This window comes from Fundulus heteroclitus, chromosome 7 (genome assembly GCF_011125445.2).
Source record: "Fundulus heteroclitus isolate FHET01 chromosome 7, MU-UCD_Fhet_4.1, whole genome shotgun sequence".
Classification (NCBI taxonomy): domain Eukaryota; kingdom Metazoa; phylum Chordata; class Actinopteri; order Cyprinodontiformes; family Fundulidae; genus Fundulus; species Fundulus heteroclitus.
This window is the reverse complement of record NC_046367.1, coordinates 10,343,613-10,415,460: the sequence shown is the minus strand read 5'-3', so window position 1 is coordinate 10,415,460 and position 71,848 is coordinate 10,343,613. Positions and strand designations below refer to the sequence as shown.

At 42.8% G+C, this 71,848-nt stretch overlaps 4 protein-coding genes across 5 annotated transcripts; all 4 read right to left on the bottom strand.

Annotated features, from left to right (window-relative positions):
* Positions 1-6,444: 6,444 nt before the first annotated feature.
* On the bottom strand, positions 6,445-7,976 carry LOC118563685 (trace amine-associated receptor 13c-like). The gene is made up of 2 exons (XM_036138908.1): positions 7,804-7,976; positions 6,445-7,603 (listed from the first exon to the last, which is right to left on the bottom strand). The coding sequence occupies exons 1-2, from the start codon at positions 7,974-7,976 to the stop codon at positions 6,790-6,792; spliced, it is 987 nt and encodes a 328-aa protein (XP_035994801.1). The 3' UTR covers positions 6,445-6,789.
* A 31,334-nt stretch (positions 7,977-39,310) lies between these two features.
* LOC118563681 (trace amine-associated receptor 13c-like) lies at positions 39,311-40,496 on the bottom strand. The gene is made up of 2 exons (XM_036138898.1): positions 40,324-40,496; positions 39,311-40,127 (listed from the first exon to the last, which is right to left on the bottom strand). The coding sequence occupies exons 1-2, from the start codon at positions 40,494-40,496 to the stop codon at positions 39,311-39,313; spliced, it is 990 nt and encodes a 329-aa protein (XP_035994791.1).
* Positions 40,497-59,164: 18,668 nt separating this feature from the next.
* Positions 59,165-61,520, bottom strand: LOC118563683 (protein ALP1-like). Of its 2 annotated transcripts, none has more exons than XM_036138904.1 (3): positions 60,709-61,520; positions 59,923-60,429; positions 59,165-59,678 (listed from the first exon to the last, which is right to left on the bottom strand). In XM_036138904.1, the coding sequence occupies exons 1-3, from the start codon at positions 60,816-60,818 to the stop codon at positions 59,408-59,410; spliced, it is 888 nt and encodes a 295-aa protein (XP_035994797.1). In that variant the 5' UTR covers positions 60,819-61,520; the 3' UTR covers positions 59,165-59,407. The 2 variants fall into 2 exon arrangements, with proteins under 2 accessions (XP_035994797.1, XP_035994798.1); XM_036138905.1 differs by having other exon boundaries at positions 59,955-60,429.
* A 1,787-nt stretch (positions 61,521-63,307) lies between these two features.
* LOC105922138 (trace amine-associated receptor 7e-like) lies at positions 63,308-64,668 on the bottom strand. The gene is made up of 2 exons (XM_012858017.3): positions 64,496-64,668; positions 63,308-64,284 (listed from the first exon to the last, which is right to left on the bottom strand). The coding sequence occupies exons 1-2, from the start codon at positions 64,666-64,668 to the stop codon at positions 63,468-63,470; spliced, it is 990 nt and encodes a 329-aa protein (XP_012713471.3). The 3' UTR covers positions 63,308-63,467.
* Between the last annotated feature and the right edge of the window lie 7,180 nt (positions 64,669-71,848).

Here is a 71,848-nt window from a genome sequence, read left to right as displayed (position 1 = left end):
CGGGTTCAGATGTTTTATTGCTCTCAGACAAGCAGGACAAGGACAGGCAGGATCAAAAGTCAAAATGGCAGTCCAAAAACGGTATACAAAAAGGCAGTCCAAAATCAGGCAGAAGTACCGACAGGGATAAAGCAAGCTCGGATATTAATTAGGCAGATTCGAGTAGGCAAAACAGGCAATCAGTCAGACAGGGCAAGACAAAACAGATCAGGGGACAGGCTGGCTCAGAATCAAAAAGCAATTGGGTTTGCATCAACAGGTCAATCAGAATATAGAACGCTGGAACAAAACTCACCGTGGGCTCGTAAATGATCTGGCAGATTGCAGAGGTTTGTGGCAGGATTATATAGGGGAGTGAGCAGGTGAACAGGAGTGAAGACTAATTATAAGTGAGCAGGTGGAACTAATCAAGGCAAGGGAGCTGACTGATTGCTGAGGGAAGAACAAACCGAGCTGAATAAAGTGACAGGTAAATAACAGGTAATCTAAACAGAACACCACGTCTAAACCAAAGCCAAAACAAGAAAGAACCCAAAAGCCAAAACTGAGCTTTGAAGCTGGAGAGTTTAACTAATAGATCAAAATAAACAAACAGTCAAAACAAAAACCCAGATCTTGACAGAAACTAAGGAACTATACACACAAAAAAGAACAAAAGGACAAATAGATGTGTTATGCCAGAAGCTGTTTGAATATGCTTATTATTATTATTAATTATAATTTGGTATTGTAATTTAAGTAATAAGTCATTCAACTCATAATTCCACTATAACAAAATATAGTTCAAATGGTGGTGATGTTAGCTAGAAGCTTGTAATGAGTTATACTACTAATGCATTAATTAACTAGCTGTTATGAACTCATTTATGCTGGAATAAATGATCTGGTTAGATTTTAACTGACTAGGTTTATCCGGCAGAATGTGAGAACCCCAATATAACTGCAATTAGAGTTTAAATCCTTATTCCTTATCACCATCCAATGATATGTGTAGGTAGCTCTGAATTCTGAATAACCATGCAACTGTGAATTAGATTGAACACAAAACAGTTTCTATTCCGCAGTTGTTGTTTTTATTGAACCAAAAACAATTCCCCGTTACAGTAATTCTCTGATTCAACGACCTTGGAAATCTTACTCACTACTAAACTAAACATGCAAAATATATGTGGAATAAAAGAACAAAACAAAAAAATGTATTAAAATGAGAGGTAGCAAAATCTTAGTTCAGCTCACGGCTGATCAATACCACATTCAAAACATCGGCATTTGACGTAGCAGCATTGACAGACAGAACGGCTTTGAGACCCTCCCAAGATGGCAACTATGATGACATAGGCTCTGCACCCTTACATGATGCGTGAGGGGAGGTCCTAATGATGTCACCACGCTTACGCTAATGGGGGTGGTACCTCGGCCAGAGGGAAAGCGCCGGTTTAAACAAACCGCGGACTGAGTTCTAACAAAGCGATTGAATCCACTGATAAGAAGAAGCGAAAAGAGAAGGGGAAAAACATGGAAGAAGATGGAAAAGAACTGAAGCAGTGACCCACGGCGGGGTTATTGATAAACAACAAATCAACACAGCACACATCAATTATAAAAGGGGCATGCACGCACAACAGAAAAAAAATATTCAACAGTTAAAAACAAACTCCGCCTTGGAGAAACAAGCATTAACCTAAAGTCCCTAACACCTGTTCAGGCACTTCTAAACACCCTGTGGGTGAAAAAGAAATCAAGGAAATAAAAGGGGAAGACCCTGTTACTTTGAGATGCAGGGTTGTCCCAGCTGGGTCTGTGAGCGCTCAGAGTACGCGGCGTCCTGAATGCGTCTTGACGAACGCAGTTGTCCGCAGGCTGCAGCGGGACCGGGATGAGGAAGCTCCTTCGTCTCCTCCTCCGGGCTTACAGTCGCTTTGTTGGCCAGACAAAGCGGGGTCCTCTTCGATCACTGGGAGATAAGGCGGCTCTTAGTCCTTTGATCTGAGGGAATTTAAAAGTACTTATTTTAGTCGACCCCCTGCATCAGCAAAGCAGAGAATAAGGTTTGCTTCAAAAAATCTCGGTCCAGCGAGAAACTCGAGCACGTGGCGTGTGGGTAATTAATCCACGGAGTACAGCTGTGTGTCTTCTCAGGTTGGCGGTGTGCCAGAAAAAGAAGACCGATCTTTGTGTGTGATCGGGTTTTATCTCTGTCCATAGTAACGTTATCTGGGTGCTATGGTCGGTGGCCATTTTGGGACGCATTGCATGATGGGAGTTGGTGGCCATTTTGACCGCTTTGCATCATGGGAAATGCAGTTTGTCACGTCCCTTAATGGCATAACAGATGAAAACCATCATCTTAAGAATGTTTCAGTGGATTTTGGGTTCACTGAAGATAAACGGTAAATGGCTTATATAGCGCTTTAACTAGTCTGACATGCATTCACACCCTGACAGTGGTGAGCTGTGTTAGTAGCCACAGCTGCCCTGGGCCAGACTGACAGAGGTGAAGCGCCACTGGGCCCTCTGACCATCACCAGCAGGCAATTAGACACCATGACTGAGACGGTTGGAGCGGCAACCGGCAACCCACCAATTGCAAGACAAACTCCCTAACCTCTGCACCACTGTTGCTCCTAAGTTAGGGGGATCTAAGTTAGAGAACCAGTTCATATTAAAGGATATAAAATGAGGTTAAATTAGCTTAACTAATTTAGAACATTGGTCCTGTGTTCAACCCATTCACAATGCAACTCCAAGCAATATAAAACATTATTTGAGGTAATAACATTTTAAAGAATGATTTGCTAAGTACAAATCCCAAACATTTAGGACACTTGATTTGTACTAATGTAATTAATTGTTCTGAAAATATTTAAAACTCAAATTGGTAAAATAAGAAGCTAGAGGGCGCTGCAGGAGGACAATCGGTTGTAAATAATGTGGCGGTGCACTGTCACTACCCGATCCGTACCGGTAGCACGATCTGTTCCGGGTCACCAAAAAATAATGTAATTATGTGTGACCTCAGGTACCGGACCACAAAGAAAGGTTGTAAAGATTAACAGAGGCACAGGTTCCAAGTGAATATGGTTTATTAGTTTTACATGACAATGGTACCAATTAACATGTTTTACCGTGCAGGGAGAAATAACCACCTCAAACGTAGGAGCCTATGCTGGCCTGGAATCCTGATAGCCGAGAGGAATACCTAAAAACCAATTAAACTAGACCATTTGGAGGAGAACTACTAAAGAAAACAAATAATACACTTCGGTGTCTCCCAACAAAAACACACTCATGCCACAAACCCTGGTGCATACAACACAAAAGAAAAGAACTCTCCTCCCACTAGTCCCCTCAATCTGATCTGAATAAAACCAGCATAGGACCCAGGGGCAGCATAGGACCTCAGGTGAGATAAAACCAGCCCGGGGAGCTAAACAATAAAAACCCTCCCCTGCATTTGGTTAAAACTCGGAATAAATAGCTAAAATAGGGTCTAGGCAGTGATTAAAAAAATAAAAACACAACTGAAACAGTAGCAGGCCAACATCTCCAAGGTGGAACCCAGTCCACAGCAGTCTGTGCGTCTCTATTACCGCATTGCCTTTGCTGGAATCCTTGTCTCATATCTGGTCTTCTCAGAAATCTACCCCCCTTTAAATGAAACAGCTGATTACCTGCCTCAAGTACCAGCTGTGCACTGTCAAGCATCCTCCATATATGGGCAGGGAGAAGGGTGTGCAGCACCATGCTTCAGGGCCATAGTGCCCCGGCTACATATGGAACTGAAAATACTTATTTCTATACTTAAATCATTAAAGAATGCTAAACTATGTTGTATGGAAAATATTTAAGATTTTTTGGAAGAAATCGATGCGTTTTACATTCTCTCCATTGTATTGCTTGACGTCATCATCGGATATGCTCAGAAGTCTGGGAATATATAATTACATAACTTTTTGTCTGAATGCACTCTATTAGTTTTATTTGTTCAAACAGGACTGGGAAAAAATATTTTCATCCTTAATTATAAAGTGAATTTTGTTACACAAATAATCTTGTACTAAAAATTTGTTTTATTAGAAAGTTAAAACTATTGATTAAGACTTTATCGCCCTCTGGTGTACAAATCATGAACAAGAGAAGACCCCGTCATAAAATTTCCCGCATTGTTTTTTTTTACAAAAACCGAACAGGGATTAGAACAAAGAACACATAACAAAGCCAAAGCATACTTTTTAAAATGCATTTATTAAGTACAAAATACACAAATACATATGCAAATCAAATAAATTATATAAAAACCTGAAGAATATTCGAAATAAAATATGTTTCTATACTCCTAAACGTGTTTATAGCTGTTTTTAAGTACTTTAAGAAATGGTGTATATATTCTTATTTCCCTACCCACAACTGGGAACGTATTTCTGTATTTATTTTTAAAATATGCAATATTTATGCAAATACAAAGATATACAAAAAGATATACCCGGTCCGAAAAAAGACAGAAGAATAAAAAAGTAAGAAAAATGAAATACTGCCTAACGGAAGTTATTATGTTCGCGTGTGCGCAAATGAGCTGATGGAATGGATCATGCTAACGGTACAGATCGGGTAGTGACATGCACATCCGGGTCATGTGGCCATTAGCTGGATGGGTTATTCCTAAATTTAAACAAAACACCTATAAATCAACATTAACGTTATCTATTAATTCTGTTCTAATGCTCATAGCACTATCAGATGATGGCGGAGCAAGACAAAAATAAGCATTATGCTTAAACAAGTCATAGTTACATTAACTAGGGTTAGTAGCAGGTTATCAACAAGGCTAATAGCAGCAAATGCTAGCGGATATTCTGACCTCATTTAATGGATTTTAGGGTATATCTTGGTGTAACTAGCTGACTGGAAGACACCAACATTAATGCCTCATTGGTATTAAAAACCCTTATGGAAATAAAATTTGTCATAACCTTAAAACACACCAAAACACATGAGCATAGCATCATTTTGAAGGTAGCTTTGCCTGTGACCTCCATGTCTTAACCTCAGTCAGGCCTTAAAACACAGTCAAACCCATTAAAGTAATCTATTTTAAATGATTAATCCAATCTGGATTTCCCCTGTCATCTCTGTCAAACCTCTGCTTTTGTTGTCTACTTTGGGGCATCCAGTTGTAATGCGTTTCGAGTCGGCAGCGGGCAAGTGGCTCTCACTCCTTGTGAATCCCGGTCTGGGATGAGTTCCTCCTGGATCTCTGGTGGTCTTCACTTGTCCTGTGGAGCGTGGGAATCTGAAGGGTTTCCTTGGATTTTCTGTGAGGGCCTCTGCAGAGCTTTTCTCCTGCAAAGCTGAGGAAAGATTACAAACAGCCTTTTTCCATGGCGTTTGGCTGCTTAAGTTTCAATGTTGAAGAAAGCCGGCTGTACCTAGCTTTGATTCTAGGCTGCACCCATGTGGCAGGTCTTTGAACTTCATTCAGGCACATGGTTGCTTTACAAGTCTTTCTAGTGCAGATCTTCTCCTCACGAGGGCCCATGGAAAAGAGAAAGATGAAAGGGTCTCACCTGTGCTGCAGAAGAACAGCCGGCGTAAGACATAGATTTTACTGGGGGTCTAGGCTTTACAGAGTGGGCACCCTGCTGTGAGAGAACAGTAACTTGAAGAGCGCTGAGTCGGAAAAAATCGTACATTCCTTGTGGCTTCAGCCTTAGAGTCTTACTGTTATTTTCCTATTGGCTGATTTCACAACAAACATAAATACTGAACATAACTAAACTGGTGAAAAACACAGGGATAGGTGTGAACTATGTATATAAAAGTGCAACAGGATCCTGATGGAGCTAACATAACTGATCACAGCCCTGGGGATCCTAATATTGAAAAGTTGTCCCTGTATAAAAATCATTTGTTATTGATGAGCTGTTAAATTACAGACAGATTTAATTTTCTGCTAAAGTTTTAAGATATTGAGATATTAGCAAATAAAGTTGAACATTTATATGTCAACTAAAATCAATCTGACAAACAAAATCATTGTTCATATTTATAAATATTTAGATATGGTGGTGAAAGTACAGAACTGGTTAATTTTCTTAAACCAATCGAGATCTGATCTTTGAACAGTTGTATGACTTCATAAGCAGAATTAGTGATTAGACTAGATTAAGTAAAAACAACTAAACAGCAATCATACAGTCAGAGATAAATCAGTATTTCTTTGCAATCAACTTCATAAATATTATTACACTCTATATTAAACCACTATTTAATTTTCTTTAATTTTTACCTTTCCAAATAATGTTCTCACCCAGCTGCAAGTGCATGCACATACACACACACACGTACGTACGCACACACACACACACACACACACACACACACACACACACACACACACACACACACACACACACACACACACACACACACACACACACACACACACAACACAGCCTGTTTTGAAAGTTTATTGAAAGAAATGCGTTGTGGATGATGAAGACCAGAGTCTGTTACTGGACTGGAGATGATGGGTGCAGAAGCATGCTGTCTGGAAGAGACTGGAGAGACAGAGCAGTATCCCTGAAAGAGTTTTTGGAGTTAATGGAATTAGTAAATTAGAAAACTATATCCAGATATCCTTCTTGGACCGCAAACCTTCCCTGATACATGTAGAAAACCCACCTTTCTGCATTATATGTCCAAAATGCCACAATAGGATGTATGAAATACTAGCATATATGCATTATCGAAAACAATTTATTTATCTTTTTGCAAAGTTCTAATATTTTTTCACAATATTTGGGCCTCACAGGAGCCTGGCTTCAGTAGCTTTAAGGTGACAATGAGTTTTGCAGTTTTTCTGATCCAAGGATAGAACAGGGCATAAATCATCGGGTTTATACAGGAGTTAAAGTAGAACAGATAATACACAGCAAATACAGTAGTACTACTGAACAAGTCTTCTCCTGCAAGAGAAAGGCAGTAATATGGACAAAAACATAACAGGAAAAAGAGTACAAGAACACCAAGAGTCCTGGCTGCTTTCAGCTCCGATTTGTTTGCTATTTTTACGGAAAGCTGCAGTTTGACGGCTGTGACCTGAGAGCGCATGGCACGAGCCTGAGACACAGCCACCACAAATACTCTCATGTACAGGACTACGATGACGGTAACTGGAGCAAAAAAAGTAAAGAAAAGATCAAATGTTCCTACGATGATGTCCACAGTAGTCACACATTCTCCGTAGCAAGAGTTATTCTTTCCTACCTGAATCAGATCATCTTTTACAAATAAAATGCTGTAGACAATTGAACAGAGCCAACACAGACAGACACAGACTTTAACTCTTCCCTCTGTGACTCTAGTTTGGTAATGCAGAGGGTCACAAATAGCCGCATAGCGATCAATTGATATGAGCACCATATCGCCTACTGAGGCAGCGGTGATGATGAAGCACAAGTAATTATATATAAAGCAAATATTATCACCAAGAAACCAACAGCTTGTGTTTCGGTAGATTTCCCCTGGCATTGATATGAACCCCACGAGCAAATCTGACACAGCCAGAGAGAGGAGGAGGATATTAGTCGGTGTGTGGAGCTGCCTGGATGGGAGGGAAAAAATTGTATTAAACTTTTTCTCCAAAAAAATACATTTTACAGAGAAAATAACCATTTGTCTATATTTCCAAAATTTATTATGAGTCTAATTCCATCTGGAACAAATAATTAATTAAGAAACCTTTGTTTCAAAGGCTTGATAAATCACATTTAAAAAGAAAGAAAGATAAAATTAAACATCTGCCTGAAGTGGGAGACTGAGATGATGACGAGTAAGTTGAGAGCCACGGTGATCAGAGAGATGACTGACAATATGCTCTGAACCAGGACAACTTCAGTCCATAGAGATGTAGGCTTTTTGCAGGAGTTATTGTAGAGGTGTGGGTAGCAGAGGTCTGCACTGTCCTGAGTCTTCATCTTCAGTGATTAGCAGAGACCAGGACCTCTTGCTGATATCAAACAAATGTGTTAAGAAGGATCAGTTGACTAACTGACTCCTCCTCGTTTCCTTCAGTCACTCTTGGATCATCTAGCAGATCCGTTGTCAAAATCCTGAAACAGCTTAGTTAAGTCCAAACATATTTACTTTTCATACAACAGACTTTTTACATATCCTTAACATTCTGTACACATCAAACTGTTTTTATGAAGTACCTCAAATAGGTTCCTTCTGGACCTGCCATTTGTTTGTGGAAAATTAAGTAATTTAATAAAGGTAGACATGAAAAATAACTTTGTTTAATTCATTATACAAAACTTATTGGATGCGGTTTTCCAAAATGAAGGAGTTAAGACACCTCACCCCTGTTATGAAAGGATTTGGTCCCTTTGGTTCTTTGGAACCAAAGGGACCAAAGAACACGGGGGAACCAAAGGTGCCAGAGAACACGGGGAACCAAAGGTGCCAGAGAACACGGGGAACCAAAGGGACCAAAGAACACGGGGAACCAAAGGGACCAAAGAACACGGGGGAACCAAGGAGCTAGAGAACACTGATGTGCCAAAGCACAATCAGGGGGCGGCACATCAGGGAAAGGCACGAACGCTTGACTGCGCCGGGGGAAAAAGCGAGCGCTTGACAGCGCCGGGGAAAGAGCGAGCGCAACACAGCGCCAAAGGGAAGGAAGGGGCGCAACACAGCGCCAAAGGGAAGGAACTGGCGCAACACAGCGCCAAAAGGGAAAGAACGGGCGTACACAACGCCAAAAAGGGAAGGATCGGGCGTATGGAAACGCCAAAAGGGAAGGATCGGGCGTATGGAAACGCCAAAAGGGAAGGAACGGGCGTATGGAAACGCCAAGGGGAAGGAACGGGTGTATGGAAACGCCAAGGGCAAGGAACGGGCGTGTGGAAACGGCAAGGAGAAACAACGCCGAAGCGTGAGAGGAGCGCTGGGGCCCAAGGGGCGAGATCGCCGGGGCGTGAAGGAACCGCCGGGGCGTAAGGGAGAAGTTCGCCAGGGCGTGAGTGAAACGCCGAGGCGAAACGGACGCATGACAGCGCCAAGGGGAAAATATAGGCGTACGAAAACGCCAAGAGGGAAAGAACGGGCGTACAAAACGCCAAGGGGAAAGAACGGGCGTACTTAACGCCAAGGGGAAAGAACGGGCGTACTTAACGCCAAAGGGAAGGAACGGGCGTACTTAACGCCAAAGGGAAGGAACGGGCGTACTTAACGCCAAAGGGAAGGAACGGGCGTACTTAACGCCAAAGGGAAGGAACGGGCGTACTTAACGCCAAGGGGAAAGAACGGGCGTACTTAACGCCAAAGGGAAGGAACGGGCGTACTTAACGCCAAAGGGAAGGAACGGGCGTACTTAACGCCAAAGGGAAGGAACGGGCGTACTTAACGCCAAAGGGAAGGAACGGGCGTACTTAACGCCAAAGGGAAGGAACGGGCGTACTTAACGCCAAAGGGAAGAACAGGCGTACGACAACGCCAGAGGGAAGAACAAGCGTACGACAACGCCAGAGGGAAGAACAAGCGTACGACAACGCCAGAGGAAAGAACAAGCGTACGAAAACGCCAGAGGGAAGAACAAGCGTACGAAAACACCAAGGCTCAACAACTCCTGCTGGAACACGACTGGTGTACAGAAACGCCAGGGGAAAACCCGCCGGGGCGTGAGGGAAACGTCGGGGCTTGGGGAAGAGAACGCCGGGGCGTGGGGAGAACGCCGGGGCGCGAGGAAAGAAAACACCGGGACGCGAGGAAAACGCCGGGGCGCAAGGAAGAAGAATGCCGGAGCGCAAAGGGAACGCCGGGGCACAAGGGAAACAGGAATATCTAAAACACCAGGGAACAAGAACGGAGGGCGTACCAACACGCCGAGGAACTGAAAAAAGAGGGCGTCCTAACACGCTGGGGAACCGAGAATCAGAGGCGTCCTAACACGCCGGGGAACACTAAATCTAAACGCCAGGAAAACAAGACCTAAACACCAGGGAACTAGAGGGTGAGCTAGGCAGCAACAGGCCAAGCCCGCCAGAGGGCACAGACAGCGACTTAAGCACCGGAGGGCTCTGGCGGCGACCTGCGTGCACTGGGTAGCGACAGGCTGGCGCACCAGAGGGCTCAGCCGGCGACATAGGAGCGCCGGAGGGCTCTGGCGGCAACCTGCATGCGCAGGGCAGCGACAGTCTGGCCCACCAGAGGGCTCAGCCGGCGACATGGGTGCGCCGGAGGGCTCTGGCAGCGACCTGCACGCGCCTAAACAGGGGAACAACACAGAGACACTAGGGCAAGACAGAACAAAACAACTACGGAAGGGAACTAAACTAACCTAAACAGGGCAAAACATACAACGAAAACAGGAGAAGGGTGTAGGGACCTAGAAAGCGCAGGGACCTAGAGAACGCAGGGACCTTTAAGAGCGCTGGACTCCATCCAACGCAGGAACCCATACAGCGCAGGAAACCAGATACCTAAATACTAAAGGGGGAAAAATAAAGACAAAACTAAACTAAAATAAAGAAAAACAAATACAGAACAAGACTAGAACTACAGGGCTAGGACAGAAACTACAGAGGCTAGACTGGATTTACAGGGGCTAGACTGAAACTACAGGGGCTAGACAGGGACTACAGAGCTAACGAAACTACAGGGCTGACGAAACTACAGGGTCTCAAACTGAAAAATCAAAACAAGACTGGTAAACTAGGAAAGGAACCAAAAGCTAAGGCAAAACTATGAAACGAAACAGAACAGGGAGATGAGGGCAGGTACGACTAACTAATGAAAAACTAGATAACTAGAGCTAGAAATCTGTACAGAAGCAAGCAAGAAAAAATAAAAACTGGAACTCAAAAACAAAACTCAGAAGACTAAGGCGAACCTAGAACACTAAATCAGGGCTATGGCTAAAACAAGAAGACGGAGAACAAAACCCGAACTAGCTGACTAAGAAAACCAAAAACTAGACTACTAAAAAAAAACCTGAACGACTAGAGTAAACCTGGGACACAAAAACCCGGACAAAACCAACAAAATAAAACACAATACTCAAAAGCAACATAAATCTCAAAAAATCCTAAGTAAGCAAAAACTAAGGTTGAGCCAAAACAAAGAACAGAAGGCGGAAATAAATCTTCTAAAACAATAAAAAATATACAAAAAGACTAGAAACTAAAGCAGATCTAGAACACAACACCAAAAAATAACTCTAAACAAAAACCAGAAGGCGCTGGACAGCAAAGTCTGAATCTGCTGGGCAGCAGCAAAAGTTAGCGCTGGGCAGCGACGACGAGGAGCGCCGTCCTAGTGCAGAGCAGCGGGGAAGGCGGACCAGGAAAACAGAGTCAGAGGCGGGGCGTCGCAACTCTGCGACCCAGGCGAGACGAGACAGAAACGTGGCGTCGCAACACAGCGACCCAGGCAAGATGAATCCAGAAGCGTGGCGTCGCAACTTTGCGACCCAGGCGAGACGAACCGGAGGCGAGGCAGATCCTACCAGCTTCTACACCAGGCTATGTGCGTGCTCGGGTTCATCCCTAGGCCGGTCCATAATGTTATGATATATTTTTCTGGGATGAACCCGGACACAGCACGCACACACAGAGTCAGTTCTTATGAGTGAGTTTTTATTGAATAGTGTGGAAGATGGATGATTAGACCAGAGTCTTTCAACGGACGGAGGTGAAGGGTGTAGAAGCTGGCTGGCAGGAGGAGTGTGGAGAGACTGACCGGGAGGAACTCTGGAGCCGAGCACTGGAGAGCAGGACATCTGAGCAGAGCCGTGGAGCGCAGAGCATCAGAGCCGAGCAAAGCATCAGAGCCGAGCAGTGGCGAGCAGAACGTCAGAGCCGAGCAGAGGCGAGCAGAGCATCAGAGCCGAGCAGAGCATCAGAGCCGAGCAGAGGCGAGCAGAACGTCGGAGCCGAGCAGTGGCGAGCAGAGCATCAGAGCCGAGCAGTGGCGAGCAGAACATCAGAGCCGAGCAGAGGCGAGCAGAACGTCAGAGCCGAGCAGTGGCGAGCAGAGCATCAGAGCTGAGCAGAGGCGAGCAGAACCTCAGAGCCGAGTAGTGGAGCACAGGACGTCCGAGCCGTGCAGTGGAGGGCTGAACGTCCGAGCCGGGCGGTAGAGGTCTGAACGTCTGAGCCGAGCGGTGGAGGTCTGAACGTCTGAGCCGAACGGTGGAGGTCTGAACGTCTGAGCCGAGCGGTGGAGGTCTGAACGTCTGAGCCGAACGGTGGAGGTCTGAACGTCTGAGCTGAATACTGGAGAAAACAAAACTGTCGGAAAGTCTTTGGGCTGACTGTAACAAGACCAGGTGAAAGGAGTCTTCAGGCTGACGGGTACAAACGGAGCTGACAAGAAAAACTGGCAGGGACTGAGCGGGAGTGAACGCTATGGACCGGCGACGGGAACAGAAAGAGGTGAGTCTGATAAAGCGGTGGGAACAGGTGGAAGCAGTTGTGGGTTAATTGCAGCCTGCCAGGTGAAACCGATCAGGCTGCGCAGGAACAAGAGAGAGGGAGAGAGGCTCAGCCTGCAGCCAATAAGCTGCATCCTGACAACCCCATGCAAGCAAACTGTTTTTACTTGTTAACACTGCCACCTACTCTTGTGTTCTGATTATTAAAAAATGAGAGGGATGTGAACACAAGAGGAAGAAACTTTTTCCAAGGCAAATATATGTATCAGATTTCTGTCTGTATTCTTTACAACATGAGAAGAAATAATGCTAAATAAGTTAAATCCTTCTCATGTTCCCTCTTCTCACTCTGTCTGCAACTAATAAGCTAGTTAGCATTCAACTATATGTATGAGCACTTTAGAGTTGTCTAATCTTTTTGTTCAACTTATTACCAAATCGTCAGAACTATTGGAAAAGTAGTATATTTTAAAATGTCTGCCTACATACAAGTTCGGTGTATCCTAAACAAGTAGGTCTGGAGCCGTGTCATAGGTTAGCTTAGAAATGATGGTGAGGTCTAGGTCCAAGGGGTTCCTTTAACAAGGCTTGAGCTTCACAGTGGGTAAAAGAGTGAAAGCTAAATGGAAAGAATGATCAGAGGAACGGACGAGGGGTATAAGTGAGACATGTACCCCCCACCTTTTGAATCATGGTAAGAACAAACACAGCCCTCTTTAATTTCCTATGTTCCCTGTCACTTTCCATACAGAAATCTTTATTGCCACAATAGCAGAGTCAGAGAGAGCAGAAGCCAGAAGCAGTGGATGATGGTACTGAGTCTTTACAGGTAAGGAGAGGCTACATATTGCTGAGTAAAATATATCTGAGGTAAAACAATGCAGTTGTCAGGTCAGGGTTTTCAAATATATTTCAGAATAACTCTCATTTACACTATAAAATGCAATATTCTGGTTTCCGTTCTGGTTTTATGTTTAAGTTATTTTGTTCTCCTGCCTTAGGTTCTCTGGTTGCTTTGAGTTTTGTCTTGTCGGTTCTTGTTTACTGTTAGGTTATCCTGTTTTGTCATCAGTTTTAGTCTTAGCTTTATCTTCTGTTTTAGGTTTGTACTTCAGGGTGGTTTTGTTTTTTTAGCAAGTCTGGTGTAGTTCCTGTCCACTTGTACTGTCAGCTTTTTAGGTTTGGTTTCTGCTCTGTTATTGTTTTGGGCCTCGGCACTGATGTCTGGTCTAATTACTTAATCTACACACCTGCCTAACTTCTCCCCTGCTGCAATCACCTCTCACCAGTTTCACCTGCCTCCACCTCCATTTAAGCTGTTGGGACCAGACATCAGTGCCAGGTTGTCTTGTTGAGTTGATGGGTGAGTCTCCTCCTGCAGCATTCAGTTTTTGTATTGTCTTTTGGATTATTTTCACCCTCTTGTCTCCAGAAGCCTGAGCCATCCTGTTCGGTCGGTCTGTCCCTGTTTGTACCTGCCTAGCTGGTCTGTTTATTTTTATACCGTCTTTTGGTTCGACGTCTCTTTGGATTTTTCCCTGTTTTTTTATTTTGTTATTAAAGAGCCTTTCCTTTAAACAAACCTCTGCTGGTCTGGCTGAATTCTGGGTCCACTGCCTCTGATCATTACAATAAAATATTTTTAATCTGTACTTTGTTAGTCCAGGGAGAAGGCCATGAATCAGGGTAGAGACCAGGGGTCCGTTCTCCGTACGTCGCTAACTCAGTTAGCCGGATTTGATTGTTGACAATTTGGCATGATCTTGGATCGCGAGCAGGCTTATTTCATGTAAACAGGATTAGATCGCAGCTGTATAAGCGGAGGAGATAGGGAAGTCTGTCTTAGCCATGTCCATTTTTACGACTGCAGCCTGTTGCGGAAGGTGCAAGAATAATTTGCAGAGTTTTTCGAATTAATCACGCATTGCGCAATAGACAGGCTCCTTTAGCGCAGCGCGACAGTGTAATTGTAGAGAGATTTTTCTTGGTGGATGTTATAAACAGACAAACACATCATTTAACAGTGGCTTTTAAAGAGAAAAAGTGGTGTTAGAGTCATAAATAGAAAATATTTAAGTTATTTGTATGATGGTTTGCTTTTTATTTTTATCATATTCAGTAAGAAGGTTTGGTCAGGCCATTTTATTGTGAAGTTTAGTTTTACTTTGAAAGGCTTGCTTCCTGTCGAGCCGTATATTGTATTAGAAAAAAACTATGGATGGATTATCTAGACACGGATCAATACAGTTTTTGACCGTGTAAACTGTGGATGACTTGGAAAAGGAAGAACTTCATTTTTTTATAGATAAATAATTTTTTGTTAAAAATCACAGTTTGCACGTGTTCTTTACTTCCAGTGTCTAAGGAATGACACCGAAATTTGGATCTCTTGACATAACAAGTGCCTTTTTAAAATAAAGTATAGTAATTAAAGGCTACCATTTTGTAGAATATTCTTGTATTTCACTTTTACTTGTTCCCATGTTCTAGTGGCTCCCGTGGAGGCTCTGACATAAAAGAACAAAGTAAATATGAAATTATAAAAATGCTAAATTTCATACTGTAGAAAGTGATAGAAACATCTACCATGGACAGTATTTACGCATTAATTTGTCTGCCCTCTCTCCTGGCTTTAGCAGACTTTGTGGTGTTCCCTGTCGTTTTAATTATTGACTCAAATTCGACATAACCTTCCATTAAAAGTTTGTGTTCTGCTTGGGAGAAAAACTGTGGGCGTTCTTTGGCCATGCTGAACAGCCAATAGCAGCGCTGCTGATCATTGTTTCTATCAATACATTTCCCCTTTTAAACAAATGCATGAACGCGCAGTTGTCTCAGATAACCGGATGAAATCATCTTGGATGTCTTATTTGATCTTGGATGTTTTAAGCAACGTACGAAGAACGGACCAGGCTACAGCACTGACAGTCAGGGAAAGCCTCCAGAGAGTGAAGGAGCATGAAATGAATCTATGTATGATTTATTTTTTAAATATTTATTTTCAGCTGTTATTTGACATCTGTATCATTTGCGTTCTTAAAAGAAGCTGGAATATGTCATGCCATTTTTCTTGATCTTCATTAAATTTGGAAATCTGTTAAATTTGACTACAATGTGGATATGGTTTCAATGTTCATGCCAAAACTCACTTATGATGAGTACAATTAATGGACATCGTGTTCCCTCACCCGGACGTGGGTCACCAGGGCCCCACTCTGGAGCCAGGCCTGGAGGTGGGGCACGTTGCCAAGCGCCTGGTGGCCGGGCTTTTGCCCATGGAGCCCGGCCGGGCACAGCCCGAAGGGAAGGAATGGGTCCCCCTTCCAATGGGCTCACCACCTGTCGGAGGGGCCAAAGGGGTCGGTGCATTGTACAATGGGTGGCAGTCGGGGGCGGGGACCTTGGCGTTCCGATCCTTGGCTGCAGAAGCTGGCTCTTGGGACATGGAATGTCACCTCCCTGGTGTGGGAGGAGCCTGAGCTAGTGCGCGAGGTGGAGAGGTTCCAACTACAGATAGTTGGACTTACCTCGATACATGGCTCTGGCTCTGGAACCAGTCTCCTTGAGAGGGGCTGGACATTCTTCCACTCTGGAGTTACCCCTGGTGAGAGGCACCGAGCTGGAGTGGGCATACTTGTTGCCCCTCATCTTGGTGCCTGTATGTAGGGGTTTACCCCGGTGAACGAGAGGGAAGCCTCCCTCCGCATACGTGTGGGGGGACAGGTTCTGATTGATTGTGCTTATGCGCCAAACAGTAGTTCAGATTACCCACCCTTTTTGGAGTCCTTGGAGGGGGTACTGGAGAGTGCCACTCCTGGGGACTCCCTCATTCTTCTGGGGGACTTCAACGCTCAATTGGGCAATGACAGTGAGACCTGGAGGGGGTGGTTGGGAGGAATGGCCCACCTGATCTGAACTCGAGAGGTGTTCTGTTGTTGGACATCATGGATTGTCCATAACGAACACCATGTTCAAGCATAAGGGTGTCCATATGTGCTCTTGGCACCAGGACATCCTAGGCCATAGTTCAATGGTCGACTTTGTTGTTGTTTCATCTGACCTGCGGCCGCATGTCTTGGACACTCGGGTGAAGAGAGGGGCATAGCTCTCCACCAACCACCACCTCGTGGTGATTTAGCTCTGATGGTGGGGGAAGAAGCCGGTCAGACCTGGCAGGCCCAAAGGTATTGTGAGGGTTTGCTGGTCCCCCGTGAGACGGAACTTTGACTCCCACCTCCGGGAGAGCTTTGAACATGTCCCGCAGGAGGCAGGGGACATTGAGTCTGAGTGGATCATGTTCTGTGGCTCTATTGTTGAGGCGGTTAGTCGGAGCTGTGGCCGCAAGGTTGTCGGTACATGTCGCGGTGGCAACCATCGAACATGCTGGTGGACACCAGCGGTGAGGGAAGCTGTCAAGCTGAAGAAGGAGGATCAGCTCTACACCCTCAACAGGATCCTGGAGGTTGCATGGGAGTTTGCCCAACTGGTCTACATGTGCTTCGTGGATCTGGAGAAGGCATTCAACCGTGTCCCTCAGGGGGGGTCCTGTAGGGGGTTCTCTGGGAGTATGGAGTAACGGCATTTTAATAAGGGCTGTTAGGTCTCTGTATGACCGGTATCAGAGTCTGGTCCGCATTGCCGGCAGTAAGTCGGACTCGTTTCCGGTGAGAGTTGAACTCCGCCAAGGTTGCCCTTTGTCACCGATTCTGTTCATAACTTTTATGGACAGAATTTCTAGGTGCAGCCAAGGTGTTGAGGGGATCCGTTTTGGTGACCTTAGGATCGCGTTTCTGCTATTCGCAGATGACGTGGTTCTATTGGCTTCATCAGGGCGCGATCTACAGCTCCCGCTGGAGCGGTTCGCAGCCATTTGTGAAGCGGCCAGGATGAGGATAAGTGCCTCCAAATCCGAGACCATGGTCTTGAGCCAGAAAAGGGTAGTGCCTCCTCCGGGTTGGGGAGGATGTGCTGCCTCTGGTGGAGGGGTTTAAGTATCTTGGAGTCTTGTTTACGAATGAGGGGAAGATGAAGCAGGAAATGGACAGGCAGATTGGTGCGGTGTCTGCTGTGAAGTGGGCACTGTACCAGTCCGTCTCGGTGAAGAGAGAGCTGAGCTAAAAGGAAAAGCTCTCGATTTACCGGTCAATCTACCTTCCTACCCTCATCTATGGTCATGAGCTTTGGGTCATGGCTGAAAGAACGAGATCCCAGATACAAGCGGCTGAAATGAGTTTTCTCCGTAGTGTGTCTGGGCTGGATGGATAGATGCATAGATGGATGGATGGGCTTATTACTGTTACCTTGTCACTCCAATTCCATAAGTTTGCATGATTGTTTTTTTTTTTTACCAAACATCTGATGCTCAGTGTTCTGCAATTATACACTGTTTAAAGTTATTTATTGTTTAATAAATAACTCTCTGTCTGTTAGGTATTGTCTGGTGAATATCAGCTCTTAAGCTGATATCAGGACGATAGTTGAAAGGGAACATACGAGCACTGGCGATCTTTTGATCGAGAATAAATGGAATAAATGAGTGACAACTTCTCTTCAAGTTCAAGAATTTAATAACAGAAATAAAATGAAGATCCAGAGAACATCCCTATAGAATGCTGTTTATCTGAATTAACACTATATTTCAATCAACAAATCCTCTCTGCTAGGCTAGTGAAACTTAACTAAAACTACGAAGGAAAATAAAGATAAAAAGAAGCTAAGCTAAGGAACTATATAAACACACAAAAGACAAAACAAAAGTGGTTAATTATCATCAGAATAATTTAGTGAATCCTGGTTCACTGCAGATCTGAACATGGAATGAGCTTAAATTAGTTTAACTAATTTAGAACAATTGACATGTATTTCAACCCATTCACAATACAAATCCCGAGTTGCACAAAATATTCAAAAGGCTAGCCACCTTTCGAGCCGACAGAGACAAGCAGCTGAGCGGTTAGTCCCGAGGGGCGGACTATGCGCTTACATCAATAATTCCTGGTGTAAAAATGCTAGAGAAATAACAAGTTTTTGCTCTCCAGACATCGAGACGCTAACTGTTGGCTGCAGACCTTTTTATTTACCCAGAGAATTCTCTGCGGTTATTATAACAGTGGTCTATGTCCCTCCCAGCGCAAACACTAAAGAGGCGATGAGTGTTCTCTACAGCACCATCTCAGAACTGTAGTCTGCATACCCGGAAGGTGTTTTCATCATTGCTGGGGATTTTAACCAGGCAAATATGAAAACTGTTCTCCCTCAATTCTACCAACATGTGGATTTTGCAACTCGTGGTGAAAACACTCTAGACCTGGTTTACAAAAATATCAAAAGTGCATTCAAGGCAGCCCCGTGCCCCCACCTGGGCACTTCAGATCATCTCTCTGTTATGCTAATTCCTGCATACAAGCCCCTGCTCATCAGAGCTAAACCTACAGTGAGGCAGGTGAGGGTGTGGACTGAGAGAGCAATGGATGCGCTTCAGGATTGTTTTGAATGCTCTGACTGGGACTTGTTTAAAGATGCAGCAACCTATGAGGACAAGATCAACGTTGATGAGTACGCCATGACTGTGTCAGCCTACATCAACAAATGCATTGAGGACGTCAGAACCACAAAGACCATCATCACCCAAGCAAATCAACGACCCTGGGCCACAGCAGAGGTGCGTCGAGCGCTAAAAGCACGGAACTCAGCCTTCAAGTCTGGTGACAAGAGGCTCTGAGGACGGCGAGAGCCAACCTGAACTGTGCCATCAAGTTAGCGAAGCGGAACCACACTGAGAAAATCCAGGAGCTTTTTCATGACGACAGAGACACCAGGAGCATGTGGAAAGGCATACGGGCGATCACTGAATACAACACGCCCTCCCCCCGATGGGTGAAGTTGATGCTGACTTCCTCAATGGACTAAATAACTTCTTTAGGAGGTTTGAGGCACTAAACAGCACCCCAGCAGTGAAAGCTATCCCCCATCAGGAAGAGGAGGCCATCCGCCTTGACACTGCCAACGTGTGGAAGACTTTGAGAAGAGTCAACCCGCGGAAGGCCGCAGGTCCCGACAACATACCTGGGTGGGTGCTCAAAGAGTGTGCAGGTCAGCTGGCTGGTGTCCTCACAGACATTTTTAACACCTCGCTGGACCAAGCAGTGCCAGCATGCTTTAAGTCTGCATCTATCATTCCGGTGCCGAAGAAACCGACTCCCATCATGATGAAGTGCTTTGAAAAGCTGGTGAAAGAACACATCGTCTCCAGCCTTCCCCCAACACTCGACCCGTTCCAGTTTGCCTACCGAAAGAACCACACCACTGAGGACACTATCTCCTCTGCTCTTCACCTGAGCCTAGCACACCTGGAGGAGAAGAACACGCACCAGCGGATGCTGTTCCTGGACTTCAGCTCAGCGTTTAACACCATCATCCCACAGCACCTGGTGGGAAAACTGGAACATCTGGGCTTCAGCACACCCCTTCGAAACTGGCTGCTAGACTTCCTCACCAACAGACCCCAGTTGGTCCGGGTCAGACAGAACACCTCTGATGTCATCACCCTCAGCATGGGCTCCCCTCAGGGCTGCGTCCTGATCCTGAACGTGGAGAAGACGAAGGAGCTCATCGTCGACTTCAGGAAGAACCAGCCCCACCACGCGCCACTGCTCATCAACAACTCAGCTGTGGAGGTGGTCAGCAGCACCAAGTTCCTGGGGGTGCACATCACGGACAACCTCACCTGGTCTGTGAACACCACGTCACTGGTGAAGAAGGCGCAGAAAAGACTGTACTTCCTGCGGAGGATGAGAAGAGCCCGCCTGCCCCCGCCCATCCTCAAGACCTTCTACAAAAGCACCATAGAGAGCTATCTGACCAGCGGTCTCACTGTGTGGGGTGGAGGCTACAGTGCCGCCAACTGGAAGAACGTGAGGAGAGTGGTGAGGACAGCAGAAGGGATCATCCGGGCTCCTCTCCCCTCCATCAAGGACCTTTCATAACAGCGCTGTGTGTCCCGAGCCCATAACACCGTCAGGAATCCCTCACACCTCCACCATGGACTGTTCTCCCTGCTGCCTTCAGGGAAGAGGTTCCGCAGCAACCGCTGCAGGTCCTCCAGGTTCTGCAAAAGCTTTTTCCTTGTTGCCATCAGACTGTTGAACTGCTAGTGACTCTGGGCTGTCGAGGCCGAAAAACGGACTCTGTACCACATTCACATACCTGCACATTTACACATTTGCACATATGCTTCAGAATGCTGGACTGATGAAGTCACTAAATGGACTGTAAACTGCTGAAACCCAAAATGGACACTGCACCACACTCGCATAACTGCACATCTACACATTTGCACATATGCTTCAGAATGCTGGACCGCAGAATGCCGGACTGCTGAAGCCACTAAACCACATGTGTCAAACTCAAGGCCCGCGGGCCACATGTGGCCCATTACGTCATTTTATGTGGCCCTCCCCCCCCAGCACCGTTTTACAGGCTCATTGATTCACTTAAAATTGGTTTTGAGCACAAATTGGCTACAAACTACATCTCCCATAATGCCTTCTGATTGTTTTCAGCCAACATTTTGGCTTCTCGCCACTAGAGTGCAGCAGAGTCACATCAAGCTGATTATTAATTTTCCCAGCGAATAAAACTGAAACATCGACAACCTAACATCAAAATGTCTAAGAAAAGAAAAATCGATTTACAAGGAAGACTGTTTCATGAACGATGGGAAAAACGAATACCTGTTTGTACTTCAAGGTGAAAAACCAGTATGTCTCTTGTGTTCTGGGACAGTGTCCGTTGTGAAAGAATACAGTATACGTCAGCATTTTGAAACCAAACACGGAGCTAAGTACGCAAAATTTAGCCTTCAAGAAAAACAAAAAATTGCAGCAGATTTAAAAGGCAGGTTGCAATTGCATCAGAAATTGTTTACAAAAGCCTCAGCCAAAAATTATACAGCAGTGAAAGCAAGCTTTATTGTGGCTGAAGAAATCGCTCGAGCTTCAAAATCTTTTTTGGAGGGTGCTTTTTTGAAGCAGTGTATGCGATAGGTGTGTGAGCAGTTGTGCCTCAACAAAGTACAGACTTTTCAAAATGACAGTTTGTCAAGAAATACCATCGTGGAAAGAGTTAGGAAATGGCCGAAAATTTAACGACAAAGCTGGCCGAAGAAATGGGCAGCTGTCTGGCTTTTTCATTAGCTGTGAATGAAAGCACAGACAACGTGAATACAGCGCATTTGTCCATTTTTATTGGAGGGGTGAAGCCAGACCTGTCTGTAACCGAGGAGCTCCTGGATATAGTGGCGCTGCATGGAACCATAACCGGTCGGGACATATTTGATGCAGTGGAGAAGTCTGTCGGTAAAAATAAATTGCCGTGGGAAAGGTTGGTGGGACTAACTACAGACGGTGCACCTGCGATGTGCTGATCACGTATCATTGCCTTATCCATCAGGAGGCGCTGTGTGGAAAAGTTCTGGAGCTGGATAATGTGATGACCACGGTCAAGAAAACAGTCAACTTTATTCGGGCACACGGCCTGAATCACTGCCAGTTTCAGCTGTTTTTCCAGGAGGTGGGTTCAGAGCATGAAGATATGCCGTACCATACAGAAGTAAGGTGGCTGAGTAGGAGCCAAGTCCTCAAACAATTTTTTTGAACTTCGAGAAGAAATCAATCTTTTCATGAAGAACAAAGGAAAACCCTTGTCTGAACTGTCCGATCCGAAATGGCTGTGTGACTTTGCTATGTTATGTGACGTGACCGAGCATCTTGCTCAGCTAAATCAGAAACTGCAAGGACGTAAACAAGTCATCACACAGATGTCCGACATGATCACAGGTTTCCAGCGCAAACTCAACCTATGGAAGTGCCACGTGGAACAAATCAATCTCGTCCACTTTCCTGCTTGTCAGATCATCTCGGCTTCTTCTCCCGGTGCTTTTTCATGTGCTTGTTTAACTACCAAACTAACTCTGTTAATAAACGAGTTTGACCGGCGCTTTTCTGACTTTAAATCGCAGCGCTCTGCTTTTGACATCTTTGCCAAACCTTTCACCGCCGATGTTTGCTGTGCACCCCACCGCCTTCAGGTGGAGTTAATTGAGCTTCAAAGCGACAGTGGCCTAAGAGCGAAGTTCTGTGATGTTTCAATCGAGGACTTTTACCATCTACTGCCCCCTGATTTGATGCCACAGCTTCGACTCCATGCAGCCCGTGTTTTGTCCATGTTTGGAAGCACCTATCTGTGCGAACAGATGTTTTCAATAATGAATTTAAACAAGATCAAGCACAGATCATGCATTACTGATGAAAACCTACACGCCGTTTTGCAGATTTCCACAGCACAAGAACTAAAACCAGACATCGATGAACTGAGGGAAAACGGTGCCGGACATCCGGCCAGAAAACATTAGTAAGCACGAACAAACTGAATTAAAATAGAATTAATGTAAAACCAAAACTCAGTACACTGGAATATGCATATAGTTTATTGATTTTGCTTGTGTTTTGTTTTGTGTTTATTTACAGAACACAGCTGGTGAATGAGCATGTGTGTGAGTTGGTGACAGGGTGAAGAGCGACCAGCTTTGAGTTCAAGGACAGGCAACATCACCTAAAATTTTGTTCTTATGTGAAATACATGGTAGTTGTGTAATAAATAACAAAACAGTTTTGTGAAGTTTAGAGTTAATATGAAAACTTGTTTAAATATTGTAATGTTTAAACTGAGCAGTAATTTTACTAACCTGACTCTAGCCAGATTTATTTCACTCCACCTAGCTTCACTCACATCCATCTGGGACCTCTCCATAGGAGTTGCCTTTTTTGAAGGCTGGGCCTTATCAAAAAACCTTTGCATATGATTGGATAAGCCACTTGTCTGTCATCTTTATCGACGTTGTTATGCCAGAAGCTGTTTGAATATGCTTATTATTATTACTATTAATTATAATTTGGTATTATAATTTAAGTAATAAGTCATTCAACTCAAAATTCCGCTATAACAAAATATAGTTCAAATGGTGGTGATGTTAGCTAGAAGCTTGTAATGATTTATACTACTAATGCATTAATTAATTAGCTGTTATGAACTCATTTATGCTGGAATAAATGAAATGGTCGGATTTTAACCGAAGAGGTTTATCCGGCAGACTGTGAGAACCCCAATATAACTGCAATTAGAGTTTAAAAACTTATTCCTTATCCCCAATCCAATGATGTCTCTGTATTAATATCAGATGTTAACTCCAAAAGGAGGTAGCTCTGAATTCTGAAAAACCATGCAACTGTAAATTGGATTGAACACAAAACAATTTCTATTCCGCAGTTGTAGTTTTTATTGAACCAAAGCAATTCCCTGTTACAGTAATTCTCTGATTCAACAACCTTGGAAATCTTACTCACTACTAAAACTAAACATGCAAAATATATGTGGAAATAAAAGAACACAACAAAAAACAAAAAAACAAATGGATTAGAATGAGCGGTTGGCGAATCTTAGTTCAACTAACAGTTGTTTAAACCACACATTCAAGACGTCGGCATTTGACATAGATGGCGACTATGATGACGTATGATCTACAAATTTGCGTGATGCGTGAGGGGAGGTCCTAATGACGTAACCACGCTTACGCTGATGGGGTAATACCTCCCTTCAAGAGGGCGTGGCTAACCGATGAGTTTAAAGAAAAACCTCGAACTAAGTCTCACACAAAGCGATTGCCTCATCTGATAAGGAGAGCAGAGAGAGAGAGAGGGAAAGATGGAAGAAAATGGGAAAAGGTTTACAGAAGGACCCACGGCGGGGTCTTCACAGACCACAAATCAATCACAGCAAAAATCAAGACAAAGAAGACAAAGAAAATATTCAGCAAAATAAACCAAACTCTGTCTTGGAGTAAAAAGCATTAGCCTAAGTTCCTACACCTGCCCAGGCAGTTCTGAAAGAAATATAAAGGGAGAACCCCGTTACTTTGAGGTGATTCAGGAGTGAAATCCTGGCTCCGGAGTCCGCAAGTGTCCTGGAGCTCTTGACGACCGTAGGTGTGCGGTGTTAGGCAGGAGCGGGCAGCAGCGGGGGCGGGATGAAGGAGCTCTTTCATCTCTTCCTCCAGGCTTACAGTCGCTTTGCTCGGCCCAGCAAAAGCGTAGTCCTCTTTCGATCACTGGGAGATAAGGTGGCTATTTTGGGCCGTGTTGTATGATGGGAGTTGGTGGCCATTTTGGCCACATTGCATCATGGGAAACGCAGTCCGTCATATCCCGAATTACTGCAAGTCGTCACGTCTGAACTGGCTTTACACCAAACATAAATTTGCTTATTGGCATTTTAACACTGCTTTGCTGTTAGATGCCAATTTTAAGAAGGCATTTAGTTTTTTATGGATAATTCACAGAACTAGAAAAGAGGATTTTGCATCACTAAGGCAGTGGTGGGATCGTCGTAAAAGCTGCTCTGGCTGACCAGCTGTGCTCAAAAACACAGAGAGCTTTGGTTCGGTGCATATTCCAAAAAGTTGGTTTGACAGACACTGATACAAAGTTTTTCTTCTCATTGGAAAAAAAGAAACGACAAAGCTAGTTTTTGCATGGCCTAAAATCAGCTGCCAAGGTCCTTTTGACTGCAGATGGTGACATATTGATCTGTATAGCTCTGAATACACTGAGGATGATGAGTGTTTTGATAAGTTCTGCAGAGCTTTGTTGAAGAACTTTGACCTCAGAGCTACATGGGGGCAGTTCTCACATTGTTACTGAAAAAAAGATCTTCAGGACATTAAAAACTGGCGACCAATCTCTCTGTTGTGTACAGATTACAAACTGTTGTCAAAAGTGCTGGCAAACAAACTGAAAAGAGTAATTGATCAGATTGTCTATTGGACACAAACTTACTGTGTTCCAGGCAGTTCTATGTTTGATAATATAGCCCTCAGAAATACTTTGAAGGTCTCTTGCTCATTGGGTTGTAATGTTGGTTTGATTTGTTTGGACCAGGATTTTGACAGAGTTGAGCACCATTACCTCTGGAAGGTTTGGTCTCGGCCCTGAATTTATTGCCAAGATTATGGTTCTGTATTAAGACATTGAGAGTGTACTGAAATTTAATGGCTGCTTGTATAAATATTTTAAGGTTACAAGAGGTGTTCGACAAGGTTGTTCGTCTGGAATGTTGTACGCTCTTTCTATTAAACCACTGTTAAGGAATATTAGATCACATGTTGATGGTTTAACTTGGCCGGGTTTTGATATGTCTTTTAGTTTGTCTGCATAGGCTGATGATATCATTGTTATTGTTAAAAAAAATCAGGAAGAAATAACTAAGTTAGGGAAAATTTAATTTAAGTTAATTTATTTTGTAAATTTCTGCTGCACATGTTAAATAGGATAAGAGTGAGGATCTAGCCATAGGTAGGTACAGGGCTTCCTAAACTCCCTGGTGGTTTAAAATGGAAAAGAGGAGGTTTGCAATATCTCGGAGTGTAGTTGGGGGATGAGGACGCAGTACAAAAGAACTGGGAAGGGGTATTGGAGAAAGTGGAAGGAAAGTTAGGAAAGTGGAGATGGTTGTTGTTGCAATTGTCTTATAGAGGAAGAGTGCTTATTATAAATAATCTAGTTGCTTCTTTATTATGGCATAAATTAGCGTGTTTTGAGCCCCCTACTCCCAAAAATACAATCCTGTATGATAAACTTAAATGTTGGGTATACCCGGCTGTGCTTTTCGTGCACAGCCTGGTATACCCAAGGCTTCCTGGTATACCCACAACCTGGTATATTCCTCTACAAGGTGGGCAAGGACTGGTTCATTTAGAGAGCAGAACTGCAAAATCAGTAACTGTAAAATCAGTTTTAAGTTTAATGCTACCAGGCAAAAAAATATTCATTGAGCAATACTTATTTAACAATGTTTATAAGCCAGTTTTAAAAAGAAAAGAAGGTTAAATAAAACCTCTGCCTGAAGTGTGAGACTGAGATGATTACAAGCAGGTTGAGATCAACAGTGATCAAAGAGATTAAGGATAGTATGATCTGAACAAGAACAACTTTAGTCCAAGGAGATGAAGGCTTTTTGCAGGAGATATTGTAGATCTGTGGATAGCAGAGGTCTGCACTGTCCTGAGTCTTCATCTTCAGTGATCAGCAGAGACCAGAACCTCTTGCTGATATTAAGTTAATTCTGTCAAGAAGAATCAGTTGACTGACTCCTCCTCTTTTCCTTCTGACAGTGTCAATTGGATCCTATACCACATGTACTGTTAGAATCCTGAAACGGATTAGCTCAATACAAAAATATTACAACATTACAACTGCAAATTCCAGCTTTTGCATGTTAGTCAGTTTACTGTAAATGCAACCTCTATAATTCTCATTTGTCAACTGGGATGGAAGTATCATTGGCTCTAAACAATCGGTCCTATCAATCAACAATGTCTTTGTCATGTTTTTCTCCTTTCAAACCTAGATGTACGGTGCAAAACTAATATGGTTCAGAGTGTAGCCCATGTTTACTTCCTGGTTCCTCAGCCAGTCTTATAAGATTTCCCAGGGTTCCCAAAATAGAGCGCAGCATTTTGTATTTTATCGTGGCAAAAGAGCACCAGGCTGCAAACATGGAAGCCAGTAAGAAAAGCAAACCAGAAATGGAATATAATACAACATCATATACCAATCCTGGCTAAGTAACAAATCACAACAGCAATACACCATTTAAAAATGGCATATTATATTGTTGTCTCTGGCAAGCTGTTGTACCAATATGAGCTACAAGATGTCAATATTACTTATAGCTTCTTTAACTCGAAAGGGAAAATTTGAGCACTAACAGCAAATCTCTTTTATATAAAATAAACACAAACAAGCATCTTTTCATCTATGAGAGTTCATCAAACAAATCAACCTGATACATTCAAACTATTTAAGTCAGACTCTCTAACTAACTAGAAACACATATTTATTAATTAATAATCAAAGGTAAGATGCAAACGAATCTAATGAGAATGAGTAAGCAAGTGAAAAATTATAATTTGTACCAGTGCTTTCTAAACAATTCAACAGGCAATCATAAAGCTTCACTCTGATTCCAGCACGTGATTAATTGTGAACCAGCACCAGCAGATTATGTGAGATAAGCAAATATTTGAATCAACTTGGAGTGTGTAAGCAGAAATGGAGCATCCATCCATCCATCCTTTTTCCGTCACTCTTTTCCCTGTTGGGGTTGTGAGGGTGCGGGTGCCTATCTCCAGCATTCAATGGGTGAGAGGCGGGGTACACCCTGGACAGATCGCCAGTCTGTCGCAGGGCAACACAGAGACAGACGGGACAAACAACCATTCACCCACACACTCACACCTAAGAAGAATTTAAAGAGAAAATGCAACATTTATAGGGTAATTAATGTTTTTGATCACTGTTAAGGGGACATGGTAGGAAAAGTATTCAATGGAACATGTGTATGGCTTAGCTTCTAGCTGTTTACTAGCTTCCCAGAACAAAGGGTAATGTCACCATATGACCATACCAGGGGCACGGAAGACAAAGCATTTATAACCCCAAAGGCCCTGGACTCAGTTTTGGAACTATTTTAAATACACAGACACTGGAACAAAAACACATACAAAATCCTTGCATGAAAACTCAGCTCATAGTCTAAGGCAACAGTTCAACATTTCAAACATAATGTGATGGTTTAGGACCATCTTGCTTCTAAAACCTATGTTATCCTGCCAAAGCTAGAAATAAAATAAAACCTATTTACTTGCTGCTATCTTCTGCCAGCTGGGAAAAGTTTTCTGTGGCCAGGTCAGTCCAGTTTTACTTCAGTTCAGGAAGCAAAAATGATGAAAGTCACAGTTAGTCGACTGGAAAAAACGAGGCTGCCTTTGTCTCGTCGGAAAACCTTTTGGATTTTGGAAATTCAAAGGAGGCTGCCTTCATACAGCTGGATTTCCAAGCTACACAGAGCTTTCTTCTTCAAAGGAATGAGGCACGTGGAAAGAGAACTTGCCAGCATGTTTTTGATACGGTTTATGAGATTAAAGATGCTGGAGCTGTGAAGAGCAGTTAATCGAAACAACAGATAAACCACGAACACTGAAGACTTGGAGGCTGATATACTTAGATTGGACAGAACGACTGATCAGGGGAAAATGGGGTCAACTTGGTCACATCTACATTATAGAAGGATCTTCTCCACCAATGTGATGCAAGGGACATCGATGTCATACTGGGCATGCCCTTGTATGGGTGTGCACAATTGGTCCTACTAAATGCTTGTGTGAGTAATGAACGGACACTATCTCTCTCGTGTCTGGAAATCTGCTAGTCTTGCATTGTTTTGTGTATGAGAGTCCAATACTGAAGCTGTAAACCTCCCCCTGCCTTTTAAGATTAGGTTTCTGTTTCAAGTCTTTTTATTACTACAGAAGTCTACCAAAGAGAACACCACATTTTTCAGGTATAGAAACTGGGGGGACCACAACTGGATGCGGTCAATTCTTATGATTTTTAAAAACTTTTTGGAATGTCTTGTCAGAAAGCAATTCCCAGGCACGTTACACAGGGAAGAATAGCAGAGTTTGAAGCATGCACCCTGCTTTTATTTGTGTGGGAGGAGCTAAGACTGAGGGAGCATGTACAAAGTTTAGGAAAGCAAACCTGCTGGAACATGGAGTCACAAATGTTTCCTTGTGCCTATTATTCAGGTCTATTGGTGAATATAGAGATATATTCTTTTTCACTCTCATTAGCCTCTCTAACTACTAAAACAAAAACTTTCACTTATAAAATGACAGATGAAGACATCCAGATTTTACTCATCAAAGTCCATTCTACATGATGGGGAATTTCAAAATAAAAGCCGGACAAAGCTTCCAAATTTAGTCACACTTGACTTAAGTTGCTGTCTATGATTCTACTAAACTATATATTTTCAGTGAATAATTTCACTTCAATATGACAGTAGACTACATCCAAGATAAGATAAGATTATGGATCTGGTAAGCTGGTCTCTCAATGCTATTGATACATTTTTTTTGATGGGTTGGTAATGAAAGAGGGACCCGTCCGGTCCTGATTTGGCTCATTTTGTGGGATACACCCTATATTCTTGAATGGAAAACGGTGTGTCTTTCGACTTTGTCATTCCTGGACGTTTGAAACTTTTGCATGTTTGGATTCAGGATACTTGGATTTCTACTTATTGGATTTGGTGGATTTTTGATGTATCAGCAAAAACAGTGGATGTCGGTAGCCATTTGGCCTTGATCAGGCTGCCGGCTGCATATGACGTGCCCACTAAGGCAGTGAACGGACAGTTCTGGAAGGTGGAGGAGCGACGCTGAAAAGCTGGATGTGCTGGGACGCAGACTGGCTTCGGTGGTTGGACTCAAGGGGAGTTTGGGATAAAATCTGGATGTGAAGCGTGGAAAAGCCCAACAATTTGGAAAATTGGATTTCACCATTTGGAGCCAGCAAAAGACTTAAAGCTGACAGGAAAGTAGTGCAGCTTGCCCTCATAACAAATAACATAGTTGGTCTATGCCCTCCCTATCTAATTACTCCTGGTTTGTTATGAGGAACAAGCTCAGAACTCTACCCTGCTACCCGCTTTCCCCGCTGACATCTGTGGATGCTTCCTGAATTGTTAGCCGGCTGATAACATCAAGGTCAATGGCTTCCGGAGATCTGGTGTTCATGGAAATATAAACACTTTCAGCCAAACAGACACACATAACTGATGCTCATAAAACTGATGAACTTGCACGCGACTAGTCTCAATTGTTTACCTTCTCCTATATGTGTCTCATCTTATTTGTGCTTTTTGTGCAAGAGGTTTTTGATACCTCAAACTGTATCCTGTTATAGGATAAAGAATGAGTTATGTTTTTTTTTTCTCTCGCCTTCTTTTTTTTCGGGCTTCTATTTTTCCACAGAGTAATGGCAGCGCCTTGTGGGCACCGTGTAAGGCAGTTGTCCTTGGCAGCAAGGCTTCAGTAAATCGTCTCCCCCTGTAAATGTTTTTGATGTTTCTTTGTTTGTTATGTTATGGCGGTTGTACTGAAAAAGCAATTTCCCTCTGGGATTATTAAAGTATATCTGATTCTTATTCTGATAAGATAGACTTTATTGATCTCACAGTGGAGAAATTCACTTGTCACATCGGCTCAAAAATCAAAAGGTGCCAAAAGAAGGAAAAGGTGTATGAGGTAAATACAGTGCGTCCACATATTTACAGTGTATTGATAAAAATAAATAAAGTAATCCAGATCCAGATGTTATTTAACAAAATTTAACAACATCTGATGTGGACTTTCAAAATGAAAGCCCGCCAAAATCTCTACATTCAGTCACTGTTAAAGATTATGTGATCATAGAGGCTGGAGCTGCGAGAGACAGTTACCAAGGAAACGATTGGACAACACACAAACTCAAGGACTTCACAGGAATGGACACATGGATAGCCATGGAGCCAGACTCTTTCAGTTTGACTCTGATACGTGTCCTGGAAGACAACATGGAATCAGCAAATCTATGAGAAGGCTTTGTTGATCTATCTAAGCTGACATAACTGACAGTGGGACACTGTCTCCTGAATCCGTAAATCTGCCCGTCTTGCAATGTTATTTCTATGAGAGTCCAGTACTGAAGCCGTAACATCCCACTGCCTTTTCAGATTAAATATGTTAAAATATAGTTTCTGTTTCAGGAGGCTTTTTATTACTACAGAGGTCACTGAAGTCTACAATTAGAGAACATTACACTTTTCAGGCAAAGAACCTGGGGGGACCACTACTGGATGCAATCAATTCTTATCTTCACTTTTACCTAAGTTGCTGTCAAGGTTGCCTAGAAAATTTAAATTTTCGTTGAATACTGTCATTTCAGCATGACAGTAGAACACCTATAGATGCTGCTCAACAAATTTCAACCACATCTGATGTGGAATTTCAAATTAAAAGCCCACCAAAACCTCTACATTTAGTCACTTTGACATGGTTGCTGTCAATATTGTTACGACACAGTAGAGTTCCAGTGAATAATTTTATTTCATCGTGACAGTAGGCTACCTCCAGATGCTTCACAATTTTTAACTACATCTGATGTGTGATTTCAATATAAAAGCTCATCAAAACCTCCACATTTAGTCACTTTTACCTAAGTTAACCCTAACATTAGTTTTTATCTTGAAGGTTAAGTGCACGGGTGCGTGGCTTAAGTTCATCAGATGGGGGCCATGATACAAGCGCTATGAAGCGGAAGGTTTCCAGTGTGCAGCCATACCCGTTTTCTGGCTGATGTTCATAAATGACTTTTGATCAAATTGCTGCCGTAACCAGGTCCTCACTCTACATCAAAGTACTCACATAAGTGGCAAAATATAAAAAATATGTTCTCACTCACAGCTGGTGTTAGAGTAAAGAAAATAGAGACGCACGCACGCACGAACGCACGCACGCACACACACACACACACACACACGATGTGAAGGGAATTCAAGGGACTTGGACTGCTGTGTAGCCTTAAGAAAACTGGTAATCAGTAAGGCTAACTGGAAAAAAGTCTTCACCTTGCTACCCAGCATAAAGTTTGTACACTGGAGCAATGGAACAAAGTCATATGGTCAATAAGTTTAGATTTACCCTGCTCCAGAGTGATGGGCGCATCAGGGTAAGAAGAGAGGCAGGTGAAGTGATGCAGCCATTGCGCCTAGTTCCTAATGTACAAGCATGTGGGGGAATTGTTATGATCTGGGGTTGCTGCCGTTGGTCAAACAACAGTTGAGCAACAGTATGTGCTCAAAGAATGAGGTCAGCTGACTACCTGAATATAATGAATGACCAGGTTATTCCATCAGTTGACTTTTTCCTTTCTTGATAGCACAAGCATATTCCAAGATGACAATGCCAGGATTCACCACACTCGAATTGTGAAAGAGGGGTCCAGGAAGCATCAGACATTTTCACACATGGATTGGCCACCACAGAGTCAAGAGAATCTTTGGGATGTGCTGGAGAAGGCTTTGCAAGGCAGGCAGACTCTACCATCATCAACGCAAAATCTTGGTGAAAAATTAATGCAACACTGGGTGGATACAAACCTTATGACATTGCAGATGCTTATCAAAACAATGCCACATCGAATGCTCGCCATAATCAAAGCTAAAGGCGGTCCAACAAAACATCAATGTGTGGCCTTTTTTTGGTGGTGACTTTTTTTGCCAGACCTTGTATATGTGCAGACGATGCATGCTTGGCATCTGTGGCATAGAGCTGGGGTCCCTTTTAAAATTTCCTTTGCTATTCATCACTGAAGGTTTTATTGGGATTTGGATCAGTGGAAATGCAGGAAAAAGCCCTCCATCAGACAACTTATAAACTAAAGCATTGTTTGGCTGAAAGTTCCAGAGATCAGAAAATATCTAAAGGCCTTCAACCAAAGGAGGCATTTCTACCTGACACAACCTGAAGTTCCTTAATGCCATTAAAGGATAAAGCTCACATTTCATGATGGTGCCACCTCTACTGTTCAGAATAAAAAGCAACCCCGCTGGGATATATGTGCTGCGCAGGTAACACTGAAATTAGGACTGCCCAAGATAAGTTGTTCTTTTCCTGTCTTTCATTGTCCCATGTTAAAAGGTTCTTTGAAAAGTCCAAACAGGCAGGTTTACATTTTGGGAAGATATGTGGCCTTTGAAAACTTTTTTTGTTCTTTTAGCACTTCTGTTTAAGATCCATTTTATGTTTTTGTACTATACTCATCATTAGTAAGGCAGTTGATTTAGCTCATGTGTTTCCCTGAGTGTTGAAACTTCCTGGAATTATGTAGCTCAGCAAATAATTATTTGGGTTTATCATGTTTTTGTAGTACAAGGCTTTTAGTAATGCAACCTGTCTACAGGGATGTCAGAGGAATCCCAGATTCAACAAAGTCAATCAAGTTCTGTCATGGTTTAAGTTTTGTCTGGCTTTTTTGTTATTTTGTAGTTCACTTAGCTCTCCCTCGCTCAGCTTTAGTCACTCCTCTGGACACTAATTAGTTTTCATTCCCGTCACCTGTCAGGCTGCAATTACCCCTGATCTGTTGCCACCTGTGTTCTCCTCTTTATAAGACTCACCTCATTCTGTTCTCGTCGCCGGTCCATAGTGTTCACTCCCGCTCAGTCTCTGCCAGAATCCTTGTCAGCTCAGTTTTTTGTTACAGTCAGCCTGAAGACTAGTGATGGCGAGATGAAGCCTCATGAGGCATTGAACCACTCAGCCAACTGGTTCGAGAAAAGGTTCATTTCTTGACGGTTCATGTGCACACAGCACCACCTACTGGTAAGTTGTATAATCATAGCCAGCTGTATCTTAACACGTGTGATGCATATCATTTTTGTCTATTATGGCTCTTGGGAATGACTTCACAGAAGGTGTAGGACGAAATCATTTGTCTACATAAATTTTGTAAACACATGTGTACAATAAAATATTGTTTGAATGTATTCTCTGTGTGTAATTATTCCCAAAATAGTAGTGACATGATATGGCATGTTGTGCAATAATGTTTTTCTGTGACTCTAGAAAAATGGCAAGGGCTTAATCAGGCAGAGGACAATGAAAGTGCTTGTGGAACTAGGCAGGGGGTAGTGAATAGGCTAATGCTTGTGTAACTTGGATGATTTCATGCATTTTTATTAAGAAACAACAATTTCTCCACAGTTTTTGGTTTCAAATGATTTCTCTTTTTTGATACTACTTCTCCAACCTTTGAAAATACACGCTCACATGGCACAGATGATGCCGGGGTGCATAAATAAATAAGTGCAAGTATGTACAGATTGGGGTACTGTGACCAATGATTAGCCCAGTACTATACGGTCCCACAGTTTCCCCTCAGCAGCAACACTGAAGCACACAGAGGTTCCCGCTGCATCTTTACGCACGATCCAGCTGCTGATGACTCCTCTCTTTTCAGCTCAATGCAATTCTAGACAGTAACAGTTTATAACCTATATCACCTTTCACAGCAACAGGTTTCTCATCTCAGTCGACCAGACAAATCTCTATTGCTCTCCTCAGTGCGCTCTGGGCGGTGAGGTGGGAGGATTTTACCCGATGGTGCGCTGCGTGCGAGGGATAAACAGGGTGGAAATGCATAAATGAAAACTGTAAAGGGCTCCTATACAGTGATCATAGGAGCTGACCGGTCTGAGATCAGCCTCCTGATGTTACAAGTTCTTTAAAATGAAAGCGCGCACCCAAATTACAAGTAACGTAATTTTGCGCACCTGAAAAAAGCGCACGGCAGAAGCGCATCGAAGCGCTGAGGCACAGAAATACGGTGCATGTAGTTAAAAAATGCAGAATTAATAAAAACAACTTATAACCAGACGTAGCGTTTTAAACTGCATCTGGTGAGCAGAACTGTTTTATGATCCAGAGTGCAGCCATCACTGGTTCTGAATGAAGGCAATATCTGGCAGCAGCTCTCTTCCCCCGCCCCCTCCCCTCCTGCCTACGTAGTACAGGACCTTACCGGCACACTTTCAACCGCTGGTTAAGACTAAAATTATTCATAACTCTGATCGCTCTTCCTGCTGCTCTGTTAACATGAACTGCAGCAGGAATTACTGATGGCCACAAGCTGTGAAAGAAGCTGAAACATCTCAGCAGAAGGCGGAGTTTTTATCGTCCGCTGCCCAGATGGGCGTTGGGATTTTTATGCGTGAAAAATGCCATGTTTGCGTGTGACCGTGTGAAGTCAGTGACGGTCAATGCGTGATAGTTGAGAGCACTGATCTCCTATCTATCTATCTATCTCTCTCCTAAACTCTCCAAACACCAAACTAACTGTCTCAAACTAAATAACCACTATCCAAACTCTGCTATCCAAACTATCAAAACTCTATCCACTCTCTCAACTGACCGCAACTCGCCTACAACAACCCACATTTTGAATGGAGCCTGTGGGGTTTCTAAAAGCTGTCGAAGCCGCGCCAACATCTGAGCCACTTCCCGAAGCAGTCACGTGGTACAGCCGGCCAGCGAGGCTTCGGACGTCATCGTTTTCGGCTCCTCCCCTAAATGAAGCAAGCCTCGATACGCGCTTCACGGAAACGCCCCCTCCATTACTCGACACACGCCTCGAAGCCTCGGCACATAACGTAACATCACTACTGAAGACTTCCTTCAACTTTGTTTTTTGTTACAGTCAGCCAATAGTCTTTCCGTCAGCTTTGTTTTTGTTCCAGTCTCAGCCTAGATCCAGCTCAGCTCTGTTCCCACTCCTGTTCTCATCTCCTGGTGAGCTGTTCCGGTCTCAAGTACACGGCTCAGACGTTCTGGTCTCAAGTCCACGGCTCAGACGTTCTGGTCTCCTAGTCCTCAGCTCAGATGCTCCGTCCTGGTCGCTAGTCTTCGGCTCCAGAGTTCCTCCCGGTCAGTCTCTCCACACGCCGCCTGCCGGCCAGCTTCTGCACCCTACATCTCCGTCTGTTGAAAGACTCTGGTTCCATCATCATCCATCTTCCACACTTTTCAATAAACTCACTCCTAAGAACTAGCTCTGTGTGTGCGTGCTGTGTCCGTGTTCATCCTAGAAAAATATCATGACAAGTTCTAATATTTTTTCACAATATTTGGGCCTCATATGAGCCTGGCTTTAGTATCTTTAGAGTGACAATGAGTTTTACAGTTTTTCTGAACCAAGGGTAGAACAGGGCATAAATCACTGGGTTTAAAGATGAGTTAAAACAGTACAGATAATACACTGCAAAAATTGTGGAGCTGCTGAATGAGTCTTCTCCTGCAAGAGAGAGGCAGTAATATGGACAGAAACATAACAGGAACACCAAGAGTCCTGGCTGCTTTCAGCTCATATTTGTTTGCTGTTGTAGTGGAAAGCTGCATTTTGACGGCTGCGAGCGCATGGAACGAGCCTGAGATATGGCCACCACAAATACTCTCATGTACAGGACTATGATGATGGTAACTGGCGTGATAAAAGTCAAGAAAATATAAAATGTTCCTACAATGATGTCCACAGCAGTCCCACATTATCCATAGCAGGAGTTATTCTTTCCTGCCTGAATCAAATCATCTTTTATAAATTAAATGCTGTAAGCAACTGAACAGAACCAACATAGACAGACAGACTTTGACTCTTTTCTCTGTGACTCTAATTTGGTAATGCAAAGGGTCACAAATAGCCGCATAACGATCAATTGATATGAGCACTATATCTGCTAATGAGGCGGTGGTGATTATGATAGACAAGTAATTATCCATCCATCCATTTTCCAAACCGCTTAATCCCTCATGGGATCGCGGGGGTTGCTGGTGCCTATCTCCAGCGTTCACTGGGCGAGAGGCGGGGTACACCCTGGACAGGTCGCCAGTCTGTCGCAGGGCAACACAGAGAGACAAACAGGACAAACAACCATTCACACACACACTCACACCTAAGGACAATTTAGAGAGACCAATTAACCTAACAGTCATGTTTTTGGACTGTGGGAGGAAGCCGGAGTACCCGGAGAGAACCCATGCATGCACAGGGAGAACATGCAAATTCCATGCAGAAAGATGCAGCACAACAGCGCTACCCACTGCGCCACTGTGCAGCCAAGTAATTATATATAAAACAAATAGTGTCACCAAGAAACCAGCAGCTTGTGTGTCGGTAGATTTCCCCTGTCATCGTTAAGAACCCCACAAGCAAATCTGACACAGCCAGAGAGAGGAGGAGGAAGTTAGTGGATGTGTGGAGCTGCCTGGATGAGAGGACAACAATGCCATTAAACTAACAGGGTATCACTTTTTTTATTTTTTACAAAAAATAAATACTCAATATTGACAGTGCAAAAGAACTTCTCCTGATCTTTCACATTTGTAGCTAAATATTGTCTATATTTCCTACACAACCTTTTCATTTAAAAACCTGTTTCAAGTCTAATTCCATCTGGAACAAACTATTCATTAAGAAATCTGTTGAGGAGGCTTGATAAATCAGATTTAAAAAGAAGGCAAGATAAAATAAAATCTCTACCTGAAGAGGGAGATTGAGATGACGACAAGTAGGTTGAGCACAACGGTGATCAGAGAGATTAAGGATAGTATGATCTGAACAAGAACAACATCAGTCCATGGGGATGCAGGATTTTTGCAGGAGTTATTGTAGAGGTGTGGGTAGCAGAGGTCTGCACTGTCCTGAGTCTTCATCTTCAGTGATCAGCAGAGACTAACACCTCTTGCTGATATAAAACCAATGTGTTAAGAAGCATCAGTTGACTGACTTCTCCTCTTTTCCTTTAGTCACTGATGGATCATATAACAGATCTGTTAGAATCAATCTTAGTTCAATCGAATTTCAGCTAAGCTTAATTTTGATATAACATATTGTAAATATCTTTGATATTCTATACACAATGAACAGTTTTCATCAAATACCTTCAACAGGCCCCATCTGAACCTGCTATTTATCTGTGGAAAAGGAATTAAAGGAACAATAATTAATAATGACACCTAATGGTTAAAAATAGCATACACAATGGCTTTCACAGAGACCCACGGTCATGTGGGTGTGAAACCCCACTGAATTTACTTCCACATGTAACCAGGGCCTCTGCAGAGCTTTTCTCCTGCAAAGCTGAGGAAAGATTACAAACAGTCTTTTTCCATGGCGGTTGGCTGCTTAAGTTTCAATGTTGAAGAAAGCAGGCTGTACCTAGCTTTGATTCTGGCCTGTGCCCATGTGGCAGGTCTCTGAACTTCATTAAGGCCCATGGTCGCTTTACAAGTCTCTCTAGTGCAGATCTTCTCCTCACGAGGGCCCATGTAAAAGAGAAAGATGAAAGGGTCTCTCCTGTGCTGCAGAAGAACAGCCGGCGAAAGACATAGATTTTACTGGGGGGCTAGGCTTTATAGAGTGGGCACCCTGCTGTGAGGGGAAAGTAACTTGAAGAGGGCTGATTTGGCAACAATCTCATATTCCTTGTGGCTTCAGCCTTAGAGTCTTACTGTTATTTTCCTATTGGCTGATTTCACAACAAACAAATACTGAACAGAACTAAACTGGTGAAAAACAAGGATAGGTGTGAACTATGTATATAAAAGTGCAACAGGATCCTGATGGAGCTAACATAACTGATCACACCCCTGGGGATCCTAATATTGAAAAGTTGTCTTTGTAAAAAAAAAATTTGTTATTCATGAGCTGTTAATATACAGACATATTTTATTTCCTGCTAAAATTGTAAGATATTGAGATATTAGCAAATAAAGTTGAATATTTATATGTCAACTAAAATCAATCTGAAAATCAAATCATTGTTCATATTTATAAATATATAGATATGTTGGTGAAAGTACAGAACTGGTTAATTTTCTTAAACCAATCGAGAGCTGATCTTTGAACAGTTGTATGACTTCATAAGCAGAATTAGTGATTAGACTAGATTAAGTAAAAACAACTAAACAGCAATCATACAGTCGGAGATAAATTAGTATTTCTTTGCAATCAACTTCATAGATATTATTACACTCTATATTAAACCACTATATAATTTTCTTTTATTTTTACCTTTCCAAATTATGTTCTCACTCAGCAGCAAGTGCATGCACGTACGCACGTACACACGCGTACACATGCGCACACACACACACACACACACACACACACACACACACACACACACACACACACACAATTAGGAAATTAGAAAACAATATCCAGATATCCTTCTTGGACCGCAAAGCTTCCCTGATACATACAGAAAACCCACCCCTTTACATTATATGCCCAAAATCCCACAATAGGATGTATGAAGTACTAGCATATATGCATTATCGAAAACAATTTCTTTATCTTTTTGCAAAGTTCTAATATTTTTTCACAATATTTGGGCCTCACATGAGCCTGGCTTCAGTATCTTTAAGGTGACAATAAGTTTTGCAGTTTTTCTGATCCAAGGATAGAACAGGGCATAAATCATCGGGTTTATACAGGAGTTAAAGTAGAACAGATAATACACAGCAAATACAGTAGTACTACTGAACAAGTCTTCTCCTGCAAGAGAGAGGCAGTAATATGGACAAAAACATAACAGGAAAAACAGTACAAGAACACCAAGAGTCCTGGCTGCTTTCAGCTCAGATTTGTTTGCTGTTGTTGTAACTGAAAGCTGCAGTTTGACGGCTGTGACCTGAGTGCGCATGGCACGAGCCTGAGACACAGCCACCACAAATACTCTCATGTATAGGACTATGATGATGGTAATTGGAGCAATAAAGGTTATAACAAGATCAAATGTTCCTACAATGATGTCCACAGTAGTCACACATTCTCCGTAGCAAGAGTTATTCTTTCCTACCTGAATCAGATCATCTTTTACAAATAAAATGTTGTAGACAATTGAACAGAGCCAACACAGACAGATACAGACTTTGACTCTTCTCCCTGTGACTGTAGTTTGGTAATGCAGAGGATCACAAATAGCCACATAACGATCAATTGATATGAGCACCATATCGCCTACTGAAGCAGCGGTGATGATGAAGCACAAGTAATTATATATAAAACAAATATTATCACCAAGAAACCAACAGCTTGTGTTTCGGTAGATTTCCCCTGGCATTGATATGAACCCCACGAGCAAATCTGACACAGCCAGAGAGAGGAGGAGGATGTTAGTGGGTGTGTGGAGCTGCCTGGATGGGAGGAAAAAAATTGTATTAAACTTTTTCTCCAAGAAAATACATTTTTACAGTGAAAAAATTGTCTATCTTTCCAAAATTTATTATGAGTCTAATTCCATCTGGAACAAATAATTAATTAAGAAACATCTGTTTCAAATGCTTGATAAATCAGATTTAAAAAGAAAGAAAGATAAAATGAATTATCTGCCTGAAGTGGGAGACTGAGATGATGACAAGTAAGTTGAGAGCCACGGTGATCAGAGAGATGACTGACAATATGATCTGAACCAGGACAACTTCACTCCAGACAGATGTAGGCTTTTTGCAGGAGTTATTGTAGAGGTGTGGGTAGCAGAGGTCTGCACTGTCCTGAATCTTCATCTTCAGTGATTAGCAGAGACCAGAACCTCTTGCTGATATCAAACAAATGTGTTAAGAAGGATCAGTTGACTAACTGACTCCTCCTTATTTCCTTCAGTCACTCTTGGATCATCTAGCAGATCTGTTATTAGAATCCTAAAACAGCTTAGTTAGCTCCAAACATATTTACTTTCATACAACAGACTTTTTACACATCTTTAACATTCCGTTCACATCAAACTGTTTTCATCAAGTACCTCAAATAGGTTCCTTCTGGACCTGCTATTTGTTTGTGGAAAACAGTAATTTAATAAAGGTCAACGTGAAAAGTTACTTTTTTAACTCATTATACAAAACTTTGGATGCTGTTATCCAAAATGAAGGAGTTAAGACACCTCACCACAACAGATCATGTTACTATAGATCCAAGTAAAATCAGTGAAATTTCTTGCAGCTTTCAAATGCAAGCAAACTGTTTTTACCAGTTAACAATGCCACCTACTCTTGTGTGCTGATTATTAGAAGATGAGAGGGATGTGAACACAAGAGGGAGAAACTTTTTCCAAGTCAAATATATGTATTGTATTTCTGTCTGTACATGACAAGAAATAATGCTAAGTGAGTTAAATCATCCTCCTGTACCCTCCTCTCACTCTGTCTACAACTAATAAGCTAGTTAGCATTCAACTACATGTAGATGTATGAGTACTTCAGAGTTATCTAACTTGTTGTTTAGACAACAAGTTGTTTAACTTATTACCAGATCGTCAGAATTATTGGAAAAGTAGCATTTTTTTAAAATGTCTGCGTACATACAAGTTTGTGTTATCCCAAACAAGTAAGTCTGGAGCCCGTTCATAGGTTAGCTTGGAAATGATGGTAAGGTCTAAGTCCAGGGGGTTCATTTAACATGGCTTGAGGTTCACAGCGAGGGAAAGAGTTAAAGCTAAATGGAAAGAACTATCAGAGGAACGGACAAGGGGTATAAGTGAGACATGTACCCCCCACCTTTCGAATCATGGTGAGAACAAACACAGCCCTCTTTAATTTCTGTGTAGAACCTATGTTCACTGTCGCTTCCAACACAGAAATCATTATTGCCACAATAGCAGAAACAGGGAGAGCAGAAGCCAGAAGCAGTGGATGATGGTACTGAGACTTCACAGGTAAGGACAGGCTACAACTTGCTGAGTAAAATATATCTATCTGCAAGGTGAAACCATGCAGTTTTCAGGACAGGGTTTTCACAGATATTTCAGAATAACTCTCATTCACACTATAAAATATTTTTTAATCTGTACTCCCCGGGAGAAGGCCATAAACCAGGGCATAAACCAGGCTACACCACTGACAGTCAGGGAGACCATACAGAGAGAAATAGAGCATGAGATGGATCTTTGTATGATTTATTTGTTAAATATTTATTTTCAGCTGTTATATGACATCTGTATTATTTGCGTTCTTAAAAGAAGCTGGAATATGTCATACCATTTTCTTGAGTTAACCCAGGTGTAAATCCCAGTGTTTTCCTGTTAATAGTATAGATAATGGAGAAATATCCCAGTGATCAAACCATTAGTGAGGTTAATGGGAAAATAGTGAGCTCTACTACTGCTCCATTTCCTCATTCTCCGTTTTTTCCACTTTCTGTCCCCTTTATCTCAAATTTCGCAATAGTTGTAATATAACTAGGGCTGGGCAAGTTAACGCGTTAATTTTGCGTTAATCCTTTAGACTATTAACGGCGATATTTACTTTAACGCGCATTAACGCATGTTGCTCACATGCTTTTATTTTGTGAAGTTCTGTTGCTGCGGTGTAGGGATTTGAATCAGAACAGTAGGTGGCGATAATGCGCCAATAACCTCGCTGTCAGCCCAGCCTCGGATTCAAGCAGGAAGAAGAAAGGTGCTGGCTGGTTAAAGGAAAACGCGGAAAAAAAACAAAGCTGACATGGGGAAGACGGTGTTTCCCGCAGGAATTTGCTTAGGCGAGGCGGTGAGTTGGCGAACGGAACAAGTATTGTGCGGAGCAGAGCGGGGTCTGCATCGACGCCGTCGGTGAAGTCGCTTCTCGTTTCAAAGTATCCATGTGTTTTTGCCTGTTTTTCCCTGCCATTCACTATATGCACGCGAGAAAGCAACAACAAAAAACCGCGTGTTAACGTCAAATAAACATGCACGCATATCAAGTTAGCAAGCATTTCAGTTTAAAGTTCTTCCAGCAACGAGTATGACAGAAACAAGTTAGTTGTAACCACTGCCAAGTTAAACTTTGGTATTGAACATAAAATGGTAATGCTGCTCCCTGCGGTTACCTCAGAAATTGCCTGTTTTTGGTAGATTTTTTCCCCATAAAGAAAATTCCCTGTCAGTGGCAATAAGCTTTAATTTATTATTATTGCTATTTTTTGTTTTACATGTCTAAGTTGAGCTTTACACTAAATATGTGTTACTGATAAGTGCTACAAATGTTACAACACTTTTGTTCATATGGCAGCAGAACATTAAAATAAAAGTGCTCTTTACACTACTTTTGAATTAATTCTTGGAGTTTGTAAATACAATGCGATTAATCATGATTAATCAGGCAAATTATGCGATTAATCGCGATTAAATATTTTAATCATTGCCCAGCCCTAAATATAACATGACTGAAAATTAGGGTTTCTATTTGCTAGTAGGAACGTTCAGATCGCTGCGGTGAGTCCGGTTAGAACTCCGAAGAAAGCAGAGTCGTACTCCAACTGGTCTAATTTGTCCTTGCAGTTTATTCACTAATTGCCGTAACAGTGCGTATGGTTTTCTAGAAAGACAACAATAATACAATATCAGTGTCTGAATAATCCTCCACAAATGACTGAACTAATATCTCACATGAAAACTGCAATATTAATAGTTACAAACATCTTTCCTAAGTAAATACACGGCAGGAGGAAGCAAACAGCATTACTTAGCTCTTAAGTGCGCACGTGTACAAAACATGTCTTAAACTAAAGGCAAACTGAAATACTCTGTTAAACAAACAATGTCACCGACTCCCAACATTACTTACTTGCATTTCACGCACACACATTGAAAGAAGGCAGCAACAAACTGCAACAGCTTGACGAAACCCACAAACCACGAACGGTAAACTCTACAGCTCCTTTTTTCTCTCTCTCCTTTTCAGTCTGCATGCTACCCTCCGGTACCTAAGCCCCACCCCTTAAAGGGCTCTACACAGTAAACCGTAAGGCAGCCTTTTTCACAGCCACCCCCGTATTCACCTGTGAATACGAAAAACAAAAAAAGGCTGTATAAGAAAGATTAATCGTCCTTAGGCAGGGCAGGTAGGCTAACAAGCCTGGCCACGGGTCGAACATAAGATCGTCCTTTCACAGTCACTTCAGCTGATCTGATCCGAGTATCTGGTCCAGGGAAAACTTGAGAAACTTTACCCACAGGCCAGAGGGCTCGCGGAAGCTGGTTGTCCACAATCATGACCACATCTCCTATGTGTAGATTGGTCGACTCAGTCTACCACTTCTGTCGAGCTTGGAGCCCTGGCAGGTAGTACTTCAAAAAGTTCTGCCAGAAATGGTCGGCCAGAATTTGGCTGTGCCTCCATCTCCTCCGCCCAAGAATTTCTGGGCTGTCGTAGATGACTTGGGGCAGCGAAGCATCCCGCCGGCCCATGAGGAGATAGTTGGGGGTCACCGGGTCAGGATACCTCAGATGAGGTATAACCTAGGGGTTTTGAATTAAGCATCCCCTCAATTTCAATCAGAACGGTGTGCAGCACCTCTTCTGAGACAATCTGGGCTCCGATGACAACTTGAAGAGCAGTCTTCAGAGAACGAATTTTACGCTCCCAGCAGCCTCCAAAGTGTGGGGAACCAGGAGGATTGAAAATGAACTTGATCTGCTGACGATATATATATATATATATATATATATATATATATATATATATATATATATATATAATATAGCCTGTGTTACCACTCTGCAGCTTTAGTGTGTCCAGTTTTGCAACATGGTGCAGCCTTAGTTTATAGAAGGCAGATACAAGTAGTGAAATCAGCCAGAATACATTTCCATGCAGCACAGGAATGAGGCATCTTCTCTGATCCACGTTTACAATAACAGAACTCAACTTTTTTCTGCCACATACAATATGGCGGTGACGTTGACGTGCGAAACCTGCGCCCTATGACGCGTCTACATATATATGTCTGTGGTCACTACCCGATCCGTACCGGTAGCACGATCCGTACCATCAGCTCATTTGCGCGTGCGTGAACAGAATTACTTCCGGTAGGAAATATTTTGTTTTTCTTACTTTTTTATTTTTTATTTTTTTTTTCGAGGCAGGGATTTCTTTTTGTATATCTTTGTATTTGTGGCAATATTGCATATTCTAAAAATTAAACAACAGAAATATATAAAAAAATACATTGTTTTTTAATAGCAAAAATGTTTCCCAGTTGTGGTTAGGCAAATAAAAATATATAAACCCTCTTTATCGAGCATGCATCAGAGCAGACTTGTGCGTTCTTCAGACTGACCGCTTGCCCAGAATGCACCGCGGCCGCAGCTTGAATCAAGACAGCGCAAACAGAGCTCACAGCAGTAAGTTAAAAATTCCCTTTTCTGCTGCTGTAGTTAGTCAAAAGTACATTTTCAGATCGTTTGAGGTGAGAACATTATACTTTTAAGCTTCCCTATGTGGCCTGTTTACAGAGTTAGTGCGTAATTTTAATAAAAAGTTCGACGTTGAGGGAGACCACTAGGGGCGCATTATGGAGTAGACGTGCAAACCACGAGGTCCCAACATTTTTGTAAAAATAGTTTAAAAATCGCCCAAAACAGCCCAACTCTTGGATATTCTGAGTTGTAACTGGAGAGTCGACGTCATTGTGCATACTTCCGTCTTTTCTGGATCAAGATGCCATCTAAATCTTCTGCTAAAGGAGCGCAAGCTAATAACCCGGAGGGTGCTAGCAAAGCGGCTATAGACCAGGCCATGTTGCTTACATTCCGCGATATTGTTAAAGAAGTAATTTGAGAGGAAAACGAAAACCTACGAGGTGAAATTAAAGAAGAAATCACCAAAGCCGTTTCACCCATTCAAGCTGCTGTTGACGAATTCACAAAGAAACTGGGTGACTATGACGAAGGCCTGGAGAATTTGGACAAGCGCTTGGAAGTTGTGGAAACCAGCTATGCGGACCTAAGCAACCAATATAAGAAGTTATTGGCAAAAACAGACGACTTGGAAAATAGGGGAAGACGTTGTAACCTTCGCATACTGGGAATACCTGAAGGAATGGAGCAGGGGAATCCCACCAGATTCATCGCAGACCTGTTATTCGACGTGCTGGGAGGTCCCGACGGCCTGGAAAAGGCTCCACTCCTGGACAGTGCTCATCGGGTGGTAGCACCGGTACCTCCGAAGGGAAAACGCCCGCGGGCCTTTATTGTGCGGATCCATTACTACCAGGAGAAGGAGCGGATACAACAGCTGGCTAGACGGAAAGGCAAGTTGGAGTTTCGAGGGGAGCAGATCTTTATCTTTCCCGACTACAGCATCGACCTGTCCAGACGCCGGGCTGCCTTCAATAGAATAAAGAAGCTACTACAGGAAAAAGACGGAGTTCACTACGGCCTTATCTATCCTGCTCGTTTTCGGATCTCCATGAATGGCGAAACAAAAGTGTTTGATTCCCCTGAATCAGCGAAAACCTTTATTGAATCCAAGTTTGGTCCCCGTCCTGAATGAGCAGGATACAAGATTCGTTTGAAAAATTTTGAGCGACTCTCCTGCATCTGCAGACTGATGCATACGGATGGTACGTTTGTTTGTATTTCTGGGCAGCTGAGTGGATAGTAGTGTTGTTAAATTGGGTACCAAACGAACTGTGCCGTCCGAACTAGCGTATATTTGATGTTAAACAAACGCATCATAGGTTATGTTGTTTTAGTTGTTATAGAAGTTCGTTCTTGTTTTAAAAGTAAAACTACACACATTGTTTGATGTGACTTTCTCTAATACGCTTCAGGGCAAATGGGTGATTTATAGTTTAGATTCCCCCTTTTTTTACTTGGGACAGTGGTTGAGTTTATGGTGAGAGGTTCCTACAGAAAGCAGAGAGGCTTTGGGGATGTTGTGTTTGTCAGTTGGGGACAACACTGAATGTAAAAGGATGGGTGGGTACTTGTCTAGGTACTTGTCTTTGTTTTTTTCTTCTCTTGCTTTGTGTGTGTGCTTTTTGTTTTCTTTTTTGTCATTTATTATTTATACAGGGGTCCGTTCTTCGTACGTCGCTAACTCAGTTAGCAGGATTTCATTGTTGACGATTTGGCATGATCTTGGATCGTTTGGTTCTTCGAAAGACATCCTGCACTTGTTGTCATGGCAACATGTGCGCCAGCTTAAGCCTGCTCGAGAGCAGGCTTATTTCATGTAAACAAGATTAGATCACTGCTGTATAAGCGGAGGAGATAGGGAAGTCTGTCGTAGCCATGTCCATTTTTACGACAGCAACCTGTTGCGGAAGATGCAAGAATAATTTGCAGAGTTTTTCGAATTAATCGCGTATTGCGCAATAGACAGGATCCTTTAGCGCAGCGCGACAGTGTAGAGAGATTTTCTTGGTGGCTGTTATAAACAGACAAACACATAATTTAACAGTGGCTTTTAAAGAGGAAAAGTGATGTTGGAGCCATAAATCTAAAATATTTAAGTTATTTGTATGATAGTTTGCTTTTTATTTTTATCATATTCAGTAGGAAGATTTGTTCAGGCCATTTTATTGAGAAGTTTAGTTTTACTTTGAAAGGCTTGCTTCCTGTCGAGCCGTATATTGTATTAGAAAAAACTATGGCTGGATTATCTAGACACGGAGCAATACAGTTTTACCGTGTAAACAGTGGATGACTTAAAAGGAAGATTTTCAATTTTATGGATAAAGATTTTTTTTTGTTAAAATTCCCAGTTTGCACATCTCCTTTACTTCCAGTCTCTAAGGAATGACATTGAAATTTGGATCTCTTGACATAACAAGTGCATTTTTTAAATAAAGTATAATAATTAAAGGCTACCATTTTGTAGAATATTCTTGTATTTCACTTTTACTTGTCCCCATGTTCTAGTGGGTCCCGTGGAGGCTCTGATATAAAATAACAAAGTAAATATGAAATTATTAAAATGCAAAAATTCATACTGTAGAAAGTGATAGAAACATCTACCATGGACAGTATTTACGCATTAATTTGTCTGCTGCTTTTTGCCAGCCCTCTCTCCTGGCTTTAACAAATTTTGAGGTGTTTTAATTAATGACTCAAATTCGGCATAACCTTCCATTAAAAGCTCTTTTTCTGCTTGGGAGAAAAACTGTGGGCGTTCTTTGTTCATGCTGAACAGCCAATAGCAGCGTTGCTGATCATTGTTTCTACTATCGATACATTTCCCCTTTTAGACAAACGCATGAACGCGCAGTTGTCTCAGATAACTCAATCCAGCCATACTAATCATAAACAACAGGTGTGTTTGAAGAACCCATTTAGCCGGATCATGATTAGCCGGATGAAATCATCTTGGATGTCTCATTTGATCTTGGATGTTTTGAGCAACGTGCGAAGAACGGACCCCAGATGCTGGCTAACTACAAACTAATAGTGTACACCATGGACAGGACTAATCAATGTGATCTGGACCATTTTCTCTCATCGTGTATGTAGATGTCAAGTTCCACTAACTATACCTCTGTGAGTAATGATTGCAATGTTAATTTTATTAGTTGGAATGTAAAAGGATTGAATCATCCAGTGAAACGAAATAAGGTGCTTTCTCATCTCCGCCGCCTTAAGGTACATATAGCATTTCTGCAAGAAACGCACCTTAAAGATATAGACCATTCAAGACTTAAAAGAAGTTGGGTTGGGCAAATTTTTCATTCTAGTTTTAATGGTAAAGCATGAGGCGCAGCAATTCTGGTCAATAAAAACACTCCATTTATAATGTCGGATATAATGACTGACTCGAATGGCCGGTACGTAATTGTGACCGGGTCACTTTTTAACACTCCCATTATTTTAGCAAACATATATGCCCCTAACTTTGATGACTCTAAATTTTTCAATAACCTGATTCACTCCCTTCCTCTAACTGATACCCACCAACTGATACTTGGAGGAGACATGAACACTGTCATGGACTCAGTTTTAGATCACTCTTCGACCAAAAACTTTTCACTCCCGAAGTCTTCAATAGTTTTACAATCTTTTCTGCAAAATTATGGTGCTGTAGATATTTGGAGATATCTATATCCACATTCCCGACAATATTCCTTTTTTTCTGCAGTCCATCAAACATATTCACGTATAGATTATTTTTTTGTAGATAAAAAACTACTTCCTAATACAAAAACTTGCAGATACGATAGTATTATTATATCTGATCATAGCCCACTTATTTTGGAACTTAGCTTTCCAGACAAACGTTCAGTGTATTCTTGGCGACTCAATCCTCTTCTTTTGTCAGATAAAGAATTTGTACAATATGTTTCGGAACAAATTGAACTTTTCTTAAAAATAAACATTTCACCGGGTATAGCTTTTAGTACAGTTTGGGAAAGCTTGAAAGCATTTTTACGTGGTCACATTATTTCCTATAGCTCACATATTAAAAAACAAAAGGTAAAACGTTTATCTGAATTGACAGATCTGATTTCACAATTAGACAAACAGCACTCTATAACTCCGTCTCCGGATTTATATAAACAAAGATTGACCTTGCAAACTGAGTTTAATCTAAATTCTACTGATAAGTCTGAACATGTGATCCTTAAGTCCAGGAGTATGTGGTATGAGCACGGGGAAAAAGCAACTAGACTTTTGGCACACCAGCTCCGTAAATCCGAAACTGCACATTTAATTCCTGAAATTAAAACCCAATCTGGACAGATTACTACAGATCCACAAGACATAAATGAGAGTTTTAAAATGTTTTACTCTAACCTTTATAAATCAGAGTCTTTAAGAATGCCTGGCTTGTTTGACGAATTTTAAAAAAAAATGACGATCCCAACTTTAGACTCTACACTTAGGGATCAACTGGAGGAACAGATTACTGTAGAAGAAATTAAATTTGCAATTGGCTCAATGCAGAATGCAAAATCTCCGGGACCAGATGGTTACCCGGTTGAGTTTTTCAAGACCTTTAAAGATAGTTTGTCTCCTTTATTACAAAACGTGTTTGTTGAATCATTCAATTGGCAATGTCTCCCCCCAACGCTTCGTCAAGCCACTATTTCTTTGTTATTAAAGCCAAATAAGGATCCAACTGAATGTTCATCATATCGTCCAATATCGCTGTTAAATGTGGATTTAAAAATATTATCTAAGATCCTGGCTCACAGACTAGAACGATGTTTACCTCATATTATTTCTTCTGATCAAACAGGATTTGTAAAGGGAAGACATGGCTTTTTTAACTTGCGTAGATTTGTGAACATATTATACACGGAGTCAACTGCAACCCCTGAAGTCGCCGTGTCACTTGACGCGGAAAAGGCTTTTGATCGGGTGGAGTGGGACTACTTATTTTACATATTAAATAAATTTGGATTTGGCCCTAAATTCATCTCTTGGGTTCGGGTACTTTACTTCTCACCTATGGCGTGTGTTCGAACAAATTCATTATATTCCTGTTACTTCCCACTCCATCGTGGGACAAGACAGGGGTGCCCTTTATCCCCTCTTTTATTTGCGTTAGCAATTGAACCGTTGGCGATTAAGCTGCGAGCAGAAGATAAGGTTAAGGGCATCTACAGAGCTGATCAGGAGCACAAATTATCTTTATATGCTGATGACCTCCTGCTGTATATTTCAGATCCTCTGAGCTCTCTTCCCCATGCTCTTACCATACTCGGCACTATCTCAGGTTATAAATTAAATTTACATAAAAGTGAACTATTTAGTATAAACTCTAAAGCCAGGAATATTTCATTTGTAAAGTTCCCTTTTAAAGTTAAATCGGATTACGTGACCTACTTGGGGGTCAAAGTTACTCGCAAATATAAAGATCTCTTTAAAAAAAAATTTATACCACTTCTTGAACATACTAAACTAGATTTTCGGCGGTGGAGTGATCTGCCACTATCGTTAATGGGCCGTGTCAACTCTATAAAAATGAACGTACTGCCCAAGTTCCTTTATTTATTTCAGTGTATTCCATGTTACATCCCAAAGGAATCTTTGTGACACTAGATAAACACGTTTCAGCTTTTATTTGGAATAGCAAATCCCCCAGAATTCGTAAAGATTTTATGCAGAGACCTAGACCTATGGGCGGTTTAGCTTTGCCAAATTTTCAGTCTTATTACTGGGCAGCAAATATACGAAACATGCTATATTGGATGAGTGACTTTTCTACAGAAACCCCGTCTTGGCTTCAAATTGAGTCGTCTTATTGTGGTCAGACTAGTTTACCTGCTTTGTTGACCTCTGCTCTCCCATTAGAGGTTTGTACCTATAAATGCAATCCTCTGCTATATAATTCCCTGAGAATCTGGGTGCAGTGCAGGAAAAAATTAGGACAACATTTTATGTCAATTAAAACTCCTATCTGTTCAAATCACATATTCCCACCCTCTATGTCTGATTCTGCCTTTAAAATCTGGAAAAGAAATGGACTCAGTGAAGTTAAACACCTTTTCATTGATGGGATTTTTGCTTCGTTCACACAACTCATGGAACAGTTTAATATTCCGCATACACACTTTTTCCGCTTTTTACAACTGCGGCATTTTGTGAAAAATAGATATCCCACATTTCCTGAACTGCCTGAAGAAACAGCTCTGGATAAAATCATAGGTATAGACATCCATCAAAGGGGGGCGATTAAAAAGATTTATACCATACTGCTAGATCTACAATCTCCTTCTCTCTCTATTATTAAGTCGCATTGGGAGAAAGACCTTGCAATTACATTAACAGATGAGCTCTGGCAATCCATTCTTCACAGGGTTCACTCTTCTTCAATATGCGCTAGACATGGACTCCTTCAGTCCTAAATACAATAGACTTGGCAGGACATTCATTTTAATAGACTTAAAAACTTAAAATGCCATTGGCATAACAAGCTGTCAGGGTTTAGTTTTGATCAGGCTTTATTTACTATTTTTCAGTTCTTTCTCCTTGTCTGGGTTTAGTTAGGTTCTGGATTTATTTATGGTTAGTTTTCAGTTTCCTCCTACCACTCCTACTCAGCCTCCTCTTCACTCCTGCTGCAGTTAGTCACACCTGTCAGTCACTAATTAGACAGGCTCACTTCACCTGCCAGCCTCCCTACATAAGCCTCCCTCTACCTTCACTTCTCTGCTGGTCCGTCTTCAGTACTCCTCGCCTGTCTGCCTGGTTTGTTCCTGCTAGCCATTTGTTTCCTGCCTCAGTGAGATGAAGCCTCATGAGGCATTGAACCACTTGAGCCAACTGGTTCGAGAAAGGGTTCATTTCTTGGAGCTTCATGTGCACACGAAACCACCTACTGGCGAGGTGTATAATCACAGCCAGCTGTATCTTAACACGTGTGATGCATTAATTTTTTTGTCTATTATGACTCTTGGGAATGACTTCACAAAAGGTGTAGGACGGAATCATTTGTCTACATAAATTATGTATACACATATGTGTATAATAAAATATTGTTTGAATGTATTCTCTGTGTAATTATTCCCCAAATAGTAGTGTCATGTGATATGGCATGGTGTGTAATAATCAGACCTCTCAACTTTGATCAAAAGTTAAGAGTGAGATTATGCTAATTTTGGGGGCGGGGGAGGGGGGATTATAGTCAACAATTTCCCCTCAGCAGCAACACTGAAGCACACAGAGGTTCACGCAGCGTCTTTACGCACGATCCAGCTGCTGATGTCTCCCTCCTTTCAGCTCAATGCACTTATAGACTGTTACAGTTTATAACATTCTTATCACCTTTCACAGCGACAGGTTTCTCAGTCAGTCGCTGCGCTGACCAGACAAATTTCTATTGCTCTCGTCAGTGCGGCGGTGCAGTGGGCAATTTTTACCCCCGTTGGTGCGCTGCGTGCAACGGATAAACAGTGGGGAAAATGCATAACTAAATACTGTAAAGGGCTCCTATAAAGGGAACAGGGGTACTGACCGGTCTGAGATGAAGCCCCTGATGTTACAAGATCTTTAAAATGACCCTTAAGGTGGGGAAGGGAGGGGGTTTATTAGATATTTAGGGGGTGAGGGAGACTCTGGCTGGGGGGCGTCTGGTCCGGGGGCGGGGCCGGGGGTCGGGCACAAGCAGTCGTATAGTCGATTTGGGGTGACCCCCCCCCTCTGGTCAGTGCTGGATGTGAGTGTTATGTGGGAATGTGTGTACAGCGTCTTTTTTTTTTTTTTAAATCTGTGTGTGGTGAGTGGGGCACAAGGGAGGGATGGTGTGAATGAGTTTTCTTTTTTTTCTTTTTTTTTTTTCAGGTATGGGTCCGGTCCGCTCCCTCTCCCAAGAACATCTCAAGTCTCCGCTAGGTGCGGAGCCCATCCCCCCACGTTCTGCCCTCCTCCGCTGCGCTGGCAGGCGCCTTGGCCCTCTGGCGCATTGGTGGGCTTCGGGTTTGGGGCGGGTTCCCGGGCATGCGCCGGCCCACTCCCGGCGGCTTCTTCGCGGGGCCTGGCCCCCCGGGGGGCGGCCGGGGCCCCCGTCGCGGGGGTGGGACGCCCCTGGGGCCTCTGGCCCCCAGGGCCCATGGCCGGGACTACTTCAGCGGGGCTAGCTGCCGGCGGAGCCCACGGGCTCGTTCCCGCGGCTCTTGGGGGCGTCGGCATTGCGGTAGCTGGGGGATTTCCTCGGGGTCGTCTCTACCTTTTTCTTTGGAGGGGGGGTTGCAGATATCCTGTGTCAGCCCCTCCTGGACGCCCTGCTTTAGGGACCCCTTTGGGAGTCCGGGATTATGGGTCTCCTGACTCCTGCCTCTGTGCTCGGGGAAGGCGGGCCTTTGGTTCTCCACAACCACTATCAAGCTATTTCCTTCTGGATAATTTTCACCTAAACTAGTGCACTCTCACAAACTCCCACAGGTGCTGGGACCCAGGTAATAAATGTTCACTTATATACAGTAATCTTATAATTTATTTATTTATTTATGATGCAATGGCATCTAGGTGTTACTCTAGTGTGTCTGTTGCTTTATGTCTGTTGGTTGTGCTGTTCTTTTTGCATCTCTCTTTCCAGGTGATGGAGCAGACAGAGAAGGTTTTATCATTCTCTCCCTTTTATCTCTTCTTTCTTTCACCTCTACTCTTTTTTTTGTTTCTCTCTCACTTCTTTTTCTTCCTTTACTGTCCCATTGTAATGTCCATATAATTTGAAATTCTCCCTGCAGGAATCACAATAAAGCTATTTACTATGGCAAAAGCTGTTCGCTCCACTTGTAAAAGCAAAATCTGTCGAGCTCTATCTGGCATTGAGACATCAATTCCTATTGCCACATTGCTAGACAGGACACTGGGAAAAAAAAAAATGACCCTTAAAAGTGCGCACCTTAATTAAAGCGCGAGGCAGCAGTACACCGAAGCGCCACTGATTCTATGTTGTTAAAAACAAAAGAGCGTGAAACACAGCTAGTAACTCTCCTATTGACTTTAACTGGCACACGTTGCTACCGATGTGAGGACATTAAACGTAGTGATTCATGTTTTGAATGGTGAACGGTGATAAAAGCACCTGCTCCGAGGGGAAGGAGGGGGGGAGCAAGCACTGAGGCACAGAAATACGGTGCATGTAGTTAAAAAATGCAGAATTAATAAAAACAAAACTTATAAACAGACCAAGTGGTGTTTTAAACTGCATCTGGTTAGCAGAACTGTTTTATGATCCAGTGTGCAGCCATGACTGGTTCTGAATGAACCGGTCATCTGGCAAAATCTGAGCCACTTCCTGAAGCAGTCACGTGGTACAGCCGGGCAGCGAGGCTTCGGACGTCATCGTTTTCGGCTCCTCCCCTAAATGAAGCAAGCCTCGATACGCGCTTTATGGAATCGCCCCCTCCATTACTCGACACACGCCTCGAAGCCTCGGCACATCACGTAACATCACTACTTGTTAGTTTCTACCTGCTGCTGGATCTAACCTGTCTCCCTTCTGAACCTCAGGAGGAGCTACTATCCTGTTGAGACTCTGACCTGCAAGTATTCATCCTGCCTTGCTGCTAATCCTGCTGTGGTTCTGGCCTACAAGTATTCACCCTGCCTGGCTGCTAATCCTGCTGTGGTTCTGGCCTACAAGTATTCACCTTGCCTGGCTGCTAATCCTGCTGTGGTTCTGGCCTACAAGTACTCATCCTGCCTGGCTCCTAATCCTGCTGTGGTTCTGGCCTACAAGTACTCATCCAGCCTGGCTCCTAATCCTGCAGTGGTTCTGGCCTACAAGTACTAATCCCGCTGTGGTTCTGGCCTATAAGTATTCACCCTGCTGTTCTGTTAATCATGCTGTTCTGGCTCGCAATTATTCATCCAGCCTGGCTGCTAATCCTGTTGTGGCTCTGACCTGCAAGAACCCTTTCTGCCGTGCTGTTGGTCCCGCTTGTAAGTCCCTGTCTCCACTCAGCTTCAGCCAGAACTCTCTCTCTCCGGGCCGTCAGCTCCTGCTCTCAACTACACCCCTGTTCCAGTTCAGTCCTACCCCTCTGGTTTCATCATCCACCACTCCCTCTAACTTTCAATAAACTCTCATTTTAGCTCCGTGTGTGTGTTTCTAAATTCGTTGAAGACCAATCATGACACAAGCAAGCTTATGTTTGTTTCCTTTGATAGGAATACCTTTTTAATATTTTAGTTTTTTCTTATTACTCTTATTATTATTCTTACTTCATGCTTCCTCAGTATGAGGTATTGCAGCAAAGCCATGTACAATGCAGACGACTCTCCCTGTGGCTCTACGCTTCTCCAGGAGTGAAGGCTGCTTGTCGGGACTTTGATGCAATCAACTGGTTTCCTTTATATAGGAACATTTTTGACCAATCTGTATAATCTGACCCAATCTGTATAATATGATTGAACTTGACTTTGTAAAGTGCCTTGAGATGACATGTTTCATGAATTGGCGCTATATAAATAAAATTGAATTGAATTGAATTATAGATTGGGCAAATGGCTCTAAATATAATGCAAACAGTAGTGGAGACAATGAACTGTCCTGTCTATTTCCCCTTTGTAATATGAAGCTGTCAGACAGGTATCCATTAACCTTTATCCTTGCAGTTGTATTTGTATACAAGGCTTATTGTTTTCCTGTTTTCCTTTATTATTCCATGGGCAGTGTTGGGCAAGTTACTTTGAAAAAGTAATTAGTTATAGTTACTAGTTACTTCTCCCAAAAAGTAACTGAGTTACTAACTGAGTTATTCAACTATAAAAGTAACTAGTTACCAGTAAAAGTAACTATTGCGTTACTTTTTCGTTTCTGGCTTTTTTATTTATTTTTTTACAAATTTTTAGCTGCCATGTCATTTCACACACACATACACACACACTCCCCCTTTTGTGTTGAACAGTGAAATGTGGTGAAAGCAGCTTTAATTCCCCATCACATAACTTTCATATCGCGCATGCATTGACTTTTTCAACAATTTTCTCTTGCGGTTTTCAACAGCAACAGCATTGTTTCTCATGGTTTAATATTGTCCATATGCCTTCTTTAAATATTTCTAATTCTACTCGCAGGACATGTGCAATTCCAAACTTATTTCCTGTCATTGCCATGGGGAATCACGTTATTTGCGTCCCAGTGATCGGGATTTTTTTTCATGCTCACGATCAATTTAGTTACCTGACTAATATCATCTGTTCTGAAAACGGACATGCTGAGAACAGGGCCGGATTATCCATAAGGCTCAGTGGGCCAGTGCCCAGGGGCACCAACCATGGGGGGGGGGGGGGGGGGGCACCACATGACACATGCTTTAAAAATATAATTTACATAAATTGTTATATTATTTACTTGAAATTGTTGAAAGACCATGCATTATTCGTTTTGTGAACACTGATGTCACAATAATAATAAATGATAAATAAATCAAGATTTTTTTATTTCAACATTTTAAAATGAGATATTTGAATATTTCTCACTGCTCATATGCCTACATGTAGTTGTGTAAGTTTGTAATTAGTAAAGAAATCCCCTTGATTATGTCTGATGTTTTTGACCGGAGGACAGCACGGGTAAGGGGGGGGGGGCTTTGAGGTATAGTGCCCAGGGGCACCACATTGTCTTAATACGGGCCTGGCTGAGAATGACAAAGGGAGGAAGAGCTGCTCGGAGTTGCAGCTTTCTACTCAGTGTAGATCAGCCGTTTTTTCTGAAACAACTGTGCAGCATAGCTTTGCTGTGCGCGCTGAATCCAGATGCTGTGCGCGAATGCACACGCGCACAGTTTAGAAGGAACATAAACAGTTTGGCGCGTCAGTCAGTTCGAAACAGTTCCTGTATCGGTCACGTAGCGCATACGCGCATAGACACAGGTTCTGCTCTACGAGCTCAACTCATGCGCCGACGCATCGGTGTTGCCGGACCCATGTTCTTGTCCTTTTCGCTGTTTAACTCAAAATAATGTGCTTACCTCCAAGAATCAAACGCTGTCTTCTCGGTGATCTTGCCGGGGTACAAACACAAGTAGCTTACACACACAGGTGCGCGCGCACACACACACACACACACACACACACAGAGGCAAAGAGCAGGGTACAGACGCAAGCAGCCGCATCTGACTAAATGCAGAAAAGCAGGGACTTCACTTTCCTTATCGAGGGACATTCTTAAAGTAACGGAGTAACGAGTGCCTATTTTGGAAAATAACGGAGTTACTGATTACTGAATTTGCAAAACTAACGCGTTAGATTACTCGTTACTGAAAAAAACTAATTAGAGTACTCTAACGCGTTTCTTATAACTCGTTATGGGCCTTTCAGACAGGCTGCGACGACCACACTGCTGCGCTGTGAAACCCATTTTTTTTCAATGGCTTGCGCCGCGCCAGGGCGGTTTATCGCTGATTGGAGCAAAGCGCAAGCACAGCGCAGCGCACCGCTTCGCGAGCTCGCGCGCAGGCCAGGTCAAAGTTCAACATAGTTGAACTTTGACCACGGCGTGCCGTGACGAATGCAGCGTGGCCAATAGAAACCGGGCCATCGGCTGGAAAGACCAGGAAGCAAAATGGAGGAAAAGCTTATACTGTGTGTGTCTGAATTCCCCGAACTATATGACACAAGTTTGCGACTGTACAGGGACATCGGGAGGAAAGCAGTAGCATGGAAACACATTTCCAACCAAGTAGGCGTGTCAGGTGTGTTTTAAGTCAGGTGGCTTGTTGGTAGGTAGGTAGGCAATATGTAAATCTTAGTGTTATGTGTTCTCCCTCAATAGCTCTACATCTATTTTCTTAATTGAAGTAGGACTAAATTATAGCTTTCATGTACTATGATTAACACATTTTCTCCTATTATTTAGAGGGTGAGTGTAAAAGGCGATGGAAAAATCTCAGGGACAGATATATTAAGGAAAGAAAACCATGAGAGAGAAGAAGAGTGGTGCAGGGGCAGAACACAAGACCACATGGAAGTATTTCTCCATTATGAGCTTCCTGGAGCCTCATGTCAGAGAGAGGGCCACTTCCTCCAATATGTCCCCATCTCTAGAAGAGAGGTCCTCTGTTCCCCACGTTACTTCAGCACTCCTGGTTGCTCAGTCACCACCACCTGAAACCTTTACCCTTTACCTGACCGAAGTATCTCACAGCTCCCCGTCTACCCCTGCATCTCTGGCCACTGATGAATCTTCTGAGACCCTGCCTGACCCAGTAGCTATTGATGTGTCCCAGGAGCACCCATCTACCTCAGCTTCCTATGCCCCTGCAGCTTCAGCTGTAGCCTACCATGCCCCGGCAGCTTCAGCCGCATCTCATGCCCCTGCAACTTCAGCAGCCTCCCATGCCCCTGCAGCGTCTTACATCCAACGGGCACCCCTGGCTCCACAGGGATCAGGCTCCACAGGGATCAAGCAAAACCAAAAAAAGGCAGGAACAGAAGGATGAGTTTGAGAGTCAGGTGATGAATGTGCTTAACCAGTCTGCAGATGAGGAGGAGCTCTTTCTTTTAAGTCTAGCACCACGTCTCAGAAACCTTTCACGTGAAAAGAGGAGTGAAATTAAAATAGAAATCATGACCGCTTTTCACAGGGCTGAGTTTTCCTAAGAAAAACAGTCATTCAGTCCTTGTTCTAATACTTAAGTAGTTTACTTAATTCATTGAGTTTTGATTCATGTTATGATGAATTCTTGCTTAGTGTATAAGCTCTGCATTTGTGTTCCAAGACATTGCAAATAAAGTAATATTAATATGGTAATGAATGTAATGAATATGTTCTTAAGGACGTCAGATTAGTTCTTACCTATATATATTTCAATTAGGAGAATTGTATGAAGATAATGAAAATAATGACTATAACAGGTAATGTAAACTAAAAGAAAGTCAATCACTGCACTATGTCTGTTAAAGTTTTAAGACAGGAAACGTACATATCACATTTAATTTACTATTTATGGTTATTTGTAAAGTACACATCTAGCAGAAAGATTGAATCACGGTTTTATTGGCCAGGTATGTGTATACACACAAAGAATGCTGGAATAAATATTTTTATGGAAATCAGCCCTTTAAAGAATAAGTGAGTGGCTCTTAAAAGAGCCTTTGTTTTATGATGAGGAAGAGTAGCAGAGGGTTGACAGGTGAGAGGTGGGCACGTCAGGCTACGTTGTATTGCCAGGGCACTTCACCAACGGTGGAGGAGAAGTAACTGTTGAATGCTTCCCGGACAGCCACAGCCTCTTGGGTGGCGTTGTTGGCGCCCGCTCTCCTTGTTTGTTAAAGTGCAGGGATGTCACGTTCTTCCAGTGGGACAGGATTTTCAGCTGTGGAGTTCCACCTCTGGAAGTTGTGAAGGGCCACTGTAGCTTTCACAACAGCATCCACATTTTCAGGGCTCACTCCAATCACCCGGTGGTAGATTCTCCACTGTGCAGCAAGAATCCCAAAGGCATTCTCAACTACTCGTCTCGCTCTTGATAGGCGGTAGTTGAACATCCTCTTTGGTTGGGAGAGGTTTCTTCCAGGATATGGCCTCAGCACATTCCTCCTTGTGATAAAATAAGAAAAAAACACATTTAACCAGAGATACAAGCTACAATTCAATACCCAATAATGAAAAACTTTAATATTTAACATAATGCTACAGAACAAGTAATCAGACAATTAAAAGGCAATTTTATACAAATGTGATGCTGCATGTGAATTGAAAACCAGAGATTATTTCTGTTCAGAGGCAAATTATTCCACTCTATATATACTGTAGAGCATAATGTATAATTAATATAAGTTACCTTAGGGGGAAAGCCTCATCTCCCACAAAGACATGAGGCATGGGCCCCAGGTGATTGGCGCCTGGAAGGGGAGCATCTTCTGGGAGATGCAGCTTCTCTTCTCGCAGGGCTTCTCCAAAGGTGGAAGCAGCAAGGGTCCCTCCTTCACTGTTCTGGCCAAAAGCTCCAACATCCACCACCCTAAAAAGATACCTTGCATCCACAACTGCCGGAAGTACAACAGAGTATGTTCCCTTGTAGTTGAAATACTGGGAACCTAAATCATGTGGTGCCTGGATTACCAAATGTTTCCCATCTATTGCTCCCACACAGTTGGGGAAGTTCCACCTCTCTTGGAGGCCCAGAACAATCTCATGCCAATCAGCAACCTTTGGTACAGGCAGAAATTCATCCACCAGGCTGTCCCAAATGGCCTTGGACACATCTGGCACAATGTCTGCCACAGTGGAGATGCCCATTCTGTAGCTAGAAGCGATGGTGGTGTAGGAGTCCCCAGTTGCAAGGTATCTGAAATGAATAACATCATAATGCTCAATAAAAATTAAACTGCACAACTTTCAACCACCTCCAATAAAGCTAATTTGAAATACAGCTTCCATGTAGCCTAATCAGTCGAAGGATATTTTATAAACAGCCTATAAAGAAATCAATGAGCTAATAGTAATTAATACAAGTTAAATTCCATTTACAGAGTGCAGGCTGAAAAAAACCCTGATGTGTGGGCGGGAGAAAGAAAAGTAGCCTAGATTTATTTTATTACATATTATTTTAATGTAAATCACCTACCTCAGACAAATTGCCAGACGCTCCCTAGAAAAAATTGGCTCCTGGTAATTTGTATGGATCCTTGAGATCCTTGGTCCGACTCTCCCCAGCAAACTCTCAAACTGCTCCATACTGAGCCGAAAGTAGACCTGGAACCGGTCGCTGTCAAAACGGAGCTCTTTCACAAGCCGGAACTCCCCAAGCTGCTCTCTGGACCTGAGGGTTTCGTGCACCCACAGCCTCTTCTTCCTTGCTGCTCTTTTTCTTCGAACTAGCAGGGCTAGTGCTAGCGCTTGCTTCTTAGCACGGGTCAGATAAATATTTGCTGCTGACCAAAAGCTGGAACAACAAACAAATGACTAGACCCGGCAACCCAGCTGGCGCAGCGCAAATGCGCTGAACCCCGCGGCCAGCGCAGCGCAAATCGCTTCCTATCTGAAAGGCCCATTACCCCCCAACACTGTCCATGGGTGTCTAACTACTCCCGCATACTTTAACCGATTTCAACAATTTTGGTATCAAAACATTCGGCTCGTTCAACCAGGAAGTAACTTGTTGCAATGTCAACAGATCAACGCTTGTCAACAAATTACTTTAACTTTCTAATATATAGCAACCTGTATGATCTCAGAATCAAGAAGTACTTTAAGCTTTTGTCTTTTCATGTTCAAATTGGTTCTTCTTTGATTTCAATGTTTTTCAGCTAGTTTTTCCTCTTCTGCAGGAAGAAGGTCTTTTGTCTGTTTGATAAATAACATGTCTATCACAAGTTCAGATTTTTATTCGAAGAAAGGTTTGAAAGTCATCTGTCATTTTCATTCTGCCTCCCAGTGCCCAATAATTAGGCGCCCGCCTATGCATTGAAAATGCATGGCGGAGGCCTTATGTTATGCACCTAATAAGGGTTTCTTTATTATTATTGTTTTTTAATCTTCCGTCACCGTTAATACAGCCCGAACCGTAGGCTGTACCCCCACAAACTATATATCAAAACGTGCGTATTGACGCCGCGAAGTGTGCTATTTGTACTTGACGCCATTTAAAGTTACCGTGATGACAAAATTAACCAAAAACCACTTCCTAGACACAGTTGACCTCACAAAAATGCAGAGCTCAGCATGGCACTTTTTTTCGGTACAGTGGTTTAGGTGTTGGGCTGGTGCACCAAAGGTCGCAGGTTCGCAACCCGCTGGGGGGTATCCAATATTTTTTTTTTTTTACAAGTAACAAATAAATAATTTGAACAACTGATATAAATGAATGAATGATGAAAAAATTGCAACAGCAAGAACTACCCCCCGGCCAATACAGCACCACTCACCTGTGGGAAATGGCACTACACACCATTTTTGTCAAATGTTGAGTTCTGGGCCCATATTTGGTGAGGCTTAGTTGCTAAAGGAGGCCGATCTGACACATGGCCTTTGGTGAGCTTTGGTGACATTAAGTATTGGCACCCTTTTTGAGGAACTTCCCAGTACAGGATTTGGACCAAACTAACAGAGTACAATCACCCGGTGATACTGGACACAACCATGTTAGCAGCTAACGCTTAGCATGTTGCTAACTGGAAGTAGCTCTAGGAAGGTCTCACCAACTTCTGCTTCACAGAGTTTGTACTTCCTTTAGTAGTTTGTAATGCCTTTAACATTTTTATTCACATATTTGATTTTTTCTTGCTACACTGAAGTATTTAATCATGTTTTAATAACACCAATTTTCCATGCTGCTTCGATGCAGACCTTCTCCTGTCGGCTGGTTTTCATGGAGACAAATCCTTTTCACACTCAGAAGATTTGATTTAAAATCCCCAAGTGATAAAAAGCCTACGACCAAGGAACTCTGAAGCTTTGCCTTTGATGGTTACGCGCACCACCAGGCGGGCGCCTTCTTCAACTTCTTCAGAAGTTGAACGTTTCTAGTTAATTTTGTTTTGGTCCACCTCAAAACAATCCAATAAAATACATGTGGTTTGTAGTTTTATTGTAAAGTGTGGATATGTTTAACAACGGTGGTAAATTTGTAAGGCACTGTATGTCCTTTTGAATGGATGTTTCTGAAAAATTATGATTATGAGACAACTTTTAAATCATACATTCTCCAATCATTTAATGATTTAATGATATATTATTAATATGGACATGGTCTCACTTTCAGATTTAACACTAAGGCTTAGGATGTCTATCACACATATCTTGCTCATGGTGCTTGTTTTCATTCATAATATGTTTCAAAATCAAAGTACTTATTAGATGCTTGTATTCAATATTATTTTATAATTCTAATATCCCTCCAAATTAACTATATATGTTATATATATTAAACAAATTCAAAATGATTATATTTAAAATCTTATAAAACAAGGAAATAAACAATATTTAAGAAACAAGAGCATTACAAATGTCAGCTGGTAAATTAATAGAAGCTAGAATACATGGTGCACACTATGAAAATACTTTAAATAGCCCACAATAAGCTGATTCCTGTTATTATTATCTACTCTTCAGGAAAATCTATAACTTCTGTTTAGGACCAGTGACTATGCTACTAGAATTTCCCCATAGATGCAAGATTAAGCAAGTTAAAAGGGGAACTAATACCAAGAAATCAACCACTGCATGATTTCTCACAAGAAGAATTTCCTCATTTCAGATTATGAAGTGGGAAAAATATCATAACATCAAAACATTTGGTAATCTAAGAGGTTTTGAACACTGAAAAATACAATACATTTTTGATACTATCTTGTGAAATTTTTTTTTTTTTACATTATATTTTATTTACTGTATTATGGTTTTACAGGAGCCAGACTTCAATATTTGTAGGGTGACTATGATTTTTGCAGTTTTTCTAAACCAAGGGTAGAATAGGGCATAAATCATAGGGTTTAAACAGGAGTTAAAGTAGAACAGAAAATCCACTGCAAACACAGAGGAATCACTGAATGATTCAACCCCTGCAAGGTAGACACAGTAAGATGGGCAGAACGTTATTAAAAACAGAGACACAAGAACACCAAGAGTCCTGGCTGCTTTCAGCTCAGATTTGTTTGCTGTTGTTGTAACTGAAAACTGCAGTTTAACGGCTGTGACCTGAGAGCGCATGGCACGAGCCTGAGACACAGCCACCACAAATACTCTCATGTAAAGGACTATGATGGTGATAACAGGAGCAATAAAGTATAAAACAAGACCAATGGTTCCTGAAATTAAGTCAACAGCAGTCACACATTCTCCGTAGCAAGAGTTATTCTTTCCTGCCTGAATCAGATCATCTTTTATAAATAAAATGCCATAGAGAACCGACCAGAGCCAACACAGACAGACACAGATTTTGACTCTTCTCTCAGTGACTCTAGTTTGGTAATGCAGAGGGTCACAAATAGCCACATAACGATCAATTGATATGAGCACCATATCCCCTACTGAGGCAGTGGTGATGATGAAGCACAAGTAATTATATATAAAACAAATATTATCACCAAGAAACCAGCAGCTTGTGCTTTGGTAGATTTCCCCTGGCATTGGTATGAACCCCACGAGCAAATCTGACACAGCCAGAGAGAGGAGGAGGATGTTAGTAGGTGTGTGGAGCTGCCTGGGTGGGAGAGAAAAACATAATTAAACCAACAAAGAATTAACATTTTTTTCTCTAAAACAAGCTCTCTTTGTTTGACATTTAACCTTTCACTTAAAAATATATTATCAGTTTATTGCTACCAGAAACAAAATTATTCATCATGAAATACATTTTAACAGGCTTGATTAGCTATCTTTAAGAAGAAAGGTAACTCTAATAAAATCTCTGCCTGAAGTGGGAGACTGAGATGATGACAAGCAGGTTTAAAGCAACAGTGATCAGAGAGATTAAGGACAGTATGATCCGAACAAGAACAAATTCAGTCCAAGGAGAAGAAGGCTTTTTGCAGGAGTTATTGTAGAGATGTGGATAGCAGAGATCTGCACTGTCCTGAGTCTTCATCTTCAGTAATGAGTAGCGAACAGCACCTCATTCTGATTTTAAACTATGTCAAAAAGCATCAGTTAACTGACTCCTCCTATTTGCCTTCTGATAGTGCCAATTGGATACTATACCGGAGGTTTTGTTAGAATCCTTAAACACCTTGGTTCAGTCCAAACATAATAAAATAGAATAAATAGAAAGTGAGATGAATTGTATAATTTTGTCTCCAAATTCTTTTCAAATGTACAAAAACGTAAATGTAGGTACAAGTCGCTCAGTGTCAGGGTTACTTGGACTGTGTCACATGACCCCTCTGTCATCAGGTTGAGGTGTAGCCTGATTAACCTGCTTTGAAGTTTTTTTCCATATTTTTGTAGATGCTCCATTTTTGAGCTGCTCCTTTGTTTTGGGGAAGATGGAACCTTGTGCTTCCCAGGTCTTAAGCCTGACTGTAATTGCCTGGAAGATGGATGATACAACCCATCTTCTTTACCATGGTCGTTATAGAACCAGTAAAATATATGTTGAAGAATTAATTTTATCTAAAAACCACACTAAAAATGAAATTGTGTCTGATACTAACTTATAATATTCATAGGAAAATAATTCTTACACAGCTATGACACATCTGATTCATAACTGTATGGCAAGGGGCAGGGTCTGCTGTGTTCCAGGTGGTCCTGTGACATCCTCCTAGCTCTGAGTAAAATGTGTTGCAAAATGTGTTTGATTACTAGATCAGCATTATACAGTGTTACATTTTAACTTACTCATGAACCAGGTCTCTCAGAAGCATTTCCTCATCTTTTTCCACATTAAAATCCAAGATGATGTCTGAAGATTCTTCGACTTCTCCGTCACTGGTCTGCCAAATTTCCTCCAAAGCTTCCCAAACAGTAATTTCCTTCTTTTGTGCCATTATTATATTTGATGATCACGAGAACAAACAGAGCAATCTGCACTTGCAGCTGTGCGTAACGCGATCTGAGTTCAGTGCAGCCGTGTCTACAGATTTGCCTTACGGAGCATTCCTGTGTTACGCACGGAAATTGTGTTCATAGCTCTCAACTCTCACGCATTGACCGTGTGACACACGCATTTCACTGACTTCACACGCTCCCACGCAACACATGACATTTCACTCGCAAACATGGAAATTCTCACGCATAAAAATCACAAAGTCCCTCTGGGCTGCGGACGACAAAACTCCGCCTTCTGCTGAGCTGTTTCGGCTTCTTTCACAACTTGTGGCCATCAGTAATTCCTGCTGCAGTTCTTTTTAACAGAGCAGCAGGAAGAGTGATCATAGTTATGAATAATTTTAGTCTTAACAGTGGTGAAAGTGAGCCGGTAAGGTCCTGTACCGCGTACACAGGAGCGGAGGGGGCGGGGGGAGAGCTGCTGCCAGATGACCGGTTCATTCAGAACCGGTCATGGCTGCACGCTGGATCATAAAACAGTTCTGCTAACCAGATGCAGTTTAAAACGCCACTTGGTCTGTTTATACGTTTCATTTTTATTAATTCTGCATTTTTTAACTACATGCACCGTATTTCTGGGCCTCAGCGCTTGCTCCTCTCCCCCCGCCTTTCCCTCGGAGCAGGTGCTTTTATCACCGTTCACCATTCAAAACGTGAATCACTACGTTTAATGTCCTCACATCGGTAGCAACGTGTGCCAGTTAAAGTCAATAGGAGAGTTAGTAGCTGTGTTTCATGCTATTTTATTTTTAACAACATAGAATCAGTGGCGCATTGGTGGGCGTGCTGCCTCGCGCTTTAATTCAGGTGCGCGCTTTTAAGGGTCATTTTAAAGAACTTGTAACATCAGGGGCTTCATCTTAGACCTGTCAGTACCCCTGTTCCCTTTATAGGAGCCCTTTACAGTATTTAGTTATGCATTTTCCCCGCTGTTTATCCGTCGCACGCAACGCACCAACGGGGGTAAAATCCGCCCACCTCACCGCCCAGAGCGCAATAGAGCAATAGAGATTCGTCTGATCAGCGCGGCGACTGACTGAGAAACCTGTCGCTGTGAAAAGTGGTGATAATGTTATAAACTGTAATAGTCTAGAAGTGCGTTGAGCTGAAAAGAGGGATACATCAGCAGCTGGATCGTGCGTAAAGACGCAGCGGGAACCTCTGTGTGCTTCAGTGTAGCTGCTGAGGGGAAAATATTGACCATAAAGACTTGATGAAACTCAGCCTGATTCACCAATCAGGTTATACATTTACAATGATAAACAACCCATAGATGAATGTGTAACAGTGTAATAATTCGGTCAATAACAGGTCAGCCTGAATCACGAATCAGGTTATAGAACTACAATGATAGGGTAAGGTTGGGGTGGGAGGGGGTTTATTAGGTATATAGTGGGTGAGGGGGGGCTCTGGTCGGGTGGCCCGTACGGGTCGTGTTGGCCCCCCCTCTCTGGGGGGCCTGATCCGGGGGGCGTCTGGTCCGGGGGTCGGGCACAGGCAGTCATATTGTTGAAATGTGGTTACCCCCCCACACTTGGGATTTTTGGATGTGAATGCTATGTGGGAATGTGTGTACAGCGTCCTTTTTTTGTGTCTGTGTGTAGCGAGTGGGGCATGAGTGAATGAGTTTTTTTTTCTTTTCAGGTTCGGGTCCGGTCCGCTCCCTTTCCCAAGAACATCTCAAGTCTCCGATAGGTGCGGAGCCCATCCCCCCACGTCCTGCCCTCCTCCGCTGCGTTGGCAGGCGCCTTGGCCCTCTGGCACGTTGACGGTCCTCGGGTTTGGGGCGGCTTCCCAGGTGGGCGCCGGCCCATTCCCGGCGGTGGCTTCGCGGGGCCTGGCCCCCCGGGGGGCAGCCGGGGCGCCCCTGGGGCCTCTGGCCCCCAGGGCCTATGGCCAGGACCACTTCAGTGCGGCCGGCTGCCGGTGGAGCCCACGGGCTCGTCCCCGCGGCTCTTGGGGGCGTCGGCATTGCGGTGGCTGGGGGATTTCCTCGGGGTCGTCTCTCCTGTTTCCTCGGGGGGGGGGTTGCAGATTTCCTGTGAAGGCCCCTCTCGGGCGCACTGCTTTGGGGGCCCCTTTGGGAGTCCGGGGTTACGGGTCCCCTGACTCCTGCCTCTGTGCTCGGGGAAGGTGGGTCTTCGGTTCTCCACAACCACTATCGAACTATTTCCTTCTGGATAATTTTCACCTAAACTAGTGCACTCTCACAAACTCCCACAGGTGCTGGGTCCCAGTTATTAAATGTTCACTTATATACAGAAAGGCTATAATTTATTTATTTATTTATTTTACTTTTAAGACTAGGCTTAAAACTTTTCTTTTTGACAAAAATTATAACTAGTGGCTCATGTTACTCTCAGCTACCTTTATAGTTTTACTGCTATAGGCTTAGGCTACTGGAGTATATCAGGATCTAATTTTCTCACTCTATTGAGTTCTACTGTTCTTCAATTATGCATTTTGTGTTGTCATTTCTGCTTTAACTTTCTGTTCTCTCTCTTTTCTCTTCATAGTAGGTACACATCATCCAGAGAAGACGGCTCACCCGCTACTACCATCTAATGTAGAACAGATTACTAGATCAATGTGTGCTTCTGTGCTTTTTTGTTTCTCTTGTTGTGTCTCTGTTCTGTCTTCTTTAACCCCAGTCGGTCGAGGCAGATGACCGTTCATACTGAGCCCGGTTCTGCCAGAGGTTTTTCCTTCCCGTTAATGGGTGGTTTTTCTTCCCACTGTCGCTTCATGCTTGCTCAGTATGAGGGATTGCAGCAAAGCCATGTACAATGCAGATGACTCTTCCTGTGGCTCTACGCTTCCCCAGGAGTGAATGCTGCTTGTCGGGACTTTGATGCAATCAACTGGTTTCCTTATATAGGACATTTTTGACCAATCTGTATAATCTGACCCAATCTGTATAATATGATTGAACTTGACTTTGTAAAGTGCCTTGAGATGACATGTTTCATGATTTGGCGCTATATAAATAAAATTGAATTGAATTGAAATTAATTGAATTACTTCCTTTTTTAGGTATCACATTACACATGTCAGCTTAAATAATAATACATATGATTTAGCAATGGTATCAAGGTGTTACACGATTGTATCTGTTGCTTTATGTCTGTTGGTTGTGCTGTTCTTTTTGTGTCTCTTTCCAGGTGATGGAGCAGACAGAGGACGTTTTATCATTCTCTTCCTTTTATCTCTTCTTTCTTTCACCTCTTCTTTCTTTTTTTTCTCTTCTTGTTTTTCTTTTACTCTCCTACTTTCCCATTGTAGTGTCCATATAATTTCAAATTCTCCCTGCAGGAATCACAATAAAGCTATTTACATGCACAAATCAAGCGGAGCATTATGACGAAAGCTGTTTGCTCCACTTGTGAAAGTAAAATCTGTCGAGCTCTATTTGGCATTAAGATATCAATTCTTATTGCCACATTGCTAGACAGGACACTGGGAAAAAAAAGAACTACAATGATAAACAAACCCATAGATGAATGTGTAACAGTGTAATAATTCGGTCAATAACTTAAAACTACTTAATTTTATTCAGTACTATTTGAACAATTGTGCATTTTTTTATATATTTTAATCCATTAGCTGAACAATGAAATATTAATACGTCTCTTTCTCTTTTTAACAAAAGTAATACATGTCTACTTCAATGTCTGGTGGGATAAAAATTAGATGGAGTTGACTCCACCGGCTCTTCCAGGGTCCAGTTAGCCCCGCCCCCAAACAAGCCCCATCCCCAAAATGAGCATAATCTCACTCTTAACTTTTGATAAAAGTTGAGAGGTCTGTTCATAATCGAAAAGGTATTGTTCCACAAAGAACTTGTAATCTTTGTCGAGTTTGGAGGCTGGTGTGGCCGGAAGCTTTTGTGCCAGTCTGTGCACATCTTCCAAATGAAATTTGGGTAGATTGGTGAGGGACTGTATGAAATCCATATGTAAAACCACTGCTCGCGGAGAAAGCAAAAAATAAAGATACCCTGCTTCTCCGCAGAACGGAAGTTGCATGACGTCACCGTGAAAAGGGTCTATTTCAGTTTTGATTCATACAGGGATACTGAGGTTACCACAATCAATGCTAGGCTACGAAACTAGTCCCAGTTAAGAAACTAAATATAATCTGCAGTAAAATAGGTGAAAGTTGCTGAGTGCAGTTCTGTAAAGAAGCAGGCGAGAGAGTTTTGATTTGTGGAACTTGAGAAATGTAAGTAACCAACATTAGCAGTTCAAAATAGCATCTAATGCGGTACCGCGCGCGAGCTATTTTTAGAAACACAACGTCACGATGACGTCACATCACGTGGTACGCAGTAGGGCATGCTTGAATAGTCCGCCGCTGTGTCGCTGTAAAAGAGACGTGCGTTACCCTTGGTTTTACTCGGTAAACAAATGCTTTTTCCAAATCTAAGACCATGGTTTATAAACATTGTTTCTATGGAACGTGCAACAGCGACTCGAGGTACGCTGATCGGCCGCATATGAAGGATGTTTTCTTCAAGACTGCCAAGGAGAAATGTGTACGCTTGGAACACCGGGGCGGTCGGCCTACACAACAGTTCAACCCGGAAAAAGTTACCAAATTCAAGTACATATGTAGCAAGCATTTTGTCGGAGGAAAGGGCACAACCGAAGAACATCCTGACCCAATTCCAGCGACATCAAGTCAAGGTAAGAGTATTTTGGTGGCCGACATGTTAATAAAGTAGCGCCTGCTACCATGACAGCATATAGGCTATCATGGTAGCAGGCGCTAACATGATAGCCTGCTACCAGGATAGCTTACTCAAAAACATTTCAAATGAGACAAACATTAAACATATACCCATTCCTGGACGGTGATTGCAAACAACAACAACAAAAAAAAACGGCCGACGCTGCCATGATCGCCGCGCAGGAAAAAAAAAACAAAGCTTACCGTTCATCAACTCGGCCAGTTTTCCAGTCTTTTTAAGCCATCGAACCTCAAGCCATCGTTTGAGCTGAAGGTTGGTGTGTTCTTCGACAGTGCGACCAGTAATCCGTGTGCCTGGGACATCGTCTTGGGAAAGTTTAACGGCTGTAAAGTCGGTCATATCTGTTATCCGTGCGTTCTCTCCTGTATGCGTTCTCTCCTGTATGCCCTACCTAAGCGGCAAAAGGGGCGTTGCTCTTGAGACGGTGACGTCACGTGCGCGGTACCGCATTCTGAAGTATAATGCATTTATCAACAGAAACCTAATCTATTTTATAAAACTAAATATTCTGTGCCAGGAATGGTAAATGGACTGAATTTATATAGCGCTTTTCCAGTCTTGCTGACCACCCAAAGCGCTGTACACTATAGCCACATTCACCCCAGCCACTTGGGCCAGCTCCTGCGGGGGAATCCCAAGGCGTTCCCAGGCCAGCCGAAAGACATAGTCCCTCCAGCATGTCCTGGGTCTTCCCCTGGGCATCCTCCCGGTGGGACGTGCCCGGAACACCTCACCAGGGAGGCGTCCGGGAGGCATCCTAACCAGATGCCCGAGCCACCTCAACTGGCTCCTCTCGACGTGGAGGAGCAGCAGCCCTACTCTGAGTCCTCCCCGGATGACTGAGCTCCTCACCCTATCTCTAAGGGAGAGCCCAGACACACTACGGAGAAAACTAATTTCGGCCGCTTGTATCCGGGATCTCGTTCTTTCGGTCACGACCCAAAGCTTGTGACCATAGATGAGGGTAGGAACGTAGATCGACCTGTAAATCGAGAGCTTCGCCTTTTGGCTCAGCTCTGTCTTCACCACAACGGATCGGCACAGCGCCCGCTTCACAGCAGACGCCGCACCAATCTGCCTGTCGATCTCCCGCTCCATCTTCCCCTCTTTCGTGAACAAGACCCCAGGATACTTGAACTCCTCCACTAGGGGCAGCACATCCTCCCCAACCCGGAGGAGGCACTGTACCCTTTTCTGGCTCAAGACCATGGTCTTGAACCGGATTTGGAGACACTCAGCTGCGAACCGCTCTAGTGAGAGCTGTAGATAATAATAATAATAATAATAATAATAATAATAATAATAATAATAATAATAATAATAATAATTGAGTTTTATTAATCTCACAATGGAGAAATTCACTTCTGCATCTTAACCCATCCCCTTGGGGAGCAGTGGGCTGCCACTGTGCGGCACCTGGGGAGCGATTGGGGGTTAAGGGTCTTGCTCAGGGACCCGGAGTGCAGGC

Bases quoted from the DNA above. Each gene is read 5' to 3' on its own strand.
- LOC118563685 (XM_036138908.1), bottom strand. From the start codon at position 7,976: ATGAAGACTCAGGACAGTGCAGACCTCTGCTACCCACACCTCTACAAT. The intron at 7,604-7,803 runs GCAGATGTTTAA...CCTCCCATCCAG, and splicing joins ATCTCAGTCTCCCACTTCAG to GCAGCTCCACACACCGACTA.
- LOC118563681 (XM_036138898.1), bottom strand. From the start codon at position 40,496: ATGAAGATTCAGGACAGTGCAGACCTCTGCTACCCACACCTCTACAAT. The intron at 40,128-40,323 runs GCAGATAATTCA...CCTCCCATCCAG, and splicing joins ATCTCAGTCTCCCACTTCAG to GCAGCTCCACACACCCACTA.
- LOC118563683 (XM_036138904.1), bottom strand. From the start codon at position 60,818: ATGGAGCAGTTTGAGAGTTTGCTGGGGAGAGTCGGACCAAGGATCTCA. The intron at 60,430-60,708 runs GTAGGTGATTTA...TATTCATTTCAG, and splicing joins CGTCTGGCAATTTGTCTGAG to ATACCTTGCAACTGGGGACT. The intron at 59,679-59,922 runs GTAACTTATATT...TTTTATCACAAG, and splicing joins GATGAGGCTTTCCCCCTAAG to GAGGAATGTGCTGAGGCCAT.
- LOC105922138 (XM_012858017.3), bottom strand. From the start codon at position 64,668: ATGAAGACTCAGGACAGTGCAGATCTCTGCTATCCACATCTCTACAAT. The intron at 64,285-64,495 runs GCAGAGATTTTA...TCTCCCACCCAG, and splicing joins ATCTCAGTCTCCCACTTCAG to GCAGCTCCACACACCTACTA.